The sequence below is a fragment of the Oncorhynchus nerka genome, linkage group LG2, assembly GCF_034236695.1.
Source record: "Oncorhynchus nerka isolate Pitt River linkage group LG2, Oner_Uvic_2.0, whole genome shotgun sequence".
Taxonomy (NCBI): domain Eukaryota; kingdom Metazoa; phylum Chordata; class Actinopteri; order Salmoniformes; family Salmonidae; genus Oncorhynchus; species Oncorhynchus nerka.
In genome coordinates, this window is record NC_088397.1 from 90,783,798 (window position 1) to 90,855,886 (window position 72,089).

Below are 72,089 nucleotides of genomic sequence, written 5' to 3' on the forward strand. Positions count from 1 at the left end.
CTTCCGAATTCAACTGTATGACGTTAGCTAATAAGGTGATAATGACTTAGGCTGTGTGTAACGGTTAGCGGTTATGGTATTAAGGTTTGGCTTGGAAAGTTTTTTTTGCCTGGTCACAGACAGCTGATGTGTTGTGCACTGAAGGGAAAAGGTCAGAGGAGGAGAATGCATAGATGCGAGAAGGAATTATCAGAGCAAAGTGATCATGCTGTTTGTATGTAGCTGCTATGAAAGTGAACTGTATTTACGTGTGAACATTCCACCGATTCTGTTGAAAAAAAAAAAAAACATTTAACAGAAGGAAACGGAACGGAGAAAAACATACCTGAATTTGTCCAATAGAAACCATCGTTTGCACCGGTTGGACCAATGATTACACCCTAGACGAGCTAGATGCAGGCAAGAGTGTGCAAGGAGGTATTGAATGTGTCACTGTCTTTTAACTTGATTACTCACATGTCTCTCTCGACCTGTGCACCTACGTTGTAAACTTTCATTCACAGGTTGTATCATGATGGTCCTAGAGAAAATGTTAGTATTATGTAGTAACCTAAGCCAATCACATTACATTAAACTGGGTGAATGACTATGAATGACAGTCATTCAATATGCTGTAATAGAAATAAGGCCATTCTCATGAAAAAAAAATAAACATTGTCCTTCCTCGTCTTAAATGGCACCAACTGCCACTGCCACCTAATATACGGACAATACTGTCATAAAACCTAAAACTGTGTTGACGAGACAGCGCAATTATGGTAATGTTCCCTGTAGGCCTGAATGTACCCCAATAATTACAACAGCATACACCCATGAGTTTATGAACACGATTAGCCTAATCATTATTCGTCCATTCACACATGTTCATTCAGAGATTATATTTCTAATGGCATTAAGTGGCATATATAGAGAGCTTGATAAACAAAAGGGAAATGGGTAACAGCTTTATTTTCACATTAAAACACTCAACTGACTCTTGGGTTCAGTCCCAAATGGCACACTTATCCCCTAATATAGTGCGCTACTTTTGACTTGAGATGTCCCAAATGGCACCCTTATCCCCTAATATAGTGTGCTACTTTTGACTTGAGATGTCCCAAATGGCACCCTTATCCCCTAATATAGTGCACTACTTTTGACCAGAGCCCAGAGTGGGATAGGGTGCTATTTGGGACGCAGGCTTGGATTTACAACCCACCTGGGACACTTCCCAGGTAGGCACTTCTATTGTAATTTGGACAGAGGAACAATTTGATGAGCTGGTGAGACAGCCAGTGAGAGAGCCAATGAGACAGACAATGAGACAGCCAATGAGACAGCCAATGAGACAGCCAATGAGAGAGCCAATGAGAGAGCCAATGGGAGAGCCAATGAGACAGCCAATGAGAGAGCCAATGAGACAGCCAGTGAGAGAGCCAATGAGAGAGCCAATGAGACAGCCAATGAGACAGCCAATGAGAGAGCCAATGAGAGAGCCAATGAGAGAGCCAATGAGACAGCCAATGAGAGAGCCAATGAGACAGCCAATGAGAGAGCCAATGAGAGAGCCAATGAGACAGCCAATGAGACATTCAATGAGAGAGCCAATGAGAGAGCCAATGAGACAGCCAATGAGACAGCCAATGAGACAGCCAATGAGAGAGCCAATGAGAGAGCCAATGAGAGAGCCAATGAGAGAGCCAATGAGACAGCCAATGAGACAGCCAATGAGAGAGCCAATGAGACAGCCAATGTCTAACATCAAGCTGTATCTCCAAAATGTCTGCCACTAAAGGTGAAACCTTGGATTTTTCTGGTGTCATCGTATCTAATGTCTAGCTGGGCTAGTTGTCTAGCTTCAGTCATTGTGGTATATCCCACTACCACATTACCAATGCTACTACACTAATACTACAGAACAGGAATAGTGATGTGGCTCTTATTCAGGTTTATAGATCCTGTGAGTTATGACTACAAGATAACAGGAATAGTGATGCTGCTCTTATTCAGGTTTAAAGATCCCATGAGTCATGACTACAAGATAACAGGAATAGTGAATTCAGGTTTAGTGATGACTACAAGATAACAGGAATAGTGATGTTGCTCTTATTCAGGTTTATAGATCCTGTGAGTTATGACTACAAGATAACAGGAATAGTGATGCTGCTCTTATTCAGGTTTAAAGATCCCATGAGTCATGACTACAAGATAACAGGAATAGTGATGCTGCTCTTATTCAGGTTTAAAGATCCCATGAGTCATGACTACAAGATAACAGGAATAGTGATGCTGCTCTTATTCAGGTTTAAAGATCCCATGAGTCATGACTACAAGATAACAGGAATAGTGATGCTGCTCTTATTCAGGTTTAAAGATTATTGACTACAAGATAACAGGAATAGTGAGGTCAGGTTTAAAATCCCATGAGTCATGTCAGATTTAGAAAGTGAATTCAGGTTTTAACCATGAGTCAAACAAAGACAGGAATAGTGATTGCTCTTATTATTTATCCCATGAGTCATGACTACAAGATGAATAGTGATGCTGCTCTTAAGGTTTAAGATATGTTTCATGCCAAGATAAAGCCTTTGAAGGTTTTACTTGAGTCATGAGCAGGAATAGTGAGAAGGTTTAAAGATCCCATGAGTCATGACTACAAGATAACAGGAATAGTGATGCTGCTCTTATTCAGGTTTATTTCAGCAGTAGGTCAGGAAATGCATAGGTCATATTTAGAAAGTAATCATTAACCTCAAACAAAGACAGAGATTGTTTATTATCTACTTCACTTGCTTTGGCAATGTTAACATATGTTTCCCATGCCAATAAAGCCTTTGAATTTACTTGAGAGAGCAATAGAGAAATAAAGCGAGAGAGAGAGAGAGAGCGAGGGAGAGAGAGAGAGAGAGACAGAGAGCGAGGGAGAGAGAGAGAGAGAGACAGAGAGCGAGGGAGAGAGAGAGAGAGAGACAGAGAGCGAGGGAGAGAGAGAGAGAGAGAGAGAGCGAGGGAGAGAGAGACAGAGAGAGACAGAGACAGAGAGACACAGAGAGAGAGAGAGAGAGACACAGAGAGAGAGAGAGAGAGAGAGAGAGAGAGAAAGACAGAGAGACAGAGAGCGAGGGAGAGAGAGCAAGAGAGAGAGAGAAATAGAGCGAGGGAGAGAGAGCAAGAGAGAGAGAGAGAGAGAGAAATAGAGTGAGAGAGCGAGAGAACGAGCGAGAGAGAGAGAAAGAGAAATAGAGAGATAGAGCGAGGGAGAGAGAGAGAGATAGATAGATAGAAAAAGAGAGAGAGAAATAGAGAGAGAGACAGACAGACAGGACAGATTGTTCTGGTCTCTATTGGACCTGAAGATGTATCACTGCTGCAATCATGTTTATAACATCTTTATTTGGCTAATTATCACCTAGATGAACAGATGATCAGCAGAATAAACACTGTTGCTGTAGAGATGAGATATATCTTCCTACGGTGATCTCTTAACATCAAATAACATTTCCCATGAGCTTCTAGAAGAGTATTACGTGTTCTGCATGCATCGACATCACTGGAAGGAGAAGTGCTTGGAGGAATAATCTGCCATGAAGATCTGCGCTGACCTTAACATCAGTTTGTAGCGGTATTGTTAGAGAGGTGAAGGCGACAGGCAGGGAAAGGAAAAGAGTTTAAGATATAGAGTACCAACTTTTGGCGCCTGTTTGCTCAGTTTTATAGCCAGGCGCACCACCCAGGTTTACCAAGATGGTTCTGGCTCAGTTTTATAGCCAGGCACACCACCCAGGTTTACCAAGATGGTTCTGGCTCAGTTTTATAGCCAGGCGCACCACCCAGGTTTACCAAGATGGTTCTGGCTCAGTTTTATAGCCAGGCGCACCACCCAGGTTTACCAAGATGGTTCTGGCTCAGTTTTATAGCCAGGCGCACCACCCAGGTTTACCAAGATGGTTCTGGCTCAGTGGAAGAAAACAGAAAATCATCCATCCGTCCAAAACTGAAAAGAAACCACCAGAATCATGAGACATGAAGAAACGTATCAGCTCTTTCAAAATGGCACACACTTCCCTTTTATAGCGCCCGACTTTTGACCAGGGCCTATCGGGCTCTGTTCAAAAGTAGTGCACTTTGTAGGGAATAGTATGCCAGTTAGGAGCCAAACAAGATAACTCCGGGTTAATAGAGTTTGCTTCACACTCCAATGAAGTACACCTCTCCCTTAAGACCCTTCATCTCTGATAACAGACAGGAAGAAATGCCTTGAAAAGCTGCTCTCTGGTCAAGCTCTACGCTGAAAATCCTCCAGGACAGACAGAGACAGAGAGACACAGAGACACAGAGAGAGAGAGAGAGAGAGAGAGACACACAGAGAGAGAGAGAGAGAGAGAGAGAGAGACACAGAGAGAGAGAGACACAGAGAGAGACACAGAGAGAGAGAGAGACAGACAGACAGACAGACAGACAGAGACAGAGAGAGAGAGAGAGAGACAGACAGACAGACAGACAGACAGACAGACAGACAGACAGACAGACAGACAGACAGACAGAGACAGAGAGAGAGAGAGAGAGAGACAGACAGACAGACAGACAGACAGACAGACAGACAGACAGACAGACAGACAGAGACAGAGAGACACAGAGAGAGAGAGAGAGAGACAGAGAGAGAGAGAGAGAGAGAGAGACAGAGAGAGAGAGAGAGAGAGACAGAGAGAGAGAGAGAGACAGACAGACAGACAGACAGACAGACAGACAGACAGACAGACAGACAGACAGACAGACAGACAGACAGACAGACAGACAGACAGACAGACACAGAGAGACAGAGAGAGAGAGAGACAGAGAGAGAGAGAGACAGACAGACAGACAGACAGACAGACAGACAGACAGACAGACAGACAGACAGACAGACAGACAGACAGAGAGAGAGAGAGAGAGACACAGAGAGAGAGAGAGAGAGAGAGAGACAGACAGACAGACAAAGACAGAGAGACACAGAGAGAGAGAGAGAGACACACAGAGAGAGACAGACAGACAGACAGACAGACAGACAGACAGACAGACAGACAGACAGACAGACAGACAGACAGACAGACAGACAGACAGACAGACAGACAGAGACAGAGAGACACAGAGAGAGACAGAGAGACAGAGAGAGAGACACAGAGAGAGAGAGACACAGAGAGAGACACAGAGAGAGAGAGAGAGAGACACACAGAGAGAGAGACACAGAGAGAGAGAGAGAGAAAGAAAGAAAGAGAGAAAGAAAGAGAGAGAGATAATGTGTGCTCCTCTGGCCTAAAGATAAGATCGGGACACCTTCAGACAGTCCCCCTCTCTGCTCTGATTAGAAAGTACACTTAAAACACATACACATACACACACTCATATTCTCTCTCTCACACACACACATTCTCTCTCTCTCTCTCTCCCACACACACACAGACACCCATACTCACCCTCTTAAAAATGAAAGAGCTATTTGATCCAGTTCTGCTGATTTATGGGACATGTCCACTTATCTGATAACGAATAAAACACTCTACTTTTCTCACAATATCATTCTCCACACAGAGACAGAACCCAACCACTCAATCTCAACAGCACCTCATTGACCAATGACTGATATAAAAAAAGAAAATGCATTTAAACCTTTATTTAACTATGTTTAGGATCTGTTCCTCACCAACCATTCTGATTTACTTTGACTAGTTGGGTTCCATTTATTCTTCCCATGATGATATTCATACAGAGACAAAAGAGGTTGGAGAAAGCTCTCATGCTCAAAATCCCACCTCTGACACCAATGTAGCAAAGTCCAAAGGCATCAAATATGTGGCACATACACGCAACAGTGTTGCTAAAGGATTTCACCAACAATCCATACGATTAGGCACTTGAATCTCTACTAACTTGCATTTTTTTTAAATATATGTTATGAATTTTCAAAACGTACAATATGAATTTGTTGTGGCTAACGTTAGCTATGTGGCTAGGTGAACCAGATGTTCCTCACACTTATCTCAAATGAAGTGGTGGAACAAAATCAGGACCATGCATAACAATCTGATCTCAGAGCATTTCGTATTATTCTGTATGTAAATCCATATGACTTGTTACTAACTTGCATTTTTTTTAAATATATGTTATGAATTTTCAAAACGTACAATATGAATTTGTTGTGGCTAACGTTAGCTATGTGGCTAGGTGGCGAACACTTAGGTTAGGAGTTACGTTAAAGGGTTTTAAGGTCAGCTAGTTAACATGTTAAGTAGTAGCAAGGTATTGGAAATGTGTAAGTAGTTGAAATGTTGCTAATTAGTTAAAATGCTGAAGTTGTCAATGATGAGATTCGAACATACAAACATTGGGTCGGTAGAGCTTCACCACCAATCACCCTCCTTTCGTTTTTATCTTTAAGTAACAGTCTGTCTCATGTAACCACACCAAACGTAACATATACTAATTTGAGTGTCCCGGATTTACTTTTAGTATGTTACATCTAGTCTATGAGACCAGGTTCTGGATAATGACAAGTTACACATCCTAAAAAGAGTCATTTCTTCTGCAAAGTCAATTGGACACACACACCACACAAACCTGACCCAAACCTGATAACGGAACTAGACAATCTGTGAACCCAAGGCTAGGCTACAGAAGCTGTCATAATCAATACAAATCCTAATCAATAAAATAGGGTCCAGGCATCGGCCTGCCTGTGACAAACACAACTGTAGCGCGGAGGAAAATCACAATGACACGTGCTTAAAGCAGCGCTTAGCTCTGTGTCAAGAAACTGAGAAGTGGCTCTTTACGTACAGCTTTATGTCAACCAGGTTCGACATCAAACAACACAACCCCCGATTCCATTTAGATATTGTGTATAATATCTAGGATGAGAGGATCAAGGAAATGTCACACTCACACACTGAACATCACCTCAAGTGAAACGGAATATTTTCTTTAGATAATAAAAAACCTTTGTCATACCTTCTTCATGCATTCTCTGCAGACATAAAGTCAGGCTTCTTCTCCAACCCGGCATGTCGGTACAGATGACTTCGGTCTGTGAAAAGGCTGATGATGTTGTAGTAAGGCAAACAAACGATGTTGACGGAGGAGAATGGTCATAAACTGGTACTTCTCTTCTGTTTAGCCTATAGACTGCAGCGTGCGATGCAATAAGCGTCCTATTCATTCCCTCTGCGGCACTTCAATGAAAAAAAACAAGTGCGAGTGAGTCCCGGGAAGTGTTAGAAAACGATTTTTTCATTTATTTATTTTTCGACCGTTGGACGTTGGTAGATTTTGGAGAGGTAGTCCGTTACTCGTTGCACAAACACACACCGATTGGGAAGCAGAGAGACTGAGAGCATGACTCAAAGGTTACGCTCTCTCGGTCACTAATGTGTTTGGCAAAGTGTATGATTCGCGCTGCTGCCTGCACGCCTCGGAACGGGAACACTCCGGAACAGAGTCGCTGCCGGTAGGCTATTCGGTTTGACATCTCACTGGCATCAGCAGTGCGTGGAGGCAGAATCCACACACACAAACACAGTGAGACACGCACTCGTACACACACACACACACACACTTATAGGCCTCTATAGCTATGATAACCTGTTTAGCAGTGTCCTATCTTCAAATATGACTTCAGTAGCATTTCCATCACTTTTCTCTCAAGAGAACAGGACGATACTGGTGATGATGTTGAAGTTGATTTAGTGTACCAGAGACATGACTCACTCTAAAGGTCCAGGGGAAAGTAAAGCAAAATGATCATGTTCTTGTAGAGTAGTCTACCCCCTGTGGATATGCCATCTGCAGGTGGCCTCAGGGGTACTAGTGCCCCACATTAAAGAAACAATATTCTAAACCAACACATAGTACAGGTGTGGGAAGCCCAAAGACAAATAGGAATGAAAGTGAGTTATGCTTATGAATGTGTTATGAATTGGTTATAAAGTCTTTATGTAGGTAGTACATCATAATTCCATTCTCCCGGCTGCCAACCGCCACGCACCTCTCACTCACACGACCACATGCACTATTGGTCATCAACCAATCATTGCGTGCCTACTAGGTACCCTTCAATAAAGTCTTTCCTTAAATGCGGTCATATCTACTTCCCAGAGAACATAAGACAAGTTCCCTCCCTGGCACTCTGTACTGTCTTTTCATTCTCATCACACCCCATGCTAGTGTCTGCTTCTGCTGCTTGGAGCGCAGCGCCAGGTGTTTCCTTCTCCCTCTCTTCAGGTTTACCTTGAGGTTTTCCCACAGGTCGATGTTGCTGGCCTTGACTGACCATATGATGCAGGGCTGGCTGGGCAACTCCTGTCCTCGGGATCAGTCAGGGATGGGCAACTCCTGTCCTCGGGCTGATTGGCATCACGGTTTCCCCAGCCCAAGCTAACACACCTGATTAAACCAATCATATTCTAAACTGGAGACCATGATTTGTTGATTATTAGCATCAGGTCTGTCAGCAGCATCACCAAACAGGCACATGAGGACTGGAGTTGCCCCTCCCTGACCGATCCCCAGGACTGGAGTTGCCCCTCCCTGACCGATCCCCAGGACTGGAGTTGCCCCTCCCTGACCGATCCCCAGGACTGGAGTTGCCCCTCGCTGACCGATCCCGAGGACTGGAGTTGCCCCTCGCTGACCGATCCCGAGGACTGGAGTTGCCCCTCCCTGACCGATCCCGAGGACTGGAGTTGCCCCTCGCTGACCGATCCCGAGGACTGGAGCTGCCCCTCCCTGACCGATCCCGAGGACTGAAGTTGCCCCTCCCTGACCGATCCCGAGGACTGGAGTTGCCCCTCCCTGACCGATCCCGTGGACTGGAGTTGCCCCTCCCTGACCGATCCAGAGGACTGGAGTTGCCCCTCCCTGACTGATCGATCATAGAAGAAATAGCTGAGCTTTTGGGGAAACAGCTTTTCCTTGAAGTTCTTTTTAATTATTTGAAATATGAAAACATAACATTCTTGTTTCTAACAATCAATTGGAAGAAAATCTTTCACAAAAACAGTTTCAAATTTGACAGAACATTGTTTTACAAGCAAGTATGTAATCTATGGATGTTTTGAGCAGGTTTTAATTAAGGTTTCAATTAAGGTTTTAATTCAGGTAGTTTCCCTCAATGGTAACCATTTAAATCTGGATCATCGTAAACTGAACAATGAAACCTCAATCGGTCTTTAGAGAAATTCCATCATGAAATATGGTCTTAAAGTCTGTTAGAGAAAGAGAGAGAGAGGGGCCACTATGGAGTTTAACAGGTGGTAGTTAGCCCAGATCTGGGACTAGGATAGATGGTAGAAGTGTCTCTGGAGGAGTAGCCCATTCATTCTCTGTAGGGGTAGGAGGAGGAGTGGAATGTCCTTCTGTGCCTGGATCACTGCTCGTTAGTCGCTCCGTCTGCGATGGACGATACGGCTCCCTGGCCTTTGTTGACGTCGAAAACAACACTGGCCACTGGAGGCCGACCACAATATCTCAGAAAACAACACTGGCAGTCTTTCCAACCTTCCACAACGTCACCTGGAGACAGCCGACCACAATATACATCAGAAAACAACACTGGCAGTCTTTCCGACTCCTTCCACAACGTCACCTGGAGACAGCCGACCACAATATACATCAGAAAACAACACTGGCAGTCTTTCCAACTCCTTCCACAACGTCACCTGGAGACAGCCGACAACAATATACATCAGAAAACAACACTGGCAGTCTTTCCAACTCCTTCCACAACGTCACCTGGAGACAGCCGACCACAATATACATCAGAAAACAACACTGGCAGTCTTTCCGACTCCTTCCACAACGTCACCTGGACAAGAAGGACAGGGAACCAAGGGGATCATTTGTGACGGAACTGATGTATAAACTTGCTGTACTTTCAGACACTTTGCATAAAGTATCTGCTAAGTGGTATAAATGATATGTTGCTGAGGATCAAGTTTATTCAGCTGCCTAGTAAAAGAGTCACCACTGGCCGTGTGTGTGTGTGTGTGTGTACTGACCTTGTTATCCCCCCCGGACACTGCCAGGATGTTTCCAGTGACGGACCAGCTGACATGCCACACCACGTCGTTGAACTTGTGGAGGAGTTTAGCCGTCCACGTGTTGCCTGAAGGGTCGTCACACGTCCAGATGAAGACCCTGCCGTCCTGCACGCAGACAGCAAGAGAGATTTTGTGTTAGATGTTTTTGTTCTGAGGTAAAGGTCAAATACTCACTGGCAGACCAGAAAATGACAAACTGTGCCAACACACTTTAAAAAGATGATAACAGTTCCATCTCAATTCAGGAGTGCCTTTTACTTTCAATGAGAATGAAAACATCCCAATTGTTAAATAAACTGACACTTTTAGAATTATTTGAATTCCAACAATCAAAATGGAATTGACCGTGAGCAGTTTGTTGGTTATATGAAATGAGCTAAAATCAAACATTGTAGGTTCCTGTGGACCCCAGGAACAACAGCTGGTTCATTCCACAAATAGGTGCCTTTTGGACAGGCAAACTTTGAAGAAATGAACGTTCAACTCGCTCTTCTTTCAACATTCAATTGCATGGAGGATATGTTTAGCCTACGGAAAAACACCTTTTCCTATCTCAGGCATTAAAATCCTATGAACTAAGAGCATTTTATCTGCATTGTACCACACTGTCTATCGGCCCCATTAGACACTTATGTACAATGCATTCGGAAAGTATTCAGACCCCTTTCCACATTGTTACATTACAGCCTTATTCTAAAACATCCCCCCCCGCAATCTACACACAATAATACCCCATCATGAAAAAGCAAAAACAGGTTTACATTTTTAATAAAATAAACAAATATCACATATACATAAGTATTCAGACCCGTTACTCAGTACTTTGTTGAAGCCCCTTTGGCAACAATTAGAGCCTCAAGTGTTCTTGGTTATGACACTACAAGCTTGGCACACCTGTATTTGGGGAGTTTCTCACAATCTTCTCAAGCTCTGTCAGGTTGGATGGGGAGCATCGCTGCACAGCTATTTTCAGGTCTCTCCAGAGATGTTCGATCAGGTTCAAGTCCGGGCTCTGGCTGGGCCATTCAAGGACATTCAGAGACTTGTCCCCGAAACCACTCCTGCGTTGTCTTAGCTGTGTGCTTAGGGTCGTTGTCGTATTGGAAGGTCTGAGGTCCTGAGTGCTCTGGAGCAGGTTTTCATCAAGGATCTCTCTGTACTTTGCTCCATTCATCTTTCCCTCAACCCAGACTAGTCTCACAATCCCTGCAGCTGAAAAACATCCACATAGCTGCCACCACCATTCTTCACCGTAGGGATGGTGCCGGGTTTCTGCCAGACGTGATGCTTTGCATTCAGGCCAAAGAGTTCAATCTTGGTTTCATCAGACCAGAGAATCTTGTTTCACATGGTTGAGCAACAATGGTTGTCCTTCTGGAAGGTCCTCCCATCTCCACAGAGGAATTCTAGAGCTCTGTCAGTGACCATCGGGTTCTTCACCTCCCTGACCAAGGCCCTTCTGCCCCGATTGCTCAGTTTGGCTGGGCGGCCAGCTCTAGGAAGATTCTTGTTGGTTCCAAACTTCTTCCATTTAAGAATGATGGAGGCCACTGTGTTCTTGGGGACCATCAATGATGCAGAAATGTTTTGGTATCCTTCCCAAAATCTGTGCCGACATACAATCCTGTCTCGGAGCTCTATGGACAATTCCTTCGACCTCACCTTAGTTTTTTCTCTGACATGCACAGTCTACTGTGGGATCTTATAAAGACAGGTGTGCCTTTCCAAATCAAGTCCAATCAGTAGAATGTACCACAGGTGGACTCCAATCAAGTTGTAGAAACATCTAGGATCAATGAAACAGGATGCACCCGAGCTCAATTTCAAGTCTCATAGCAATGGGTCTGAATAATTATGTAAATAAGGTATTTCTGCTTTTATCTTGAATACTTTTGCAAAAAAAAATCTAAAAACCTGTTTTCGCTTTGTCATTATGGGGTATTGTGTGGATTGATGAGAATCAATTTTAGAATAAGCCTGTAACTTAACAAAACGGGCGAAAAGTCAAGGGGTCTGAATACTTTCTGAATGCAGTGCAACTGTCTACCAACTTAAATAAAAGCATGTTTGAGATTAATCTAATATTTTCTCATTGATAAAGTATCCTTGTACAAATAAACGTAATATCAAACCTAAAACCACAAGCCTGTTAGAGGCCCAACTAACTAACTTAATCTGTGAAGATCAGCCATTATTCCTCATGTGGTCCCATGCTCTTCACCACACGGTGTTCATGAAATAATGCATTACACATATGTTCCACACAAAATGAAAGTTAAAATCAAATTCAAGGTTTCCTAACATTAACTAAGCGAACAGGGTTGACAAGTTGAGCTTTACCACAGTCAAAAATGATGAAACAATTATAAAATAGACCACCATGCTGTTCAGAGGACCCAAACAACGCTGTGAATCACTTAATCTGGTGGAATGGCCCATTATTTGAAAGGGGTTAATTGTTTGTTTAACCACTCTTGGGTAGGGGACAGTATTTTGACATTGTGATGAAAAGCGTGCCCATAGTAAACTGCCTGAAGCTAGGATATGAATAAAAATGGTAGATTTGGATAGAAAACAGTTTATAAAACTGTTAACATTATGTCTGTGAGTATAACAGAACTGATATGGCAGGCAAAACCCAGAGGACAACCCCCCCCCAAAAAACCAAAATCAGTCTACCACTACTTTCATTGGCTAGCACTTTTATTATAAGGCCAAGTCATCCCAGATTGCAGTTCCTAGGGCTTCCACTAGATGTCAACCATCTTTAGAAAGAGTTTCAGGCTGGTTTTTGGAAAAATGAGCCAGAAATTTGTTTTTCTAGGTGGCTCCCATTTTGGCTGTAGTGTTTCCGGGCGCGTGGTAGAGAGCGCGTTCTTTGGTATTTTTCTCAGGTAAAGACAATAAAGATTCTCCGCCTTAAATTTTATCGTTTATTAACGTATTAGGGTACCTACGTTTTTTAAATTTATTTTTTTATCCCCTTTTCCCCAATTTCGTGGTATCCAATTGTTTAGTAGCTACTATTTTGTCTCATCGCTACAACTCCCGTACGGGCTCGGGAGAGACGAAGGTTGAAAGTCATGCGTCCTCCGATACACAACCCAACCAAGCCGCACTGCTTCTTAACACAGCGCGCATCCAACCCGGAAGCCAGCCGCACCAATGTGTCGGAGGAAACACCATGCACCTGGCAACCTTGGTTAGCGTGCACTGCGTCCGGCCCGCCACAAGAGTCGCTGGTGCGCGATGAGACAAGGATATCCCTACCGGCCAAGCCCTCCCTAACCCGGACGACGCTAGGCCAATTGTGCGTCGCCCCACAGACCTCCCGGTCGCGACAGAGCCTGGGCGCGAACCCAGAGTCTCTGGTGGCACAGCTGGCGCTGCAGTACAAGGTTTGATTATAAACGTTGTTTGACTTGTTTATTAGTAACGTTTGGGATTAATTTTGTATGCATTTTGATGGAGGGAAACTGGGTGGATTATTGACTGAAGCGCGCCAGCTAAACTGAGTTTTAATGGGGATATTATCGAACAAAAGGACCATTTGTGATGTAACTGGGACCTTTTGGAGTGCCAACAGAAGATCAAAGGTAAGGCATTTTTTATAGTTCTGACTTTCGTGTCGCACCTGCCTGGTTGAAATATGTTTTTCATGCGTTTGTATGCGGGGTGCTGTTCTCTGATAAATCGCATGGTATGCTTTCGCCGTAAAGCCTTTTTGAAATCTAACACAGCGGCTGGATTAACAAGAAGTTAAGCTTTATTTTCATGTATTATACTTGTGACTTTATGAAAGTTTATTATTTATAATACTGTAGTTTTGAATTTCGCGCTTTGCAATTTCACCGTCCCACCACACCAGAAGAAGATAAGTTTGGCATTAAAAACGAGGGACAAACATAAAGGCATTTGCTAATCACATTCATATAAATAGTGATCTTCAGAAACGATTCAAAGCAGAAAAATAACTAGGCCTTTACAATGATGGTGAAACTTGGGAGACATTTTAGATAAAAGTGTGTTCAAATCTTCCTCGAAGTGACACAGGGTTGAAGGAGGGAAATGTCAAAATGCTGAATTTTAGCATTTTAAAAAGCCTTCATTCATACATGAATAAAAGGAATTTATTGAATTCTGTGTGGTCTATATTAAAGTGCACTTCGTTTAATTTATCAGGCTTTTTAAAATTCAATATGGTTGCATAATTTATACTTAACATTTTTGTGGAACGACCGCACTTCTGCTTGTTCAACAACTAATTGGGATCCAAATAAAATATCTTAATTTGAGACAGTTTGCTAAAGTAGGAAAAAAAAAATCCTGCAGCAACAGGAAATGTGAATTACTATGTTGATTAAAATTCACAAGACCTATTTGTAGGGAAAGATACATTTTTAAGAAAGGGGAAATTAAGTCTGAAATGTAAAAGTGGAAATTACAAATGTCAAATACACTACACATTTATTCCAGGAAAGTTAACCAGCAACAGGGTAAGCAAATAAAGATCCTACATCTGTAAAAGCCATACAATGTTTTTTTTACTCTGACGGTAGGTTACCTGAGAGCAGCTGGCGATGGTGCTGGTGGGTAGTCCTATGGAGGGAGCCCAGCCTACATCTCTGACCCAATCACTGTGAGCCTCCAGCTTCTGGTCCTCCTTCCATTGGCCATCCTCCTCTCTAAGGAAGAAGACATACAAACCTGTCTGGAAGCCATTTTATTCAAACTCCTCACTTACCAAATAGGTTCCTATGGCAACACCTTATATAAAAGTTGTTCACACAGTTATAACTATATCAAGTTGTTATTACAAAGAGAAAAGATGTTACTGCAAGTAAGTAAATGGTAAATATTTGGAGTGATTTCACGGAACTATACAGTGCCGTCACTGTACCCCTTGACTTGTTGATTTTTTTCTCACCCATCTACACACATAATAACAAAGTGAAAACATGTTCTTAGAAATGTTTGCACATTTATTTAAAATTAAATATAGAAATCTTATTTACATAGAGTACCAGTCAAAAGCTTGGACACCTACTCATTCAAGGATTTCTCTTTATTTTTAAAAACTATTTTCTACATTATAGTTTAGTGAACACATCAAAACTATGAAATAACACAAAAAAAGTTAAACAAATCAAAATATATTTTATATTTGAGATTCTTCAAAGTAGCCACCCTTTGCCTTGATGATAGCTTTGCACACTTGGCATTCTCTCAACCAGCTTCATGAGATAATCACTTGGAATGCATTTCAATTAACAGGTGTGGAATTTTTTTCAAATCAAATTGTCACATGCACCGAATATGCTTACTTTCTTTCCTTCTTACTGCGTTTGGGTCAATCTGTTGTGATTTGACAAGGTAGGGAGGTATGGAAGGTAGGGCTCCCGAGTGGCGCAGCAGTCTAAGGCACTGCATCTCAGTGCAAGAGGTGTCACTACAGTCCCTGGTCCGAATCCATGCTATAACACATCTGGCCGTGATTGGGTGTCCCATAGGGTCGCCCACAACTGGCTCAGCGTCGTCCAGGTTTGGCCGTCATTGTAAATAAGAATTTGTTCTTAACTGACTTGACTAGTTAAATAAAAAAAAATGTTAAAAAAAAAAATACAGAATATAGCCGTATTTGATAAATACCATGTCATTATTCTGGCAAGAACAGCTCAAATAAGCAAAGAGAAATGACAGTCCATCATTACTCTAAGACATGCAGGTCAGTCAATACAGAAAATTAAGAACTTTTGAAAGTTTCTTCAAGCCAGTCGCAAAAACCACCAAGCACTATGATGAAACTGGCTCTCATGAGGACCGCCACAGGAAAGGAAGACCCAGAGTTACCTCTGCTGCAGAGGATAAGTTCATTCAAATCAAAATCAAATCAAATGTTATTTGTCACATACACATGGTTAGCAGATGTTAATGCGAGTGTAGCGAAATGCTTGTGCTTCTAGTTCCGACAATGCAGTAATAACCAACAAGTAATCTAACTAACAATTCCAAAACTACTGTCTTATACACAGTGTAAGGGGATAAAGAATATGTACATAAGGATATATGAATGAGTGATGGTACAGAGCAGCATAGGCAAGATACAGTAGATGGTATCGAGTACAGTATATACATATGAGATGAGTATGTAAACAAAGTGGCATAGTTAAAATGGCTAGTGATACATGTATTACATAAGGATGCAGTCGATGATATAGAGTACAGTATATACGTATGCATATGAGATGAATAATGTAGGGTAAGTAACATTATATAAGGTAGCATTGTTTAAAGTGGCTAGTGATATATTTACATCATTTCCCATTATTAAAGTGGCTGGAGTTGAGTCAGTGTCAGTGTGTTGGCAGCAGCCACTCAATGTTAGTGGTGGCTGTTTAACAGTCTGATGGCCTTGAGATAGAAGCTGTTTTTCAGTCTCTCGGTCCCAGCTTTGATGCACCTGTACTGACCTCGCCTTCTGGATGATAGCGGGGTGAACAGGCAGTGGCTCGGGTGGTTGATGTCCTTGATGATCTTTATGGCCTTCCTGTAACATCGGGTGGTGTAGGTGTCCTGGAGGGCAGGTAGTTTGCCCCCGGTGATGCGTTGTGCAGACCTCACTACCCTCTGGAGAGCCTTACGGTTGAGGGCGGAGCAGTTGCCGTACCAGGCGGTGATACAGCCCGCCAGGATGCTCTCGATTGTGCATCTGTAGCAGTTTGTGAGTGCTTTTGGTGACAAGCCGAATTTCTTCAGCCTCCTGAGGTTGAAGAGGCGCTACTGCTCCTTCTTCACGATGCTGCATGTGTGAGTGGACCAATTCAGTTTGTCTGTGAGGTGTATGCCGAGGAACTTAAAACTTGCTACCCTCTCCAGTACTGTTCCATCGATGTGGATAGGGGGGTGTTCCCTCTGCTGTTTCCTGAAGTCCACAATCATCTCCTTAGTTTTGATGACGTTGAGTGTGAGGTTATTTTCCTGACACCACACTCCGAGGGCCCTCACCTCCTCCCTGTAGGCAGTCTCGTCGTTGTTGGTAATCAAGCCTACCACTGTTGTGTCGTCCGCAAACTTGATGATTGAGTTGGAGGCGTGCGTGGCCACGCAGTCGTGGGTGAACAGGGAGTACAGGAGAGGGCTCAGAACGCACCCTTGTGGGGCCCCAGTGTTGAGGATCAGTGGGGAGATGTTGTTGCCTACCCTCAGGGGCGGCCCGTCAGGAAGTCCAGTACCCAGTTGCACAGGGCGGGGTCGAGACCCAGGGTCTCGAGCTTGATTGCGAGCATGGAAGGTACTATGGTGTTGAATGCCGAGCTGTAGTCGATGAACAGCATTATCACATAGGTATTCCGCTTGTCCAGATGGGTTAGGGCAGTGTGCAGTGTGGTTGAGATTGCATCGTCTGTGAACCTATTTGGGCGGTAAGCAAATTGGAGTGGGTCTAGGGTGTCAGGTAGGGTGGAGATGATATGGTCCTTGACTAGTCTCTCAAAGCACTTCATGATGACGGAAGCGAGTGCTACTGGGCAGTAGTCGTTTAGCTCAGTTACCTTAGCTTTCTTGGGAACAGGAACAATGGTGGCCCTCTTGAAGCATGTGGGAACAGCGGACTGGTATAGGGATTGATTGAATATGTCCGTAAACACACCGGCCAGCTGGTCTGCGCATGCTCTGAGGGCGCGGCTGGGGATGCCGTCTGGGCCTGCAGCCTTGCGAGGGTTAACACGTTTAAATGTCTTACTCACCTCGGCTGCAGTGAAGGAGAGACCGCGTGTTTTCGTTGCAGGCCGTGTCAGTGGCACTGTATTGTCCTCAAAGCGGGCAAAAAAGTTATTTAGTCTGCCTGGGAGCAAGACATCCTGGTCCGTGACTGGGCTGGATTTCTTCTTGTAGTCCGTGATTGACTGTAGACCCTGCCACATGCCTCTTGTGTCTGAGCCATTGAATTGAGATTCTACTTTGTCTCTGTACTGACACTTAGCTTGTTTGATAGCCTTGCGGAGGGAATAGCTGCACTGTTTGTATTCGGTCATGTTACCAGTCACCTTGCCCTGATTAAAAGCAGTGGTTCGCGCTTTCAGTTTCACGCGAATGCTGCCATCAATCCACGGTTTCTGGTTAGGGAATGTTTTAATTGTTGCTATGGGAACGACATCTTCAACGCACGTTCTAATGAACTCGCACACCGAATCAGCGTATTCGTCAATATTGTTATCTGACGCAATACGAAACATATCCCAGTCCACATGATGGAAGCAGTCTTGGAGTGTGGAGTCAGCTTGGTTGGACCAGCGTTGGACAGACCTCAGCGTGGGAGCCTCTTGTTTTAGTTTCTGTCTGTAGGCAGGGATCAACAAAATGGAGTCGTGGTCAGCTTTTCCGAAAGGGGGGCGGGGCAGGGCCTTATATGCGTCGCGGAAGTTAGAGTAACAGTGATCCAAGGTTTTTCCACCCCTGGTTGCGCAATCGATATGCTGATAAAAATTTAGGGAGTCTTGTTTTCAGATTAGCCTTGTTAAAATCCCCAGCTACAATGAATGCAGCCTCCGGATAAATGGTTTCCAGTTTGCAAAGAGTCAAATAAAGTTCGTTCAGAGCCATCGATGTGTCTGCTTGGGGGGGGATATATACAGCTGTGATTATAATCGAAGAGAATTCTCTTGGTAGATAATGCGGTCTACATTTGATTGTGAGGAATTCTAAATCAGGTGAACAGAAGGATTTGAGTTCCTGTATGTTTCTTTCATCACACCATGTCTCGTTAGCCATAGGGCATACGCCCCCGCGCCTCTTCTTACCAGAAAGATGTTTGTTTCTGTCGGCGCGATGCGTGGAGAAACCCGCTGGCTGCTCCGCCTCGGATAGCGTCTCTCCAGTGAGCCATGTTTCCGTGAAGCAAAGAACGTTAGTCTCTGATGTCCCTCTGGAATGCTACCCTTGCTCGGATTTCATCAACCTTGTTGTCAAGAGACTGGACATTGGCGAGAAGAATGCTAGGGAGTGGTGCACGGTGTGCCCGTCTCCGGAGTCTGACCAGAAGACCGCCTCGTTTCCCTCTTTTTCGGAGTCGTTTTTTTGGGTCGCTGCATGGGATCCATTCCGTTGTCCTGTTTGAAAGGCAGAACACAGGACCGCGTCGCGAAAAACATATTCTTGATTGTACTGATGGTGAGTTGACGCTGATCTTATATTCAGTAGTTCTTCTCGACTGTATGTAATGAAACCTAAGATGACCTGGGGTACTAATGTAAGAAATAACACGTAAAAAAACAAAAAACTGCATAGTTTCCTAGGAACGCGAAGCGAGGCGGCCATCTCTGTCGGCGCCGGAAGTGAGAGTTACCAGCCTCAGAGATTGCAGCCCAAATAAATGCTTCAGAGTTCAAGTAACAGACACATCTCAACATCAACTGTTCAGAGACGACTGTGTGAGTCAGGCCTTCATGGTCGAATTGCTGAAAAGAAACTACTACTAAAGGACACCGATAATAAGAAGAGACTTGCTTGGACCAAGAAACACGAGTAATGGACATTAGACCGTTGGACATCTGTCCTTTGGTCTGATGAGTCCAAATTTTAGATTTTTGGTTCTAACCGCTGTCTTTGTGAGACGCAGAGAAGGTGAACAGATGATGGTTCCAACCATGAAGCATGTAGGAGGTGGTGTGATCGTGCTTTGCTGGTGACACTGTGATTTATTTAGAATTCAAGGCACACTTAACCAGCATGGCTACCACAGCATTCTGTAGTGATACGCCATCCCATCTGGTTTGTGCTTAGTGGGACGATCATTTGTTTTTCAACAGGACAATGACCCAACACACCTCCAGGCTGTGTACGGGCTATTTTACCAAGGAGAGTGATGGAGTGCTGCATCAGATGACCTGGCCTCCACAATCACCCGACCTCAACCCAATTGAGATGGTTTGGGATGAGTTTGACTGCAGAGTGAAGGAAAAGCAGCCAACAAGTGCTCACCAACAACTCCTACAAGACTGCTGGAAAAGCATTCCAGATGAAGCTGGTTAAGAGAATGCCAAGAGTGTGCAAAGCTTGCATCAAGGCAAATGATGGCTACTTTGAAGAATCTAAAATACATTCCGATGTATAACTTTTTTGATTACTACATGATTCCATGTGTGTTATTTCATAGTTGTGATGTCTTCACTATTGTTCTACATTGTAGAAAAGAGTTAAAAAAATATAGAAAAACCCTTGAATGAGTAGGTGTCCAAACTTTTGTCTGTATAACCAAGTATTCATACCCCTTTGCTATGACATTTCAAATTGAGCTCAGGTACATCCTGATTCCTTTGATCATCCTTGAGCTGTCATTACAACATTATTGGAGTCCACCTGTGGCCAATTCAATTGTATGGACATAATTTAGAAAGAAACCCACACATCTATATAAAAGGACCCACAGTTGACAGTGGATGTCAGAGCAGAAACTAAACCATGAAGTCCAAGGAACTGTCAATAGATCTCAGAGACAGAATTGTGATGAGGCATATATCTGCGGAAGGGTAAAACATATCTGGGGAAGGGTATGAAACTGTGTGTGTAGAAAGTTTCCAAGAGCAGTGGTCTCCATCATTGGGAAAAATACAGAACTACCCAGACTGTGCCTAGAGCTGGCTGTCCAACCAAACTGCGCAATCAGGCAATAAGGACATGACCAAGAACCCAATGACCTGCCAGAAGAGAGAAGTCTCTATAGCACTTCACCAATCTGAGCTTTATGGCAGAGTGGCCATGCAGAAGATAAGACACCCTCCAAACGTCTGCTACTTACTTCCAGAGTTTGACCAGGTTGTCGCAGCCTCCTGAGACAAACCTCTTGATGAAGTTGGGTTTCTGACCCGAGGGCTGGTCTATCAGACTACCTGGCACCACAGATGGAGCCCAGCTCACTGCGTTACAGCCAATCTAACAGGACAGAGGGGAGGTTACAAAACACAGTCACATGTACAGACCAAGGACATGAATTCATATGAACTCAATTAGGACTATGACAACTTACCACAGAAGGACTGTCACAACAGACAGTGACAATTTAATGTCACTCTTTAGGTTTATTCATATTAACCCAGCCCTAGAGAAAATACTTAATGTCGGTTTACAAATGAAAGTGAAAACAGTAGTTCATTACTCACTGTGTGTGCATTGCTGATCTTCTTAATGTCCCACTGTTGATCCCCAGAGCAGGTGACCAATGAGATGGCTCCATCGGAGCTGCCACAGGCCAGGATCAGACCAAAGTCGTAGGGACCCCAGCACACTGAATTCACTGAAGCCACAAGAAAGCCAGGAAGTACTCATTAATATATACTCTGCATAAGAACATCTGCGAAATGACGTAAAATATTAATTGAATTTGTGAGCGATTTACCCGGGAATGTTCTTACCTGAAGAGTCGTGTCCAGTGTACTCGTACATCTTATCCCAGGTTCCGTTCTCTTCCTTCCATATGATCACCTTCCTGTCATAGGAACAGGAGGCCAGGATGTTGCCGTACATGGGGTGAGCCCAGGCCACCTGCCACACAGGACCCTCATGGCTGCAGAGAGAGGAGATCGAGGCAGACAGTAAAAAGAGTGTCTGGATACAGCACTTCACAGGTAATGGAGAGGGGAGATGAAACAGGGACATGGTAGTTCAATCTGTGTGGGCTGGAAAATAAGTGTTGCATGTCGATCATTGCAATATCTGTGGTGCTGCTCATAGCAACTTCCTTTTTGATGAGTCAATCTTTAAAGCTCTAATCAAGCAGAGTCAGGTCTTACCCTCTCAGATCTGCCACTAGGATTTGTCCTCCGTTTTTAACATCGAAGATCTTGACAGACCTGTCAGAAGAGCAGGTGGCCAGTCTGGTGCCATAATAATCCATCTGGGCATCATGCTTAAAACACAAGAGCATGTCATCAGAGGTCAAAGGTTGCAATTATTACCTTGGATTAGTCCAAATTGAGTGAGTTAGCTAGCTACTAAAATTAGATTAAAATCAGGGATAAATAAAGTACATTCAGTTGATATATTTGCTACAGCTGGTTGAATTTACGGGACATTGAATTAACAATCCATTCAAACTCAAGTCAGCTAGCTAAATGACAGTAGCTAGCTAACGTTAGCTAGTAGCTGTCACATAAGAAAACTACTTACGATCATGTCCTCGTGGGAGGTGTCCACCGTGTTGATGACGGAAACCTATAATTCATGAAACACAAGAAGTGAGAGACTATTTGATAGAACGCCAGTCTAAAAAGCGAACGTTGCGTTAGTTACCTAAATCTAACTTTGCTAGTTACACAAACTAGCTAACAACGTTAGCTAGCTACTTAACTGGCTAGATAGAAGCTTGAACTAATCGCAGAGATACCGTTAATGCATAAAACAGCATTACACGATCTTGTAACATACATTACTCTGTTTAAGTCTATTTAGTAGTAAACAATAAGTAACTACAACCTAATAAAAATACACTTATTCAGCTTAGCAACTTGACACGTTAGCTATCTAACGTTAACAGTTACCTTGCTAACAACTGCAGTCAGAAATACCAGAAATTGTTACTCACCATGATTGAAGATTATCGTAATGACTTTGTACCTAAACAGAGAAATTGCACTGCCAGACGTGTAACGCTGTTATCAATATATCTCGGTTTTACGATGTATCAAGAACGACGTGGCAACAACTTCACAACCACTGAAAAAAACAACTTCCGTGTGCGTGCACCAAGGTTCCGGTTGAAACAAGCATTTCGCTTACAAATAGTTCCGTGAAAGATAAGTTCCTATGTGGTGAGCATTAGTTCCACCTGGTGGCAGTAGAAACGATAAATTAATTTTACTCATAACACAATGGTGCCTATTTATAAAGCACCGTGCACGTGTCATGTTTCCAAGTTTGTTCTTGGTCTAAGTTATATTCCAAATAGGGGCTCCCGGGTGGCACAGTGACACTGCATTTCAGTGCAAGAGTCGCCATTGTAGTACCTGGTTCAAATCCAGGCTGCATCACATCTGGCTGTGATTGGGAGTCCCATAGGATGGCACACAGTTGGTCCAGGTTTGACCGGGATAGGCTGTCATTGTAAATAAGGATTTCTTCTGAACTGAATTGCCTAGTTTAAAAGATATTGCCATGTTCTCCGGCTGAAACTTCTGAGTTTTTATCCATAACTTTTATCATATTTAAATTGACTGAAACTGGTAGTCAAGATGTCGAAATCTCATAAAACATCTCCAATCTATTGGAGAAAATGACATCACTGACAAAGATTTCCGGTAAGAAAGCAGACTGCTTTGCAATGCAAGTTTGAGTGTGGAATGACACAGTAATAATGTATCAACAATGACTGTCATTTTTTCCTTTGTCGGCCACTAAGTATGTTTGCCTACTTTTATGATAATTTATCAGTGGCTTTAAAAATAGTCCAGAACCTTTCTCACCTATTATGGTAATAGAATAATATAATGTAATAGAATCATAGAATGTAATGTCATAATATAATAATATAATGTAATAGAATCATAAAATGTAATGTCATAATATAATTATAGAATGTAATAGAATCATAGAATGTAATGTCATAATCCAAGCACTGCAGGTCCTAATCCAGGCACTTGTCATCTCCCGTCTGGATTACTGCAACTCGCTGTTGGCTGGGCTCCCTGCCTGTGCCATTAAACCCCTACAACTCATCCAGAATGCCGCAGCCCGTCTGGTGTTCAACCTTCCCAAGTTCTCTCACGTCACCCCGCTCCTCCGCTCTCTCCACTGGCTTCCAGTTGAAGCTCGCATCCGCTACAAGACCATGGTGCTTGCCTACGGAGCTGTGAGGGGAACGGCACCTCAGTACCTCCAGGCTCTGATCAGGCCCTACACCCAAACAAGGGCACTGCGTTCATCCACCTCTGGCCTGCTCGCCTCCCTACCACTGAGGAAGTACAGTTCCCGCTCAGCCCAGTCAAAACTGTTCGCTGCTCTGGCCCCCCAATGGTGGAACAAACTCCCTCACGACGCCAGGACAGCGGAGTCAATCACCACCTTCCGGAGACACCTGAAACCCCACCTCTTTAAGGAATACCTAGGATAGGATAAAGTAATCCTTCTCACCCCCCCTCCTTAAAAGACCTAGATGCACTATTGTAAAGTGGCTGTTCCACTGGATGTCATAAGGTGAAAGCACCAATTTGTAAGTCGCTCTGGATAAGAGCGTCTGCTAAATGACTTAAATGTAAAAAATGTAAAATAATTATAGAATGCCATGTAATGAAAGACTATTAGAATGTAATAGACTATTAGAATGTAATAGAATAATAGAATGTAATAGCATAATGTAATAAAATAATGTAATAGAATCATAGAATGTAATGTAACAATATAATTATACAATGTAATGTAATAATATACTGTTAGAATGTAATAGAATAATATGTCATAGAATAATACAATGTAATAGCATAATATTATAATATATGTTAGTGTCAATGTTTTAGATTCACAATCTCTCTGTTGTTGCCCAGGGAACAGAGGGAAATGATGTACAGTAATTAACTACCTCTGGTGCAATACAGATGTTGTGCATGGACCCTGACATATACATTAACAAGGTCTGACATGCCATATGTTTGATGTCACAGACATGAGTATGATCACTGTTAATAGGACAGTGGGCGTTGGGTTGATTATTCAGTTTGACACAGCGAGTTGTTGCAGTTAGGCAATGATTCTCCCAATACTGATACTAGGCTATACAAACTGCTTTGAAGTTTAATCATATTTCATTTCAGCTGAAGAGCTATGTGGTAAGACCATTACCACATCACACACGCACGCACGCATGCACGCACACACACACACGAAATGTGTATTTTCTTACTGGCACCGACTTAGGCAATGATTCTCCCAATACTAATACTAGGCCACCCTGACTGACTGCTGATAGTTCATAGTTGCTTCAAAGCCTGATGCGGACATATAGTAGCTGTCAAAAGCAGTCAGTTTGGACACACCTACTCATTAGGTTTTTCTTTATTTTTACTATTTTCTACATTGTACAATAACAGTGACGATATCAAAACTATGAAATAACACATATGGAATCATGTAGTAACCAAAAAAGTGTTAAACAAATCTAAATATATTTTATATTTGAGATTCTTCAAAGTAGCCACCCTTTGCCTTGATGACAGCTTTGCACACTCTAGACATTCAGACCTGTACACTACAGAATGGGTGGAAACAATCACCCGACCTCAACCCAACTGAGATGTTTTGGGATCAGTTGGACTGCAGAGTGAAGGAAAAGTAGCCAACAAGTGCTCAGCGTTGTCTATAGTAGCCTTAGCTAGGTGGAGAGGTGTTTATCTATAGTAGCTTTAGCTAGCTGGAGAGGTGTTTATCTATAGTAGCTTTACCTAGGTGGAGAGGTGTTTATCGATAGTAGCCTTAGCTATGTGGAGAGGTGTTTATCTATCTTAGCTTTAGCTGGGTGGGGAGGTGTTTATCTATAGTAGACTTAGCTAGGTGGAGAGGTGTTTATCTATAGTAGCTTTAGCTAGGTGGAGAGGTGTTTATCGGAAGTAGCCATAGCTAGGTAGGGAGGTGTTTACGGTGGGGAGGTGTTTATCTATCTTAGCTTTAGCTAGGTGGGGAGGTGTTTATCTATCTTAGCTTTAGCTAGGTGGAGAGGTGTTTATCGGAAATAGCCATAGCTAGGTGGGGAGGTGTTTAACTATCTTAGCTTTAGCTAGGTGGGGAGAGGTGTAAATCGATAGTAGCCTTAGCTATGTGGGGAGGTGTTTATCTATCTTAGCTTTAGCTAGGTGGGGAGGTGGTTATCTATCTTAGCTTTAGCTAGGTGGGGAGGTGTTTATCTATCTTAGCTTTAGCTAGGTGGGGAGGTGTTTGTCTATCTTAGCTTTAGCTAGGTGGGGAGGTGTTTTTCCAGCTTAGCTTTAGCTAGGTGGGGAGGTGTTTATTTATCTTAGCTTTAGCTAGGTGGGGAGGTGTTTATCTATCTTAGCTTTAGCTAGGTGGGGAGGTGTTTATCTATCTTAGCTTTAGCTAGGTGGGGAGGTGTTTGTCGATTCAATGTAACATGCATACATACAGTACCAGTGAAGGGTTTGGACACAGCTACTCATTCGGGGGTTTTTCTTTATTTTTGCTATTTTCTACATTGTAGAATAATAGTGAATACATCACAACTATGAAATAACACATGGAATCATGTAGTAACCAAAAAAGTGTTCAACAAATCAAAATGTATTTTCGATTCCTTACAGTGGCCACCCTTTGCCTTGATGACGGCTTTGCACATTCTTGGCATTCTCTCAACCAGCTTCACCTGGAATGCTTTTCCAACAGTCTTGAAGGAGTTCCCACATATGCTGAGTACTTGTTGGCTGCTTTTCCTTCACTCTGCGGTCCAACTCATCCTAAGCCATCTCAATTGGGTTGAGGTCAGGTGATTGAGGAAGCAAGGTCATCTAAAGCAGCACTCCATTACTCTGTGGTCAAGTAGCCCTTACATAGCCTGGAGGTGTGTTGGGTCATTGTCCTGTTGAGAAACAAATGATAGTCCCACTAAGCGCAAACCAGATGGGATGGTTTATCGCTGCAGAATGCTGTGGTAGCCATGCTGGTTAAGTGTAGCTTGAATTCTAAATAAATCACTGACAATGTCACCAGCAAAGCACCCCAACACCATCACATCTCCTCTATGCTTCACGGTGGGAACGACGCATGCAGAGATCATCCATTCACCTTCTCTGCGTCTCACAAAGACAGTGGTTGGAACCAAAAATCTCAAATTTGAATTCATCAGACCAAAGGACAGATTTCCACCGGTCTAATGTCCATTGATCATGTTTCTTGGCCCAAGCAAGTCTCGTCTTCTTATTGGTGTCCTTTTAGTAGTGGTTTCTTTGCAGCAATTCGACCAACAAGGGCTGATTCACATAGTCTCCTCTGAGCAGTTGATGTCTGTTACTTGAACTCTGAAGAATTTATTTGGGCTGTAATCTGAGGTGCAGTTAACTCTAACAGAGGTAATTCTGGGTCTTTCTTGTGATAGTCCTCATAAGAGACCGTTTCATCAGCTTGATGGTTATTGCGACTGCATTTTAAGAAACTTTCAAATTGATTGAAATGTTCTGTTATTGACTGACCTTAATGTCTTAAAATAATGACTGTTGTGCCATAATATGGACTTGGTCTTTTCCCAAATAGGGCTGTCTTCAGTATACCTTGTCACAACACAACTGATTGGCTCGAACTTTTAACAAGGCATACCTGTCAATTGAAACTAATTCCAGGTGACTACCTCGTGAGGCTGGTTGAGAGAGTGCCAAGAGTGTGCAAAGCTGTCATCGGGGCGAAGGCTGGCTACTTAACACGTTTTTTTCTTCTTTTGGTTACTACGTGATTTAAATGTGTATTTTCCTATTTTTGATGTCTTCACTATTGTTCTCCAATGTCGAGGGTAGTGGAAATGAAGAGAAACCCTTGAATGAGTAGGTGTCCAAACATTTGTGTGTGTGTGCGCATGCATGTATACATATCTCTTTTTAAACGCGCAGAGGCTCTGACTGTAGCCTATTGTCGCTTTGAGGACTTATGATTGGGCAACAAAAACAAGCTAAATGCACCACTCTCCACTTTCGTGAAAATCAAGAGCAGCGGCATAAATGATCCAATTTCTCCCTCGCGCACGCACAGCAGCCGCGTTCTGATATGTACAGGCCCTTCCGGATAAGTCAGTTAAAATGACACATACCCGTATCAATCAGATCCAACCCAAACCTGTGACATTATTTAGAATTCTGGATTCGGTCTCAGGTATTCGGGTACAGGTGGATCCGTGAACACCTCTAGCACACAGATACTGTGGCCGCTCCTTATTACATTGATCTAGGCTATTGTCTCACAATCGACTGATATGGGACGTGCGAAAAGCCCTTTATTTCCACGTCGCTCTGGTTACGACATGAAAATATAGAAGGGCTGAAGAGGTTTATGATGGCGACTAGACGTTAGGCTACAATGGCTGTCTAAGTGCTATATCGTCCATTACACTAACAACCTGACAGGGTTGGTACTTCAACAGATATGGCTGTTGAGGTTAGAGGTTCAACTCCTTTACTGACATTTTGAGGTCATGTTAGCTACGTTCACTTTTGGTGTAAGCCACATTGTAATTTCCTCCAACCAGCGTCAGCGCTCATGAAAGTCACTTTTACTTTCAATGAGGGACTTTCAATTAGTTATAGGCTATAGACTTCAGCTTCACCTACTGAAAAGTCTGAGTCAGGGCATTCTATATTGATGTTGTCACAACCACCACAATGTGGAAGAGTACTTCCGGGTTGGAGCGAGCGGTCGCATCCGCACTTCGGTCCGCAGGTAGTATAACTTTTCATTACATTTCATTACATTTCATTATAGTACAACGGTGTGATTTGTCTAATCTTAGCAATTTCTTCTTAGCTAGCTACATAGCCGTCGTTGTATCAAAGATAATAGCATAATTATCGTATTTCGTCGTCCTAACGTAGTCCACACTGCTATCTGCCCAGCAGCTAGCTAGCAAACATCCACCGTCTACCGAATAGCAGCACTGTAGAAACTATTACACTCAACTGAACGACTTGATTAGTGTAGTGTTAGCTAGCTACATAGTTGTCTTTGCTGTCTTCGTATCCAAGATAATTGTGTAGTTTAGAGTGTGTAGTTTTAGAGTGATTATCTTAATTTACCGAGGTTAGCTAGCCAGCTATTTGTCGTCCTTAACGTAGGAGACACTGCTAGCTAGCCAACAGCTAGCCAACGTCTACCGAATAGAACTTCCGCACTCAACAACCCGGTCGCATTCCGCTTCGCTCCACAGGTAGTATCACATTTTCATTTTCATTTCATTACAGTACAACGGTTTGATTTGTTTGATCGTAGCTAGCTACATAGCTAGCTACATAGCCGTCTTTGTATCAAAGATAATTGTGTATTCTAGAGCGATTTTCTAGGTTAGCTAGCCAGCTATTGTCGTTCTTTTAACGTAACGTAATCAACACTGCTAGCTAGCCAGCTAGCCCCCGAATAGCAGTACTGTAGAAACTATTACACTCAACGGAACGACTTGATTAGTGTAGTGTCAACAACGCAGCCACTGCCAGCTAGCCTACAAAGTCAACAACGCAGCCACTGCCAGCTAGCCTACTTCAGCAGTACTGTATCATTTTAATCATTTTAGTCAATAAGATTCTTGCTACGTAAGCTTAACTTTCTGAACATTCGAGACGTGTAGTCCACTTGTCATTCCAATCTCCTTTGCATTAGCGTAGCCTCTTCTGTAGCCTGTCAACTATGTGTCTGTCTATCCCTGTTCTCTCCTCTCTGCACAGACCATACAAACGCTCCACACCGCGTGGCCGCGGCCACCCTAATCTGGTGGTCCCAGCGCGCACGACCCACGTGGAGTTCCAGGTGTCCGGTAGCCTCTGGAACTGCCGATCTGCGGCCAACAAGGCAGAGTTCATCTCAGCCTATGCCGCCCTCCAGTCCCTCGACTTCTTGGCACTGACGGAAACATGGATCACCACAGATAACACTGCTACTCCTACTGCTCTCTCTTCGTCCGCCCACGTGTTCTCGCACACCCCGAGAGCTTCTGGTCAGCGGGGTGGTGGCACCGGGATCCTCATCTCTCCCAAGTGGTCATTCTCTCTTTCTCCCTTACCCATCTGTCTATCGCCTCCTTTGAATTCCATGCTGTCACAGTTACCAGCCCTTTCAAGCTTAACATCCTTATCATTTATCGCCCTCCAGGTTCCCTCGGAGAGTTCATCAATGAGCTTGATGCCTTGATAAGCTCCTTTCCTGAGGACGGCTCACCTCTCACAGTTCTGGGCGACTTTAACCTCCCCACGTCTACCTTTGACTCATTCCTCTCTGCCTCATTCTTTCCACTCCTCTCCTCTTTTGACCTCACCCTCTCACCTTCCCCCTACTCACAAGGCAGGCAATACGCTCGACCTCATCTTTACTAGATGCTGTTCTTCCACTAACCTCATTGCAACTCCCCTCCAAGTCTCCGACCACTACCTTGTATCCTTTTCCCTCTCGCTCTCATCCAACACTTCCCACACTGCCCCTACTCGGATGGTATCGCGCCGTCCCAACCTTCGCTCTCTCTCCCCCGCTACTCTCTCCTCTTCCATCCTATCATCTCTTCCCTCTGCTCAAACCTTCTCCAACCTATCTCCTGATTCTGCCTCCTCAACCCTCCTCTCCTCCCTTTCTGCATCCTTTGACTCTCTATGTCCCCTATCCTCCAGGCCGGCTCGGTCCTCCCCTCCCGCTCCGTGGCTCGACGACTCATTGCGAGCTCACAGAACAGGGCTCCGGGCAGCCGAGCGGAAATGGAGGAAAACTCGCCTCCCTGCGGACCTGGCATCCTTTCACTCCCTCCTCTCTACATTTTCCTCTTCTGTCTCTGCTGCTAAAGCCACTTTCTACCACTCTAAATTCCAAGCATCTGCCTCTAACCCTAGGAAGCTCTTTGCCACCTTCTCCTCCCTCCTGAATCCTCCCCCCTCCTCCCCTCTCTGCAGATGACTTCGTCAACCATTTTGAAAAGAAGGTCGACGACATCCGATCCTCGTTTGCTAAGTCAAACGACACCGCTGGTTCTGCTCACACGGCCCTACCCTGTGCTCTGACCTCTTTCTCCCTCTCTCTCCAGATGAAATCTCGCGTCTTGTGACGGCCGGCCGCCCAACAACCTGCCCGCTTGACCCTATCCCCTCCTCTCTTCTCCAGACCATTTCCGGAGACCTTCTCCCTTACCTCACCTCGCTCATCAACTCTTCCCTGACCGCTGGCTACGTCCCTTCCGTCTTCAAGAGAGCGAGAGTTGCACCCTTCTGAAAAAACCTACACTTGATCCCTCCGATGTCAACAACTACAGACCAGTATCCCTTCTTTCTTTTCTCTCCAAAACTCTTGAACGCGTACCGTCCTTGGCCAGCTCTCCCGCTATCTCTCTCAGAATGACCTTCTTGATCCAAATCAGTCAGGTTTCAAGACTAGTCATTCAACTGAGACTGCTCTTCTCTGTATCACGGAGGCGCTCCGCACTGCTAAAGCTAACTCTCTCTCCTCTGCTCTCATCCTTCTAGACCTATCGGCTGCCTTCGATACTGTGAACCATCAGATCCTCCTCTCCACCCTCTCCGAGTTGGGCATCTCCGGCGCGGCCCATGCTTGGATTGCGTCCTACCTGACAGGTCGCTCCTACCAGGTGGCGTGGCGAGAATCTGTCTCCTCACCACGCGCTCTCACCACTGGCGTCCCCCAGGGCTCTGTTCTAGGCCCTCTCCTATTCTCGCTATACACCAAGTCACTTGGCTCTGTCATAACCTCACATGGTCTCTCCTATCATTGCTATGCAGACGACACACAATTAATCTTCTCCTTTCCCCCTTCTGATGACCAGGTGGCAAATCGCATCTCTGCATTTCTGGCAGACATATCAGTGTGGATGACGGATCACCACCTCAAGCTGAACCTCGGCAAGACGGAGCTGCTCTTCCTCCCGGGGAAGGACTGCCCGTTCCATGATCTCGCCATCACGGTTGACAACTCCATTGTGTCCTCCTCCCAGAGCGCTAAGAACCTTGGCGTGATCCTGGACAACACCCTGTCGTTCTCAAATAACATCAAGGCGGTGGCCCGTTCCTGTAGGTTCATGCTCTACAACATCCGCAGAGTACGACCCTGCCTCACACAGGAAGCGGCGCAGGTCCTAATCCAGGCACTTGTCATCTCCCGTCTGGATTACTGCAACTCGCTGTTGGCTGGGCTCCCTGCCTGTGCCATTAAACCCCTACAACTCATCCAGAACGCCGCAGCCCGTCTGGTGTTCAACCTTCCCAAGTTCTCTCACGTCACCCCGCTCCTCCGCTCTCTCCACTGGCTTCCAGTTGAAGCTCGCATCCGCTACAAGACCATGGTGCTTGCCTACGGAGCTGTGAGGGGAACGGCACCTCAGTACCTCAAGGCTCTGATCAGGCCCTACACCCAAACAAGGGCACTGCGTTCATCCACCTCTGGCCTGCTCGCCTCCCTACCACTGAGGAAGTACAGTTCCCGCTCAGCCCAGTCAAAACTGTTCGCTGCTCTGGCCCCCCAATGGTGGAACAAACTCCCTCACGACGCCAGGACAGCGGAGTCAATCACCACCTTCCGGAGACACCTGAAACCCCACCTCTTTAAGGAATACCTAGGATAGGATAAAGTAATCCTTCTCACCCCCCTTAAAAGATTTAGATGCACTATTGTAAAGTGGCTGTTCCACTGGATGTCATAAGGTGAATGCACCAATTTGTAAGTCGCTCTGGATAAGAGCGTCTGCTAAATGACTTAAATGTAAATGTAATGTTTTTCCTTTTTGTATTTTTTGTATTAGGCTACGTCCAAGTTCTTGAAATTCATGACCCACTTTCAACTCCTCTCATCCTCCCTTTACTCGGGGGGGCTCCCGAGTGGCGCAGCGTTCTAAGGCACTGCATCTCAGTGCTAAAGGCGTCATTGCAGACCCTGGTTTAGTTCCAGGCTGTATCTCAACTGCGTCGATAGGATTTGGTTGGTGTAGGCCATCATTGTAAATAAGAATTTGTTCTTAACTGACTTGCCTAGTTAAATAAAGGTTAAGTACAATTTTGAAAGTATTTGTTAAAAAAAAAATGAATCTCCCAAACTGTTGTATGGAATTGCAAAAAACAACAAAAAAGTGTTGGTCCCATGTTTCATGAGCTGAAATAAAATTTCCCCAAAATGTTCCATATGCACAAAAAGCTTATTTATCTCAAATGTTGTGCATAAACGTGTTTACAACCCTATTAGTGAGCATTTCTCCTTTGTCAAGATAATCCATCCACCTGACAGGTGCGACATATCAAAAAGCTGATTATCAGTGTGATCATTACAAAGGTGCACCTTGTGCTGGGGACAATAAAATGCCACTAAAATAGTTTTGCCACACAACATAATGCCACAGATGTCTCAAGTTGAGGGAGTGTTCAATTGGCATGCTGACTGCAGGAATGTCCATCAGAGATGCTGCCAAATAATTTAATGTTAATTTCTCAACCAACGTCGTTTCAGAGAATTTGGCAGTACCTCCAACCAGCCTCATAACCGCAGGTAAAACTCTAGTGAAAGTCTCTCTGTCTCTCGCTCTCTTGTGTGTCTCTCTCTCTCTATATCTCTTTCGATCACTATCACTCTCTGTCTTAAGATTTCAACCATTACTTGTTGCCCAGAGGCCCGCACTCACTTGGTTCTGGGTTGCTGAGATTAGACACAATTGAACTACAGAGCCGTAACTACAGACCTATAACTACAGTCATAACTACAGACCTATAACTAGAGTCACAACTACAGACCTATAACTACAGTCACAACTACAGACCTATAACTACAGTCATAACTACAGACCTATAACTACAGTCATAACTAAAGACCTATAACTACAGTCATAACTACAGTCATAACTACAGTCACAACTACAGTCATAACTACAGTCATAACTACAGAGCCGTAACTACAGTCATAACTACAGTCACAACTACAGTCATAACTACAGACCTATAACTACAGTCACAACTACAGACCTATAACTACAGTCACAACTACAGACCTATAACTACAGTCATAACTACAGACCTATAACTACAGTCATAACTAAAGACCTATAACTACAGTCATAACTACAGTCACAACTACAGTCACAACTACAGACCTATAACTACAGACCTATAACTACAGTCATAACTACAGACCTATAACTACAGTCATAACTACAGTCATAACTACAGAGCCGTAACTACAGTCATAACTACAGTCACAACTACAGTCATAACTACAGACCTATAACTACAGTCACAACTACAGACCTATAACTACAGTCACAACTACAGACCTATAACTACAGTCATAACTACAGACCTATAACTACAGTCATAACTAAAGACCTATAACTACAGTCACAACTACAGTCACAACTACAGACCTATAACTACAGACCTATAACTACAGACCTATAACTACAGTCATAACTACAGTCATAACTACAGACCTATAACTACAGTCATAACTACAGTCATAACTACAGAGCCGTAACTACAGTCATAACTACAGTCACAACTACAGTCATAACTACAGACCTATAACTACAGTCACAACTACAGACCTATAACTACAGTCACAACTACAGACCTATAACTACAGTCATAACTACAGACCTATAACTACAGTCATAACTAAAGACCTATAACTACAGTCATAACTACAGTCACAACTACAGTCACAACTACAGACCTATAACTACAGACCTATAACTACAGTCATAACTACAGTCATAACTACAGACCTATAACTAGTCATAACTACAGTCACAACTACAGACCTATAACTACAGTCATAACTACAGACCTATAACTACAGTCACAACTACAGACCTATAACTACAGAGCCATAACTACAGTCACAACTACAGTCATAACTACAGACCTATAACTACAGTCATAACTACAGTCACAACTACAGAGCCACAAATACAGACCTATAACTACAGTCATAACTACAGCCCTATAACTACAGAGCTATAACTACAGTCGTAACTACAGACCTATAACTACAGTCGTAACTACAGACCTATAACTACAGAGCCATAACTAGACCTATAACTACAGATCTATAACTACAGTCATAACTACAGTCACAACTACAGCCCTATAACTACATAGCCATAACTACATAGCCATAAATACAGACCTATAACTAGTCACAACTACAGACCTATAACTACAGTCATAACTACAGACCTCCACTAGAATTACGATGTGAATGGGGATGAGTCCATGGATTCACAGGCCGGAGAGTTTAAGGAACCAAGGTGTTGTTGTGAATGTCTTTATTTCCATAGATATACAGTAGCAAAGCCACATTTTTTCTCAGTGATTGCAGCAACAACTTCATAAAACAGTGATATACACTGTTTATTTGTTTATTTATTTGTTCATGTACACTGTTAAAATGTGCAATGTTTAAAAATATGAAACTAAGTTGCCATCATTTTGTAGGAGTTCGAATGTGCTTTCCAAAGATTTTTGCTTTTCACACGCTGCCCTGCCCCCTGTAGTCAGGTGACGAGTACAGTGACGATATGAGCTGGAAGGAGCGAAGAGACCTGCTCGTGGAGCTGTATGGTTCAGTGGCTCCAGCTTGCTGCCTCGGTTTAAAGGGAGGGAGGAGAACGTCAAGACGGATATATTCGTCGCCTTTGTCGCTTTCCTTAAACTGACCAGGCCCTCTGAGGGACTCATCGCAGCAGAACCCGGAGGCAAAGAAGAACCAGCTATCACTCTGCTTAAGAAGAACCAGCTATCACTCTGCTTAAGAAGAACCAGCTATCACTCTGCTTAAGAAGAACCAGCTATCACTCTGCTTAAGAAGAACCAGCTATCACTCTGCTTAAGAAGAACCAGCTATCACTCTGCTTAAGAAGAACCAGCTATCACTCTGCTTAAGAAGAACCAGCTATCACTCTGCTTAAGAAACAGGTAGCTTGTTATTTTTGCTGCTGTTAAACCATTTTTCATCCAGGCTAGTCTCATTGAGATAAAAATGTATTTTAAAGTGAGTCCTAATCAAAGACAACAGCCGGGCTTGTCCTTGTAAGTTTTATCTGAACTTTCCCTCAGTGGTGGGATTTTCAAAAGATTTGTTTGTTTTTTTGCCCAGGTCCCCACAGTAGCGAAGGCTCTCCACAAGCAGCTGAAAGAGAAGAGCATGGAGTCTAGACAGGGCTGGCCAACGTACTGCATACAACATACCAGTCTCACATCGGGTAACTTCACTTAGATATTAATTTACTGCATTCTGGCAGGTAGCCTAGTGGTTAGAGTGTTGGGCCAGGAACCAAAAGGTTGCTAGATTGAATGACAAGGTAAAAATCTGTCTTTATGCCCCTGAACAAGGCAGTTAACCCACTGTTCCTAGGCCGTCATTGTAAATAAGAATTTGTTCTTAACTGACTTGCCAACTTAAAAGGTAAAATTGTTTATTTCTTGGGCCAGCGGTTTTTCCTCGACAAACTCTGGGCCTACTGTAGTGATAGGCTACAACAATTGTTCATTTCTTCTCTGTACTTAAATCAGGACTACTTCCTGTCCCTAGATAGTTACCCACAGTAACTTAAAAAGGAAATAGTGTTGCGATGTCTATTGGTACACTGCCAAGAAGTCAACTTGACATTCATATTAACCTCTCGCTTTATCATTTACTCAGAGAAGTCTACCTCGTCCAACATGAAGATCAATGCCCTCTGTCCTAATGTGCATCCACCCTCCTTACGTCTTCCAGCCTCACATGAAGGTTATTCTGCCCACGGCGGTGCAGCGTATGGAGGACCCCTTCTATAAGATCACCTCCGAGACCCTCCTGGTCACTCAGCAGATGATCAGACACCCATTAGGTGGTAAGAAGCCCAGAGGTTAGAGAGGTGGACCAGGAAAAGATCACCTCTCAGGTGATGAGAAAGTGGAGACTGAATTGGCAACTGGATAGCTGCTGGTGTCAGATCATTACTGACCCTACCATGGTGCCCTTGAGCAAGGCACTTAACCCCAAAAATAGCTCTCCATCCATGGATGCTGCGCCGTGTCTGACCCTCTCAAAGTGTTTGTCCCGATTTCTGTTATAGCCAAATGGACAATAAAACATCAATTATCTTCTATTCTAGACAAACTACCTGCTTCTTCATTTGACGTCAAGCCCTACGTGAAGGACTTGTTCGCTGGCACCCTGAAGAGGCTGCAGTCAAAGACCATGAAGTGGAAGGCCATTTCTTGTATGGGTCACGTGTCACCTAGATTTTCCTGGAGAGGCTGAAGAACAAGATCACCAGGTAGGCAGGGTAGAGAGGAGGACCATCAGTATCCAAGGTAACATCTTCTGCTGATGTACCTTGACCCCTAAACTGCTCCATCCCTCCAACACTGTGTCGCTTCCCTGGATGGAGAACTATTTTGGGGGGTTAAGTGCCTTGCTCAAGGGCACCATAGTAGTATCTTCTCTACTCTTCCCAGGTTGACAACGGTGAAGACCCCGACTCTCATCGCTGCATTGCCCCTTAGGCTTGAAGGTCGGAAGTCAATCCTGAAGGCATCCCCATCCTGGCCTCCTTCCTCGAAGAACCAACGAGCCTTCAAGCTAACCGATCTCAACATGACCATGACGAGCAACAGCCTGAAGCCACCCATGATCGAGGCCGTGCTCAACGAGCTACCTTGCTTTGATCGAGGAGAGCAATAAGCACATATCCCAGACGGCAGTGATACTCACCTGTATGGCTAAGGTGTGTCCCTCCTCCCTGTCCCAAGATCGGGAACACTGTCCTACCTGGTGTGTTTCATCTGGTTCATTCCCCAGTTGCTCCAATGAGGGTCTCGCTCTGTCATCCTAGTTCTTCCAAGCACCGGTGGTCACCAAGGCTGGGAACAACGACCTCCTGAAAGCTCTCAGATCGGGGAAGGCTACAGACCCTTACACCCATGGACTTTTCCTGGTTAAATAAAACAGACAGTCCTACTACTCTGTGACCAGGTAGTTGTAGTTTTGGATAGATGCCTTGCATGGCTGTCATAGGCCATACTCACTGCCTCAAATTATTCCTATTCTGCCTTGAAAGTTGATCGTTTGAAACATGCCTTTGACATATATATATGTACGATATTAAAAGGACTTTGAAAAATATATTTTAATGCTACTTGTTACCTTGAAATCACCGTTGAGTTGAAAACGTGCCTTCTTGACATTCAGGTAATACTTTGTTAAAAATGACTTTTCAAAGCCGGTGGTATTCACCGCCATTTTGTAGAGCTGTGATGTCGATACAGTATTCCCAACAAATACATTGAAAATAAACAAATGTTTAGTTAATTTGTTAACTGTGCACCATCTAGTGTGTGAAACTTAAGACTCATCAATACTCTAAAGCATTGATGACCGGGCAAACAAGATGGTAAATACTCTTTACACGTATAGATCATTTATTGAACAAACAATAAACAGATAACAGGTGGGTCTGAGTCACTCGTGTTCCTCGCTGCGTAGCCTGGCGTTGGGGTTGGTGATCTTAATAGCAAGCTGAGCAGCCCTCTCCACGATCAACTTCCTGTTCTTTGACGACACATTGTGGGCTATCTCTGCAGCATGGGTCCTGTGGGGAACAAGGGAAAGGTTATAGTAACAGACACAAGAGGGGAAACAAGGAAACGACTGTCATCAGGGTTAGGGTCAATTACGTTTTAATTCAGGAAGTATACATAAATTATAATGTTTCAATGCTTTTTAACAAAGATACTGTATATAAATGATAAGACGGTCTCGTCTCCTCCCTAACCATGGGAGTCGTTGTCCCGAAGGCGGGAAGGCAAGGCGGTCTGCTTATCATGGACAGATTTTGACGTCAGTGAACCCTCTCGCTTACTCTTCCTCCATTTTCAATTCATTAAATGGAATTGACCCCAACCCGTTCAAACAAATCAATTTGAAGAGCCATGCATCAATGAAAAATCTATTGTGGAACATGCCATTATTCCACACCAAGTAAAGCCTTTGATCTTTATGTATTCTGAGTTCAGTCAAGCTAGTTCCAGTCTGCTTTTCAGACTGTCTGGAACATGGCAGGTTAACTTCCACCTCCTGGCTACAGGGAGAGCTAGGGATAGAATGAGTACTTCCTCTGCCTTGCTCTCCCTCCTTGTTCAAACCCTTGGCATGAGTATGGACGACCCAGCAGGCCATGATGACAGAGGCAGAGTCAGATGACCCAGAGGCAGACCACCCAGAGGAGGAGTCAGACGCTACTATATCTCCAGGGGATTATATACCCACGCAGAACACCGCTTTACGCAGGACACCGCTTTACCCACATAGCCTGGTCAAGCAGGACCCACATAGCCTGGTCAAGCAGGACCCACATAGCCTGGTCAAGCAGGACCCACATAGCCTGGTCAAGCAGGACCCACATAGCCTGGTCAAGCAGGACCCACATAGCCTGGTCAAGCAGGACCCACATAGCCTGGTCAAGCAGGACCCACATAGCCTGGTCAAGCAGGACCCATATAGCCTGGTCAAGCAGGACCCATATAGCCTGGTCAAGCAGGACCCATATAGCCTGGTCAAGCAGGACCCATATAGCCTGGTCAAGCAGACAGATCGCTACGTTCACATTTTGATTCAGGATATGAGCTATTGAGAGATCAGGCTGGTTCCACCAGGATAGGACACACAAACAAGGATCTATTGAGACATCAGGCTGGTTCCACCAGGATAGGACACACAAACAAGGATCTATTGAGAGATCAGGCTGGTTCCACCATGATAGGACACAAACAAGGATCTATTGAGAGATCAGGCTGGTTCCACCAGGATAGGACACACAAACAAGGATCTATTGAGACATCAGGCTGGTTCCACCAGGATAGGACACACAAACAAGGATCTATTGAGAGATCAGGCTGGTTCCACCAGGCTAGGACACACAAACAAGGATTTATTGAGAGATCAGGCTGGTTCCACCAGGATAGACAAACAAGGATCTATTGAGACATCAGGCTGGTTCCACCAGGATAGGACACACAAACAAGGATATATTGAGACATCAGGCTGGTTCCACCAGGCTAGGACACACAAACAAGGATCTATTGAGAGATCAGGCTGGTTCCACCAGGATAGACAAACAAGGATCCAGATTAAAGTCAGGAGCGTCGCATGACATTTTTTTTTATTGAGATAGAGCCTATGAACTCTTGTTGTGTCCTAGAAACTAAAATTTTGTTTATTATAAAAGCTCAAATGTTAATACGAATACCAGTCATTGAAATTACAAAGTCTTGTGGAACAAAAGGTATCGACATTGTGTAAAAGCACTTGTTTTCTTCTGAGATGCGTTACATTGGAATAAAATGGTACCCTCTCTCTTTAAAAATATCAGGTCTGTGATGATGACATGCAAAAGAGATGTCATTGGTCTCCTGAAGAAGCTATCCCTTTTCTGTGGCCCCAAATGTTTGGCTATACTGGTACAGTTACCAGGTTGTTAGCTAGCTAGCCAATGAGGTATGATGACTGAACAAAGTGTAAACAAATGGTTAACACTGCGAGTCATTTTACAACCATGTTGCATATGGTTTATGAATGCAAAATGCTCTCCCAGCGATTCGTTGCACCGGTAATATAGGTCAGTAATATGGGTCTGATCTTTTGGGCTAGAAGCAAGCTCTTTTTGCTGCAGTAATGGTGCTACCATGATGCTAACGAATCTGCACTCGCTTTTTTTTCTCTGAAACACTGCTACAGCGAAGCTTGACCATTACAATTATTATCTGGGAGAATTTTCTCCTTGGCACACAATGCACAAACAAAGATAACATTTTAGCAAAATCTGTGGGCGCACTTTTAGAGCCCTGCCATATGAAATATTGCACATGAATGAACACATACAATCCAAATGAAATAGTGTAAATGGGTGGGAAAAAACAGGGAAAGTCCAAAAAAAGATGGCATTCACATGAAATATTGACTCAAGTCAACCAAAACAAACATAACATTGCACCATATGCTGTATCATGAGCCTGACATCTGGGCTGTGTTCAATAGGAAAACGTTGTGAAACATTACCAATAAGTCACGACTAAAGCCAACATGACTCCTTATTCTACATGTAGGAAACACGTTTGTTCCGTACATAGCAGGCATCTAGTTGAACATTCCTCTAGTTTACGCCATTATGAACACAGCACCAGGCCAAATACAGCCATCGGTGGCCTGTTCTACGTTACAGAGCGTTCAGATAGTATGTTCTACTCTTGGTATTTCTGTCTCATGAAGAATAGGGAGTCATGTCAGGTCTATTCATTACATTTCTATCTGCAACACAACATTTCACCTGTTGGATTCTATCTTGAAATATACTTATTCATGTTACCATACTGATTACTTTATATTCATAAGGAATGTATATATTAGGGGTCAAGGAAGGGTCAAGAGGAAATTGGTGTGTGGGAAGTGATATGGAAAATTAATGATTGAGAAAAAAAAAATACAGAAAGTTCATATTCTTTAAAAAAAAACTTTACCCCTTTTTTCTCCCCAATTTCGTGGTATCCAATTATTGTAGTAGCTACTATCTTGTCTCATCGCTACAACTCCCGTACGGGCTCGGGAGAGGTTGAAAGTCATGCGTCCTCCGATACACAACCCAACCAGCCGTACTGCTTCTTAACACAGCGTGCATCCAACCCGGAAGCCAGCCGCACCAATGTGTCGGAGGGTACACCTGGCAACCTTGGTTAGCGCTCACTGCTCCCGGCCCGCCACAGGAGTCGCTGGTGCGCGATGAGACAAGGACATCCCTACCGACCAAGCCCTCCCTAACCCGGACGACACTAGGCCAATTGTGCGTCGCCCCACGGACCTCCCGGTCGCGGCCGGTTACGAACCCAGGGACTCTGATAGTACAGCGCCCTTAACCACCCGGGAGGCAGAAAGTTCATATTCTGTTCAAATATATTATTGTAGAATGTGAATGCCTCTCTCCTTAGGAACAAAGGGCAAGGTCAGTTCTTGATGAGGCAGGCCAGTGGCTGCAGAACCAGGACCATGAGGGATGTGGAACTCAACTCCAGACAAGGTCAAAAGATGGAGAAGATACTGCTGGAAAGTGGGGGGAGGCACATCGAAGAACATCTCACACATACATCCTCGCTTCCAGGCCCATGAGGTTCCTAGAGACAGGCAGGGCCGTGACAATACCAGTAAGAAGAACCTACTGTGTTTCTGTCTAACACCAGAGAAGGATTGGTTATCTTAGACATGCAAGGAGGTGACTCCTCCTGGTCAGAAGGTATAAAGACGTGCTTGTGTGATGTCATGTATGTCGTCTTTGCAACCGTATGACCCAGTGGGGTGGGGGGGGAACTTGGTTTGAGCTTTTATTTTTATCCCTAGTCATCTGAGTTTTTACTCTGTTTGTTCAGAACCTAAGATATTCACTAAAATAGACACCTGTGGTTGGGATCTTACTTGTTGCTCATCATGAGGACCTCCAGCTCCTTGATGTTGTGCACCAGGAACTTCCTGAAGCCGGAGGGCAGCATGTGTTTGGTCTTCTTGTTGCTGCCGTAGCCGATGTTGGGCATCAGCATCTGGCCCTTGAAGCGCCGCCGCACCCTGTTGTCGATTCCTCTGGGTTTACGCCAGTTTTGCTACAAAAGGAGAAGATGGATAAGGATTAAGGCCGTATCCTGTAAATACAGGAACCAGCTATTAACGTTTATCTAAAGGCTGCATTCACACCATTCTTGGCAAAAAAGAGATGCTCCGATTGGTCAAAAGATCAGCTAGTGGAAACTGAAGGGAGTCGTCATCAGATGATGTTTTTTTTTTTTTTTTACCTTTATTTAACTAGGCAAGTCAGTTAAGAACAAATTCTTATTTTCAATGACGGCCTAGGAACAGTGGGTTAACTGCCTGTTCAAGGGCAGAACGACAGATTTGTACCTTGTCAGCTCGGGGGTTTGAACTGGCAACCTTCCGGTTACTAGTCCAACGCTCTAACCACTAGGCTACCCTGCCGCCCCGTGATGAAGGGAGTACCTGAACTTGTCCAAGAAGGAACACTACTTTTCCGTGCATCCTAATAAAATGTGAATCTGGTTCAGCACATCTAATGTAACAAAAGGGTTGAAATACCGTTGCTCAAACCCAGGTAATTGTGGTCTGAACCGTACCTTGACTTTCACATAGCGGTCTGACTGATGCCTGATGAACTTCTTCACCCTCTTCTTGACAATCTTAGGCCTTTTCAGAGGCCTGAGAGCTGCCATGTTGCCTGGAGGTACAGAAAACAGGAGTCAGCAGTAGTCTGGAGAAACAAGCAGTCTCATCTTCCTTCCCAGTGGATTTACAACCCTTTTTTAGCTAGCTTTAGCCACCTTGTTCAGGGCTCTATACTGACATTTTAGATTTCATTTCAGAGTGCAATTAAAAATATTCTAAGTATTAATGATAAGAATGTCCAGCAATTACAAAGGAGCTCATCTCCTGAAGAACCTATTTTCTTTCTGAGCTACTAAATGGTGTATGGGTGATTTTTCTTCCTAGGGGCACTGGTGCTCACAAATAAAATTCTAGGTAGCACAGCAAAATATTTAGGAGCATATGCAACCAAAATGATAGCACTGTAGAGCCCGGGAGTTGTTAGCTACCTAACTGGTTTGAGACCAGTTACCACTCACACATTATATTTTAATTAAAACTTTTTTTATCCAGGTAGGCCAGTTGAGAACAAGTTCTCATTTACAACTGCAACCTGGCCAAGATAAAGCAAAGCAGTGTGACAGAATCAACACAGAGTTACACATAAACAAACATACAGACAATAACACGATAGAAAACCTGTATACAGTGTGTGCAAATGAAGTAAGGAGGTAAGGCAATAAATAGGCCATAGTGGCGAAGTAATTACAATTTACACTGGAGTGATATAAATTCAGATGAGGATGTGCAAGTAGAGATACTGGTGTGCAAAAGAACAGAAAAACAAATATGGGGATGAGGTAGGTAATAAGAATTTGTTCTTAACTGACTTAACAGTTAAAAACAAATTCTTATTTACAATGATGGCCTACCCCGGCAAAACCCAGATGATGCTGGGCCAATTGTGCCCTGCCCTATGGGACTCCCAATCACGGCCGGTTGTGATACAGCCTTGAAATTGAACCTGGGTCTGTAGTGACACCTCTACACTGAGATGCAGTGCCTTAGACCGCTGCGCCACTCAGGAGCCCCAACCACTTGTCATGCGTGTTGGTTTAGCTACTGGTTATATGAAACGACTGAATGATTGGCATCTTGATAACCAACTTAACTTTTTCACCTCAATGGAGTTTACTGTGGGCATCTAATGTGGGTGGACTAGAGCTCCGACATATAAAAATGAAGTTTATTAAAAATTGTCCTGTTGCTATTCTCTGGGTGCTGAAATCTGTAGTTAAAAAAATAATAATTGAGAGACATCGGATCTATTGTCCACTCACTCTAGTCAGTGCACAACTCCGTTGATGTGAAGGACACAGCGGATTTGAGTTTAGTGGGCTATTCTCTTGGACGCAAAGTCATCCAGCTAAATAATATGTACTGAACAAAAATATAAATGCATCATGCATATTCCCAGCACAAGGCAGACCTGTGTATTGATCATGCTGTTTAATCAGCTTCTTGTAATGCCACACCTGTCAATTGGATGAATTATCTTGGCAAAGGAGAAATGCTCACTAACACGGATAAACAACTGTGTACACAAATTGAGCAATATAAAACGTTTTGTAGGTATCTTTTATCGCAGCTCATTAAACATGGGACCAACATTTTACATATTGCGTTTATATTCGTTTCGTGTCGCTAGCTTGCTAGCCTAGCCGACACACTGCATTGAGATGATTTTACATATTGTGTTTATATTCGTTTCGTGTCGCTAGCTTGCTAGCCTAGCCGACATTGAGATGATTTTACACTGCATTGAGAGATGATTTTACATATTGTGTTTATATTCGTTTGCTAGCCTAGCCGACACACTGCATTGAGATGATTTTACATATTGTGTTTATATTCGTTTCGTGTCGCTAGCTTGCTAGCCTAACACACTGCATTGAGATGATTTTACATTGAGATGATTTTACATGCATTGAGATGTTTATATTGTGTTTATATTTCGTGTCGCTAGCTTGCTAGCCTAGCCGACACACTGCATTGAGATGATTTTACATATTGTGTTTATATTCGTTTCGTGTCGCTAGCTTGCTAGCCTAGCCAACACACTACATTGAGATGATTTTACATATTGTGTTTATATTCGTTTCGTGTCGCTAGCTTGCTAGCCTAGACACACTACATTGAGATGATTTTACATATTGTGTTTATATTCGTTTCGTGTCGCTAGCTTGCTAGCCTAGCCAACACACTACATTGAGATGATTTTACAAGTGTGAAGAACACGACAGTAGCTTCCTTTGCTACGCGAACTAACTTAGCAGCTCTATTTCGCACAGCTTGCTTGCTTGATGTGCCTGCATCTTTTTTTTGAAGATGTGTTCATTTGATGTTTAACGTTCGGTACTGTACGACTTGTCACAATGTGTCAGAAGTAATGTATTGGACGCTGCTACTGTGATACATCACGTTGATACATCACGTCACTCCACTACAGTTCACTACTAGATATCTTGTCCCGAAAACTGTGAACCGACCCGTTCTCCAGCTTTTCCCTATCGTTAGATCAGTGGGCATACATGAGCATTATATTCCGTGTCCATAACTGGACGGATCTCCTCAGCTGTTAGCGAGCAGTTTTTAATAACACTAGGTTAGGCAACCATCTTTCGACTCGACATTTCAGTGCCCGTTTTTCTTGAAACAAAAGTGACACATATCTACAAAATACAATAACGAAATGTGTATAACGTTTGATTGAATATTTAATGAATGCCGTTGTTTTTTTAAGGACTAGAGTCATACATTTATAAAGATGATGACAGATGGACATTCTTACTTACCGTTTGGGCTGAATGCTGCCTACAGGTAGTTGAGGCCAGGGAGAAGGGGAGGAGATTGGAACGGAATTCTGGGTAATAAAGGGGAAGAATGAAATAGAATCAGAGCGATGGAGTAGAAAAGAACAACTCCAGGAGAACATATAAAACGTAGAAAAGAATCAGACAAAAATCAGGCTTACAAAAATGTATTTTAATCACTCAAAATTTGACTGGTTTACAATAGCATGGCTGACTTTGGAAGTACAAGGTGTCAGGGATTTGTGTTGCCATTGTCATGCTACGTTGATGTATTTAGGTCTCTCTATATGTTGTGGTGTCTCTCTTGTCGTAATGTGTTTTGTACTATTTAAAATCAAATTAAAGTTTATCCCAGCCTTCGTCCCCACAGGAGTCCTTTTGCCTTTTGGTATGCCGTCGTTGTAAATAAGAATTTGTTCTTAACTGACTTGCCTAGTAAAATAAAGGTTCATAAAAAAAAAAAAAATGTTTATCGCTTTTCAAAAGTAAAAGTTGAGAAATCGCTGGAGGATGTCTTGCATTTGGAGGACATTGCATTTTCCATTTTAATGCATATAAAGACAATACAAAATAAAAGAGAATATTGCTTTACGTTGAGGTTAATTTGAATGAAATCAAGTCCTATTTCTGTGTTGCAGCACAATCAGAGAGTTTGTCAACCTGACCGAGTCCTTTTAGTAGGAAATTCAGTGATTAGCTTTGGAGATGAACTACTATCAAATGTATTCAGTAGAAGAATATCAAACATTCCGATCTGTGTTGACATAGGCTTAATCATATGGAGTTACACAACCTATAGGGCAGGGCTCTCCATCCCTGTTACTGGAGAGCTACCCTCCTGTAGGTTTTCCCTCCATCCCTGTTACTGGAGAGCTACCCTCCTGTAGGTATTCACTCCATCCCTCTTACTGGAGAGCTACCCTCCTGTAGGTTTTCACTCCATCCCTGTTACTGGAGAGCTACCCTCCTGTAGGTTTTCCCTCCAACCCTGTTACTGGAGAGCTACCCTCCTGTAGGTTTTCCCTCCAACCCTGTTACTGGAGAGCTACCCTCCTGTAGGTTTTCCCTCCAACCCTGTTACTGGAGAGCTACCCTCCTGTAAAGTTTTCCCTCCAACCCTGTTACTGGAGAGCTACCCTCCTGTAGGTTTTCACTCCATCCCTGTTACTGGAGAGCTACCCTCCTGTAAGTTTTCACTCCATCCCTGTTACTGGAGAGCTACCCTCCTGTAGGTTTTCCCTCCAACCCTGTTACTGGAGAGCTACCCTCCTGTAGGTTTTCCCTCCATCCCTGTTACTGGAGAGCTACCCTCCTGTAAGTTTTCCCTCCAACCCTGTTACTGGAGAGCTACCCTCCTGTAGGTTTTCCCTCCAACCCTGTTACTGGAGAGCTACCCTCCTGTAAGTTTTCACTCCAACCCTGTTACTGGAGAGCTACCCTCCTGTAGGTTTTCCCTCCAACATTGTTACTGGAGAGCTACCCTCCTGTAGGTTTTCCCTCCAACCCTGTTACTGGAGAGCTACCCTCCTGTAAGTTTTCACTCCAACCCTGTTACTGGAGAGCTACCCTCCTGTAGGTTTTCCCTCCAACATTGTTACTGGAGAGCTACCCTCCTGTAGGTTTTCCCTCCAACCCTGTTACTGGAGAGCTACCCTCCTGTAGGTTTTCCCTCCAACATTGTTACTGGAGAGCTACCCTCCTGTAGGTTTTCCCTCCAACCCTGTTACTGGAGAGCTACCCTCCTGTAGGTTTTCCCTCCAACATTGTTACTGGAGAGCTACCCTCCTGTAGGTTTTCCCTCCAACATTGTTACTGGAGAGCTACCCTCCTGTAAGTTTTCACTCCAACCCTGTTACTGGAGAGCTACCCTCCTGTAGGTTTTCGCTCAAACCCTGTTACTGGAGAGCTACTCTCCTGTAGGTTTTCACTCCAACCCTGTTACTGGAGAGCTACCCTCCTGTAGGTATTCACTCCAACCCTGTTACTGGAGAGCTACCCTCCTGTAGGTGGTTTTCACTCCAACCCTGTTACTGGAGAGCTACCCTCCTGTAGGTTTTCACTCCAACCCTATTACGGTAGCTGTCCAGGAACAGGGTTGGAGTGAAAACATGCTGGACGGTAGCTGTCCAGGAACAGGGTTGGAGTGAAAACTTGCTGGACGGTAGCTGTCCAGGAACAGGGTTGGAGTGAAAACTTGCTGGACGGTAGCTGTCCAGGAACAGGGTTGGAGTGAAAACATGCTGGACGGTAGCTGTCCGGGAACAGGGTTGGAGTGAAAACATGTTGGACGGTAGCTCTCCAGGAACAGGGTTGGAGTGAAAACTTGTTGGACGGTAGCTCTCCAGGAACAGGGTTGGAGTGAAAACTTGCTGGACGGTAGCTGTCCAGGAACAGGGTTGGAGTGAAAACATGCTGGACGGTAGCTGTCCAGGAACAGGATTGGAGTATAAACTTGCTGGACGGTAGCTGTCCAGGAACAGGGTTGGAGTGAAAACATGCTGGACGGTAGCTGTCCGGGAACAGGGTTGGAGTGAAAACATGCTGGACGGTAGCTGTCCGGGAACAGGGTTGGAGTGAAAACATGCTGGACGTTAGCTGTCCAGGAACAGGGTTGGAGTGAAAACTTGCTGGACGGTAGCTGTCCAGGAACAGGGTTGGAGTGAAAACTTGCTGGACGGTAGCTGTCCAGGAACAGGGTTGGAGTGAAAACATGCTGGACGGTAGCTGTCCAGGAACAGGGTTGGAGTGAAAACTTGCTGGACGGTAGCTGGACCAACCCATTTTTTTTCAGTTCGTGTCACGTTCTGACCTTTTGTTATGTCTTTATTTTAGTATGGTCAGGGCGTGAGTTGGGTGGGTTGTCTATGTTTGTTTTTCTATGAGTTGGTATTTCTGTGTTTGGCCTGGTACGGTTCTCAATCAGAGGCAGCTGTCAATCGTTGTCCCTGATTGAGAACCATACTTAGGCAGCTGGTTTTCACCCTTGATTTGTGGGTGATTATTTTCTGTGTCTGTGTGTTCCACACGGAACTGGTTAGGTTTTTGTTATGTCACAGTGTTATTTAGTATTTTTCTGTGTTCTATTAAAATTATCATGAACACTTATCACGCTGCGCATTGGTTCTCCGATCCTTCCTACTACTCCTCGTCAGAGGAGGAAGAAGACCGTTACAGTTCGGCTTCAATGCATATTTTATGTGGTTGAAATACAATACAATCAGTTTCTTTGAAAATATGGGCCTGGCTGACATGAAAAATACATTAAGGAGAAATGATCCAGAGACCGAGAGACTGACTATCTTTAATTATAATTGACACAAGTTGTTAAGACAACGTATCCAGAGTTGTATAGGTTAGTTGTAGACTTTAAATTAACAGGCAGTTCGCAGGTAGAGGGTGGCCAGGTGGGATTGGTCCAGGCACACCCAGGTGTCAGGCCAGTGTATCCTAAAATTGCAGTCCAAGAGCCCCAGGCCCATCGGAAGGTCAGAGGAAAGGTGAAGGTTAGTAAGAGCATGGCAAAGACCATAGTACACCACGTGGTTAAGACCATAGTACACCACGTGGTTAAGACCATAGTACACCACGTGGTTAAGACCATAGTACACCACGTGTTTAAGACCATAGTACACCACGTGGTTAAGACCATAGTACACCACGTGGTTAAGACCATAGTACACCACGTGGTTAAGACCATAGTACACCACGTGGTTAAGACCATAGTACACCACGTGGTTAAGACCATAGTATACCACGTACACTGGGGGTAGAGAACAATTAATAGTGTTTGCTGTGGACACTGGATAATCTGACTAATAAACACACACACACCTGTTTGACCTCACTGTGATACTGTAGGATTACTTATCTTACTTTCCTGTGTTGATCCAGGTAGCATTCAATATCCTGCTTTTGTGTTAACCATGGCAACCGTTTGTGTTAACCATGGCAACCGTTGTGTTAACCATGGCAGCCGTTTGTGTTAACCATGGCAGCAGTTTGTGTTAACCATGGCAGCCGTTTGTGTTAACCATGGCAGCAGTTTGTGGTAACCATGGCAGCAGTTTGTGTTAACCATGGCAGCAGTTTGAGGTAACCATGGTAGCAGTTTGCGGTAACCATGGTAGCAATTTGTGGTAACCATGGCAGCAGTTTGTGGTAACCATGGTAGCAGTTTGTGTTAACCATGGCAGCCAGCTTTGTAAATTAATAGATGTGCTGTGTCCTTTCCTTTTTTTCATGTCACCCAGACCCATCTTTTCATAGAAACACTATTTATTTCAATCACTAGTTGAGCTAAATAAGGAGTCTATTGCTTCAGTCCTTGTTTCGTTTTAAAATCTTATTACCTGGTAAATAACCAACGACCATCGATGACCCCTTCTGACCCCATCTAAGATGATGTTGTTTCCCTGTTTACTACTCAAATATATTTTATGTATTAAGCCAAAGATTAAATTAACTGCAATGCAATGGATGTTTACTCCAATGCTTCCCACAGTTGTGTTAAGTTGGCTGGATGTCCTTTGGGTGGTGAACCATTCTTGATACACACGAGAAACTGTTGCGTGTGAAACCCAGCAACATTGCAATTCTTGCACAAACTGGTGCGCCTGGCACCTACAACCATACCCTGTTCAAAGGCACTTGAATATTTTCTTGCACATTCAGTCTCTGAATGGCGCACACACATACACAATCCATGTCTCAAGGCTTAAAGATCCATATTTAACCTGTCGCCTCCCCTTTAATTTACACTGATTGTTTGAAGTGGATTTAATGTCAAGGTATCATGGCTTTTACCTGGATTTACCTGTCAGTTTGTCCTGGAAAGAGCAGTTTGAAGCTCCAACTTTTTAATTTGGCTCTGTACTCGGCAAGACGGAGCTGCTCTTCCTCCCGGGGAAGGACTGCCCGTTCCATGATCTCGCCATCACGGTTGACAACTCCATTGTGTCCTCCTCCCAGAGCGCTAAGAACCTTGGCGTGATCCTGGACAACACCCTGTCGTTCTCAACTAACATCAAGGCGGTGGCCCGTTCTTGTAGGTTCATGCTCTACAACATCCGCAGAGTACGACCCTGCCTCACACAGGAAGCAGCGCAGGTCCTAATCCAGGCACTTGTCATCTCCCGTCTGGATTACTGCAACTCGCTGTTGGCTGGGCTCCCTGCCTGTGCCATTAAACCCCTACAACTCATCCAGAACGCCGCAGCCCGTCTGGTGTTCAACCTTCCCAAGTTCTCTCACGTCACCCCGCTCCTCCGCTCTCTCCACTGGCTTCCAGTTGAAGCTCGCATCCGCTACAAGACCATGGTGCTTGCCTACGGAGCTGTGAGGGGAACGGCACCTCAGTACCTCCAGGCTCTGATCAGGCCCTACACCCAAACAAGGGCACTGCGTTCATCCACCTCTGGCCTGCTCGCCTCCCTACCACTGAGGAAGTACAGTTCCCGCTCAGCCCAGTCAAAACTGTTCGCTGCTCTGGCCCCCAATGGTGGAACAAACTCCTCACGACGCCAGGACAGCGGAGTCAATCACCACCTTCCGGAGACACCTGAAACCCCACCTCTTTAAGGAATACCTAGGATAGGATTAAGTAATCCCTCTCACCCCCTTAAAAGATTTAGATGCACTACTGTTCCACTGGATGTCATAAGGTGAATGCACCAATTTTTAAGTCGCTCTGGATAAGAGCGTCTGCTAAATGACTTAAATGTAAATGTAAATGTCTCAAATATATTAGCATAAATAGACCACACACAACAACAGCGGATCTGTAACGCCTGCTTCCAACTCACACCCTCAAACACTTAGATCCCCGGAACGCAGCTCACTACCCAGATCCCAATCACCTGAATTCTGATCACCTGTTCACACACCTGTAGGTCATTATCACACACTATTTAGTTAAGTTCTTTGTACCCTGTCACTGTGAGGTATTGTTTGTTTTGTGACACTTTCTTTTGGAGTCCTGGTGGTCCTGCTCCTGTGTATGATAGTTTTTGCCTGCCTCACTAACTATGCCTTTTTGTCTATTCCCTGCCTGTACTTTCGGATTTCCTGTTAACAACCTATTTCCTGGACTACGTTACTATTTTATTTTAAATTTCTATTTCACCTTTATTTAACCAGGTAGGCTAGTTGAGAATAAGTTCTCATTTGCAACTGTGACCTGGCCAAGATAAAGCAAAGCAGTTCGACACATACAACAACACAGAGTTACACATGGAATAAACAAACATACAATCAATAATACAGTTGAAAAATCGATATACAGTGAGTGCAAATGAGGTAGGATAAGAGAGGTAAGGCAATAAATAGGCTATGGTGCCTAATTAATTACAATATAGCAATTAAACACTGGAATGTTAGGATGTGCAGAAGATGAATGTGCAAGTTGAGATACCGGGGTGCAAAGGAGCAAGATGAAAAACTAAATATGGTATGGGGATGAGGAAGTTTGGATGGCCTATTTACAGATGAGCTATGTACAGGTGCAGTGATCTGTGAGCTGCTCTAACAGCTGGTGCTTAAAGCTAGTGAGGGAGGTAAAAGTGTCCAGCTTCAGAGATTTTTGCACTTCGTTCCAGTCATTGGCAGCAGAAAACTGGAAGGAGAGGCAGCCAAAGGGAGAATTGGCTTTGGGGGTGACCAGTGAGATATACCTGCTGGAGCGTGTGCTACAGGTGGGTGCTGCTATGGTGACCAGTGAGCTGAGATCAGGCGGGGCTTTACATAGCAGAGACTTGTAGATGACCTGGAGCCAGTGGGTTTGGTGACGAGTATGAAGCGAGGGCCAACCAACGAGAGTGTACAGGTCGCAGTGGTGGGTAGTGAATGGGGCTTTGGTGACAAAACGGATGGCACTGTGATAGACTGCATCCAATTTGTTGAGTAGAGTGTTGGAGGCTATTTTGTAAATGACATCGCCGAAGTCAAGGATCGGTAGGATGGTCAGTTTTACGAGGGTATGTTGGCAGCATGAGTGAAGGATGCTTTGTTGCGAAATAGGAAGCCGATTCTAGATTTAATTTTGGATTGGAGATGTTTTATGTGGGTCAGGAAGGAGAGTTTACAGTCTAACCAAACACCTAGGTATTTGTAGTTGTCCACATATTCTAAGTCTGAACCGTCCAGAGTAGTGATGCTGGATGGGCGGCCAGGTGCGGGCAGCGATCGGTTGAAGATGCATGCATTTAGTTTTACTAGTGTTTAAGAGCAGTTGGAGGCTACGGAAGGAGAGCTGTATGGCATTGAAGCTCATCTGGAGGTTCGTTAACACACTGTCCAACGAAGGGCCAGAAGTATACAGAATGGTGTCGTCTGCGTAGAGGTGGATCAAAGAATCACCAGCAGCGAGAGCGACATCATTGAGGTATACAGAGAAGAGAGTCGGCCCGAGAATTGAACCCTGTGGCACCCCCATAGAGACTGCCAGAGGTCCGGACAACAGGCTCTCGGATTTGACATACTGAACTCTATCGGAGAAGTAGTTGGTGAACCAAGCGAGGCAATCATCTGAGAAACCAAGGCTGTTGAGTCTGCCAATAAGAATGTTGTGATTGACAGAGTAACAAGCCTTAGCCAGGTCGATGAATACGGCTGCACAGTAATATCTCTTATCGATGGCGGTTATGATATCGTTTAAGACCTTGAGCGTGGCTGAGGTGCACCCACGACCAGTTCTGAAAACAGATTGCATAGCGGAGAAGTTACAGTGAAATTCTCAATTATTGTAGATTCATCATAGTAGTGACAGTGTTTTCTAGCCTCAGTGCAGTGGGCAGCTGGGAGGAGGTGCTCTTATTCTCCATAGACTTTACAGTATCCCAGAACCTTTTTGAGTTTGTTCTACAGGATGCACATTTATGTTTGAAAAAGCTAGCCTTAGCTCTCCTAACTGCCTGTGTATATTTTTTGTTAACTTCCCTAAAAAGTTGCATATCACGGGGGCTATTCTGCTAACCAAGATGGCATAGCAGTTCAGACGTCTTTTGTCCTCGTCTTGTCGTGTCCTGTATATATATATATTTACAACTTTTTTCACATACATTTTATTTTTATTTTCCATCAACTCATCTTCAAAACACTCTCCTGCAACCCGCCTCACCAATTTATATTTATAAAAAAGTATTATTTACCTCAAATCTGTAATCCTCCAAGAAGCTAGCCAGAAACTCCAAGAAGCTAGCCAGAAACTAGCCAGAAGCTAGCCAGAAGCTAGCCAGGAGCTAACGGAACATACCGGACCAATTTTTCTCTCCATGTCCCTGGATTTCAACTGCTCTCTGGACATTCATACCCGGATCTCACAGCTAGCTAGCTGCTATCCATGTGACTATCGGCTTTCGTCGATTCCGGAGCAAACATCAATTATTCCGGAGCTAGCCAAGTCTGTCAATCAATCCTGAGTTCCATCAATCACTCCTGGGCTGCAGTCACCAATCCGGACCCGTTTTACTGCCTATGCGAAGCCCCACCGGGCCTTCACAACTGGACTGCCGACGTTATCTACCCGAAGGAGATCCGGCTGGCTCCTCCGTCGCGACGTTATCTGAACGCCCATCTGCGGGCTGCTAACCGTTAGCTGTCTTACCGGCTGCTCTCAGAATAGACAATCGGACAATTTATTTATTTTTATTATTATTATGTTTTCTTCTTGGGCCTCTATAACTATATCTATTGTTTTTATTTTTGTTGTTGTTGTGTGATTTGGATTAATCCCCTCTACCACACGAAACCCCACTAATCTACTGACGGAACGCAAGAGGTGGCTAACAACAGACCTCCATCCTATGCTAGCTTGCTACCGATGGCCTGGCTAGCTGTCTAAATCGCCGTGACCCCCAACCAACCTCTCCACTCACTGGACCCTTTTGATCACTCGACTAAGCATGCCTCTCCTTAATGTCAAAATGTCTTGTCCATTGCTGTTCTGGTTAGTGTTTATTGTCTTATTTCACTGTAGAGCCTCTAGTCCTGCTCACTATACCTTATCCAACCTATTAGTTTCACCACCAACACATGCAATGACATCTCCTGGTTTCAATTATGTTTCTAGAGACAATATCTCTCTCTTCATCACTCAATACCTAGGTTTACCTCCACTGTATTCACATCCTACCATACCTTTGTCTGTACATTATACCTTGATGCTATTTTATCGCCCCCAGAAACCTCCTTTTACTCTCTGTTCCAGACGTTCTAGACGACCAATTCTTATTGCTTTTAGCCGCACCCTTATTCTACTCCTCCTATGTTCCTCTGGCGATGTAGAGGTGAATTCAGGCCCTGCAGTGCCTGGCTCCACTCCTATTCCCCAGGCGCTCTCTTTTGATGACTTCTGTAACCGTAATAGCCTTGGTTTCATGCATGTTAACATTAGAAGCCTCCTCCCTAAGTTTGTTCTATTCACTGCTTTAGCACACTCTGCCAACCCGGATGTTCTAGCTGTGTCTGAATCCTGGCTTAGGAAGAAATTTTAATTCCAAACTACAACATTTTCAGACAAGATAGAACTGCCAAAGGGGGCGGTGTTGCAATCTACTGCAAAGATAGCCTGCAGAGTTCTGTCCTACTATCCAGGTCTGTACCCAAACAATTTGAACTTCTACTTTTAAAAATCCTAACCAACTTCCCCTCTAAATACACCTCTGCTGTCTTCAACCAAGATCTCAGCGATCACTGCCTCATTGCCTGCATCCATAATGGGTCAGCGGTCAAATGACCTCCACTCATCACTGTAAAACGCTCCCTGAAACACTTCAGCGAGCAAGCCTTTCTAATCGACCTGGCCGGGGTATCCTGGAAGGATATTGATCTCATCCCGTCAGTAGAGGATGCCTGGATATTTTTTTAAATGCCTTCCTAACCATCTTAAATAAACATGCCCCATTCAAGAAATTTAGAACCAGGAACAGATATAGCCTTTGGTTCTCCCCAGACCTGACTGCCCTTAACCAACACAAAAACATCCTATGGCGTTCTGCATTAGCATCGAACAGCCCCCGTGATATGCAGCTGTTCAGGGAAGCTAGAAACCATTATACACAGGCAGTTAGAAAAGCAAAGGCTAGCTTTTTCAAGCAGAAATTTGCTTCCTGCAACACTAACTCAAAAAAGTTATGGGACACTGTAAAGTCCATGGAGAATAAGAACACCTCCTCCCAGCTGCCCACTGCACTGAAGATAGGAAACACTGTCACCACTGATAAATCCACCATAATTGAGAATTTCAATAAGCATTTTTCTACGGCTGGCCATGCTTTCCACCTGGCTACTCCTACCCCAGCCAACAGCTCTGCAACCCCTGCAGCAACCTGCCCAAGCCTTCCCCATTTCTCCTTCTCCCAAATCCATTCAGCTGATGTTCTGAAAGAGCTGCAAAATCATGACCCCTACAAATCAGCCGGGCTAGACAATCTGGACCCTTTCTTTCTAAAATGATCTGCTGAAATTGTTGCCACCCCTATTACTAGCCTGTTCAACCTCTCTTTCGTGTCGTCTGAGATTCCCAAAGATTGGAAAGCAGCTGCGGTCATCCCCCTCTTCAAAGGGGGGGACACTCTTGACCCAAACTGCTACAGACCTATATCTATCCTACCATGCCTTTCTAAGGTCTTCGAAAGCCAAGTCAACAAACAGATTACCGACCATTTAGAATCTCACCATACCTTCTCTGCTATGCAATCTGGTTTCAGAGCTGGTCATGGGTGCACCTCAGCCACGCTCAAGGTCCTAAAAGATATCTTAACCGCCATCGATAAGAAACATTACTGTGCAGCCGTATTCATTGATCTGGCCAAGGCTTTCGACTCTGTCAATCACCACATCCTCATCGGCAGACTCGACAGCCTTGGTTTCTCAAATGATTGCCTCGCCTGGTTCACCAACTACTTCTCTGATAGAGTTCAGTGTGTCAAATCGGAGGGTCTGCTGTCCGGACCTCTGGCAGTCTCTATGGGGGTGCCACAGGGTTCAATTCTTGGACCGACTCTCTTCTCTGTATACATCAATGAGGTCGCTCTTGCTGCTGGTGAGTCTCTGATCCACCTCTACGCAGACGACACCATTCTGTATACTTCCGGCCCTTCTTTGGACACTGTGTTAACAACCCTCCAGGCAAGCTTCAATGCCATACAACTCTCCTTCCGTGGCCTCCAATTGCTCTTAAATACAAGTAAAACTAAATGCATGCTCTTCAACCGATCGCTACCTGCACCTACCCGCCTGTCCAACATCACTACTCTGGATGGCTCTGACTTAGAATACGTGGACAACTACAAATACTTAGGTGTCTGGTTAGACTGTAAACTCTCCTTCCAGACCCATATCAAACATCTCCAATCCAAAGTTAAATCTAGAATTGGCTTCCTATTTCGCAACAAAGCATCCTTCACTCATGCTGCCAAACATACCCTTGTAAAACTGACCATCCTACCAATCCTCGACTTTGGCGATGTCATTTACAAAATAGCCTCCAATACCCTACTCAACAAATTGGATGCAGTCTATCACAGTGCAATCCGTTTTGTCACCAAAGCCCCATATACTACCCACCATTGCGACCTGTACGCTCTCGTTGGCTGGCCCTCGCTTCATACTGTCGCCAAACCCACTGGCTCCATGTCATCTACAAGACCCTGCTAGGTAAAGTCCCCCCTTATCTCAGCTCGCTGGTCACCATAGCATCTCCCACCTGTAGCACACGCTCCAGCAGGTATATCTCTCTAGTCACCCCCAAAACCAATTCTTTCTTTGGCCGCCTCTCCTTCCAGTTCTCTGCTGCCAATGACTGGAACGAACTACAAAAATCTCTTAAACTGGAAACACTTATCTCCCTCACTAGCTTTAAGCACCAACTGTCAGAGCAGCTCACAGATTACTGCACCTGTACATAGCCCACCTATAATTTAGCCCAAACAACTACCTCTTTCCCAACTGTATTTAATTAATTTATTTATTTTGCTCCTTTGCACCCCATTATTTTTATTTCTACTTTGCACATTCTTCCATTGCAAAACTACCATTCCAGTGTTTTACTTGCTATATTGTATTTACTTTGCCACCATGGCCTTTACCTCCCTTCTCACCTCATTTGCTCACATTGTATATAGACTTGTTTATACTGTATTATTGACTGTATGTTTGTTTTACTCCATGTGTAACTCTGTGTCGTTGTATCTGTCGCACTGCTTTGCTTTATCTTGGCCAGCTCGCAATTGTAAATGAGAACTTGTTCTCAACTTGCCTACCTGGTTAAATGAAGGTAAAATAAATAAAAAATATATTAAAAAAATTGATGCTAATGCAGAACGCCACAGGATGTTTTTGTGCTAGTCAAGGGCAGACAGGTGTGGAGTTAACCAAGGGCTATATCTATTCCTAGTTCTACATTTTTTGAATGGAGCATGCTAGCCTTTTCCCTGCCTGTACTGTTGCCATTTTAGACCCCCTGTGTATGACCTGTGTAAGGAATTGCTATTTCGTATGCAGGTGACTAAACTTACTGCTAATTACATGGCTACAACTCACAGTAAAGCCTGTGGGGTCCCCTACAGGATAGCTCCCACATTACACACATAATCTCCCTTTTTTAACCGAACACTGTGCCCGAAGAAGATCCTACGATGACGGACAGACAACTGAGCCAATGGCGGAAGACTACAGACTACAACCAGCTGAACCAATCCGGAGATCCGATCTTCCTAGGGTCAACCTACTTTCTGTGACGTATATAAGGGCTGTGCTGACTGTTTACGCGCTCTCTGCCTGCTGTTCCAACACGAACTAACGGAAGAGCCGTATTTACGTGTACCAGATATTCTCCCTCTGAAATAAACTGTCGCTTGTCGTACAATTTTAACACCTGGTCTGAATCGATCCTTAACCGGCTCACCCTTCTAATATCTTTTTATCAACAAAACATGGTAGCAGAGGATGGTTGAATAACGGTCCGGTCGAAGTGAGTTGATTGGGTGTGAGAAGGAGAGTGACGGAAGGACGGTTCCAAAAAAGAGACGGGTGAAAGAAATTCGGGGGAGGACAATAATTCTGCTCAACTCGGGAAACTGATCTAAAAGGTGCACCATAAACAAGGTAAGCAAAACCTGTTAAATCAAACTTTGCATATTGTCGTATAGTCTGTCTAAATTCTGATCAGTATTTCCGAGTAAGTATGAATTCTTGTGTAAATTTATAATTTGCTGACGAGTCAAAGAACAGTAGAGTGAACATATGTGGTACGAACCGGCGACGGCCGGGTGATTAAATCATTGATGAGATATCAGCGAGGGGATAGATTGTGTAATTTTGTCCCGTGACCCGGTCAGCGCAGTCTGATAGCTTTCAATGATGAGGGATCACTTTTGAGGCCTGTAGTTCCGATAGGGGTCGGACATGTGTACAATTTTGATAAGGGATCAGCACGATAGAGATTAGGGATAGATGTCAGTAAGGGAATAGCAAATTGCTATTCATTAAACCTGGCGCCGAGGTTGTCCAGCGGCTCGGTCGAAGTCCAGTCTGATAAGGGGTCCATAGGGATAGATATCGGTAAGGGAATAGCAAATTGCTATTCATTAAACCTGGCGCCGAGGTTGTCCCGCTGCTCGGTCGAAGTCCAGTCTGATAAGGGGGTCCATAGGGATAGATATCAGTAAGGGAATAGCAAATTGCTATTCATTAAACCTGGCGCCGAGGTTGTCCAGCGGCTCGGTCGAAGTCCAGTCTGATAAGGGGGTCCATAGGGATAGATATCAGTAAGGGAATAGCAAATTGCTATTCATTAAAAGGTTGTTGCTATCCAGTCTGATAAGGGGGTCCATAGGGATAGATATCAGTAAGGGAATAGCAAATTGCTATTCATTAAACCTGGCGCCGAGGTTGTCCAGCGGCTCGGTCGAAGTCCAGTCTGATAAGGGGTCCATAGGGATAGATATCAGTAAGGGAATAGCAAATTGCTATTCATTAAACCTGGCGCCGAGGTTGTCCCGCTGCTCGGTCGAAGTCCAGTCTGATAGAGGTCCAATGATAAAGATAAGCTGATAGGGGTCAGAGAGATGACGTGTATTTGTAACGGTTTATATTAAAATGTAATGTGGTTGTAATCGTCTCCATTAAGATTGTTGATGGTTTGAGAGACAGAGAGAGAGAGAGAGAACTCAAGAAGGGTTATTGAATAAATCTGAAAATTCTGTGTTGTATGTAAACTTCCATGTTGTGTGTATCTATAACTTCTGTGTAAAATGTATAATATGTAAACTTCCATGTTGTGTGTATCTATAACTTCTGTGTAAAATGTATAATCAGGAACAAAATGACTGATGTATAATTGAAATAAGATCTGAATATAATATTTAATATTGCGACTATATAGTCGAATAGATCCCTTGGTTGCGCGCTCCACGAAAGCTATACCAACCCAATCGTTTTTCTCGAACTGAATATACAAGGAAAAGCTCTGAGATAAGGCAGAGTGTGAGCAATAGTGTCTCCTCGAATACATCGTTGTTATTAACTAACGACGGACTAAGTATATTCTAATTATATTCAAGTAGTCTGGTAAAATTCCGATTGAATTAAATTGAATCACGATTAAAAATTCACAATGGCGACCCCCAATACTCCAAAGCTGAAGTTTAATGAGTTCCTAGAAAAAAAAATGGAATATAGATCAGGGGGAAAGGGACAGTGGAAGGATATAAAGAAAGTCTGGGAGGGAGTAAAGATAAGATGGACGCAAGCAGGTTACCTAGGAGGGGGACTGCCAACCGGGGTCCAGTTGAAAACAATTGAATGTGGGTTAAGAGAGAAAGAGGCAGAAAAGAACAAAATTCACGTATTTAAGAAAGAAGGGTCAGATACGAAGGGAGCGAGATTAATGAGAATCCTAATTAAGGGAAAACTTTGGGCGTTTAAATTAGTGCTATTTTCTGTTGTTCAGATGCCGGAGTAACAAATACAGATAACTGTAAATTGGGTCTATTTGCGGAGAATCTCCATAAGCATTGGTGGTTCAGTGGTAGAATTCTCGCCTGTCACGTGGGAGGCCGGGGTTCGGTTCCCAGCTGAGGTGTAAGGAATGGTTATGTATGTCTATATATATATATATATATGTATGTATATATATATATATATATATACCTCTTTGGTTGTAATTGAACTGGCTGTTTTGCAGAGAAAGTTATAGTCATTGGTATAAGATATAAACTGAACGTTTTAAATAGTTTGTTTGGTTCAAATTGAAAGACTAATTCATTCAACTTAATATAAGAACGGAGATTTTGATGCAAGGCGATGTCTGTTCACTAAATGATTTGTTGGGAATAATACATTGGGAAAAGAGTCGTAATTAAAATGCTAATTCAAAGACGAGACAGTAACTTAAATCAAATTAATTCTGAATAATAACGGGGAACAATTACGATAGATTTGTGTCCATCGAAATGTTTTTATAAGATTAGCGAATTGAGAGATGTTGATTGATGTTGTAAACTCTAAATCAGGATTCAACAGATGTGATAAATTAGGTTTGGTTTATCGAACCCGAAATACTGTTGTTGCAGAAGGCCAACCATTATTTACAATGAGTTGAAAATCGTTGCGAAATGAGTAAGATTGAGCGCTTGTTGATGACATCACTAGCGAGGTTTCCGTCGCCACGGAAATGATGTCTTGACTGGGGGTGACAGAGAAAATGGTTAGTGTCCTTTAAAAGGAGTATGTAAATCGTCAGGAAAGATGCTAAAAACTAGCAGCTGATTCGCTGGGTGGGTATCATTGATTTGTGGCGTTTATTTGGACTGTAATTGGGCCGTGAGAGAGAGGGATTGGATGTCTGAGTCATAAAACATCGTGATGGTGGATTCTGATGGTTGTTGATTCTTGGTTTGATCGTTTGAATAGCACCAGTGAATTTGAGCACTGTTTCCATTATGTGGAACGGTGTCAGGGTATTACTGGTGAAAAGCAACCTCTATGGTAAAACATTGTACATGTTTCGGTAAACTAGCGAGGTTGAATTTGGTTATTTGAACATTTCCCTTGATACGTAGACATACGTAACAGGGGCAAGTTGTTTTTCCTTGAGGAACACGCAGATGGTGTTTTGTTATATTGAGATGTAAATGTGAGTTGAAGGAGCCAAGGGAAAATACGTTATTTTTATTAAATATCAGGGATTATAATATTGGGGAGAATGAGGCCATAAACGACCAAATTGGAAAGGCCTGGAAGTTTTGATTAATCATTAAGGTTTGCAAATATATACACATAAAACATTTGTTAGGACTATTTGTTTTGGTGCAAAGGTATTTTAAAGAGACACGCTCAAATATGGAACTTTATGAGTTTTTATTTTATGAGTTTTAAATTACACAAGTGAATTTGGATTTTAAGGATAAAGGGTTCTTTAATATGTCTAGTGTAGTATAGAACTTGACTATAAATGGGTGGGTTGACTCATGGACCTTATCATGACTGTCTTCTAAGGTCTGATCAGCCTTGGGGGAGAGTCATTGGTATAATGAATGTGGTCATATTGAGTACTAGTTTTAAGGTAAATTCATTATAAAGGAGTTTAGGTTAGGAGGTTAGGATAGGATATATATTAAGCCAATAGGGCAGGGAATTACATAGAAAAATAAATTTCAGTTCTTAGGGGTGATAAATCACTGTAGACAAGGAATTCTGCACTCTGCAACATATATTAAATTCATGTTATTGTCAGATAGAATACTGAGAGTCCTTGAAGGAAGGATTTTGATATGATAAGCATTTGTTTTGATTTTTTTTTGACCATTGGGGGTTTAAAAAAAAAATATATAGTATTAAATTTAACAGGTATATAGGACATCTGTGATGATTTAGGATTATTGTTAGGTTGATTAAGGAAATGTAAGGACTTTAGAGATTGACACTCATAGACATGATTTTGGATAAAGTCAAACAGTTAGAAGCTTAGTGGTATTTGAGAAATATGAGAGAAAAGGTTTAAATTGGTAAATATATATTTAAGAAAATATATAAGTAGCGCAGATAGTTCTTAAGTAGATAACAAACTTGACAGGGAATTGGTACTGGATTGACGCCCAAGGGAGAATTGGACATGTGGAAAACTAAAAGGGCTCCTTCATGATGTCAGACATAAAGATAATATACTAATCTTACCTAAGTCATTATTTAGAGTAGGTAAGGTTGATACCTGGGCAGAGTCAGGTATCAAAAGGGGATGGGTAAATTGTGGTCTAGGATAGGATGGGGCTTATTGGATAGAAAAAAAAAAAAAAAAAAAATGTAAGCTAACAATTGGGCATAGAAGTTAAAGATATAATCAGATAAAACATATGAGAAATTGTTTGTTAACCAAGCCTGTATGTCCAGGATTTTATGCATTACAGGTGAAGTCACTCAATCCAGTCCCAGAGGCTTGGGGACCATAGAAGACCCCTGGTGACAGCTAGCTGAAAGAGCTACCCAGATTCATATCGCACGGCGGAAGGGTAAGACATTTTTTCACTGTCGGACAATAAACAGAGTTCGGGAGAAGAACTGGAATTAACAGAATTCCGGGGGCCAACTCTCGAATGAAGTAACCCTACCTGTCCTATCACCCCTGTTTTTGTTCATAGAAGTGAAGATGTGTCTGGCTCTGGCTAAGTGATGTGTATTTTGTTCCAAAATAAGCATACGAATCCCTAGATCTGGGTAGACAAGAAGTTAGAGTAGAGATTACATGGTAACTGACTTCGGACAGTTCTAGGATTGGAGAAGAGGATACCGGTATAGCATGGAGGATTCCACAAGGGTGGATAGGTTTTCCATGATATGGGGAAACCTGGGAGCAATGTTGAACTTTGTAAAGGTGATGAAATCCTACTAACCATCAAAACTATTAAGCTCTCTGATGCAGGCACTCACACCCTCGGACTACAAAGGACGAGGACAGACATGATGGGTGTGTTTTCTATCAGGGTACTGCCAAGACCAGAGGTAACCGGACACACTCCTCTACCACCACTGTGTTAATAAATACCATTCAGGTAATTAATGTTAGAGACTATTCGGCTATTGATCAATTAGAAACTGAGACTGGTTTTGATAGTAGGGACAATTTGTGGCTGTCTTATATGAGGTACACAGCTAAAACCCTGAGAGGAAAGGACTGTATTATTTGAAGTTATGCTAGACCTGTTCTGGCTACACCCATTTGCTGTAGGAGAAGGAGAGGGGTGGTTGTGTATTTTGAGAAGTTTTTACCAGGTTAAGCCCAATTCAACCCTCTGTTCCTCTTTGAGCCTTGTGTTTCCTGCAGTACCTCCTCATCGGGCCTCTTGGGGTGTTGAGGCATATGGGGGCAATTACGAGTGCATCACGGGTACAGGTAATGGCATTGATTATGGGAGATTGCCTGAAGCTGATTGCAGGAGTAACATAACCATTCATTCCACTTGGCCAGTTACAGGCCTAAACCAAACGAGTGGTCTGGCTGATGTATGTTGGACCAGTGGAGCCAAAGAGGGCTGAGACCCATTCTTAGAGGAGAATGGCAAGGTACGTGTGGTCTGACCAGTTTGATAATTCCACGGACCATTGTTGATGTTGTTGCTGAACAGCTGCTGAGTTCTGTAACCAGGGGACCTGAAAACATTCCATCCCATGGGAGACAGATGTAGTAGTGCTCCATGGACAGAGGATGTAGTTGACATACACTAACCTGATGGGAGTGCCAGTGGGGATTCCTCATGAGTTTCAGGCCTTGGGTAGGAATGATGGACTCTGGCACTTACTACCTACTATGGGTCCAGCCATGGTGGATGCTGGACAGACTGCATGGATTAATTATATCTACTATGGTCAACAGCGTTTTGTGAATTACTCCGTGATGCACTCACTAGTATGTCTGAACAGCTTGAGGCCACATTTGGGGTTTCCAGACAGAATAGACTTGCCTTGGATATGCTTCTTGCCAGTCAGGGGGACGTCTGCAAGATGTTCGGTAAACAATGTTGCACGTATATTCCTAATACCAGTCCAGATGATAGTTTTTAAACTTCACAATCTAAGGCGGGGTTGATGCACTATCTGCTAAGATGAGGTCCACGGGGGGGTGGAGGAGTCTGTTCTCTTGGCCTGGTTTGGTAAGTGCACTGGTAGGATGGTTACTGGATTTCTGACCCTAATTCTTGTATTATTTGTTATTGATGTGATGTGCTGTTTGCATCATACTGTGTTTTGACAAGTCTGTTACAGATGTGGTGAGGGCTTCAGGCATGATGCCTTTGCTTGATGCTCCAGTTGGCGATGCCGATACGGAAGCATGCTTTCAGGGGAGGATGGGACTGACTGATGATGACACATGGTTTGGAGTCCCTGGGTGGCAAGGAGCCCACTTGGTACAGGATAGAAGTAGCTGAGAGGACCAGATGGTTTCTAATAATTCTTTACTCTGTTTTCCATGACCAAAGTTTTATCCTACATCTTACATGTCAATAACAATAAAGTTTTATCCTGTTTTTGATAAGTGACACCCTTGGGGGGAACAAAGGCATACAACAAAGGCATATATAACTTGTTATTAGTAATAAACTTTTTATTATTTTCATGAAATGCTATGACTGCTGGAATAAAGGATAATTGAGTGACACCCTAGCAGGAGTAAAAAGGGGGATCCAGTTGCTTTTATTGATTAAGCTTCTCCATTGTATGTCGTGTCCCATCTGGGATGGGAAGAGGGGAAATTATTTTTCTTTGTGGGCCATTTCCGGATAGACATACCTAGTTTAGGATATTTTTCCTTTTTGGATTATGTCTTCGTTTTTGCTTGGAGTAATGTATCTGGACTATATCACATCTCTTAGGAGATGTGAAGAGAGGGTATCAGAAACTTTTTCCTGCTGGAAAAGCTGGTTAATGTGGACAATAATTTTTACTTTTATTTTGAGCTGTTCTCCGCTCTGTTAAATGAGGGTTGTAAGCCAACTTCGTACATAGTGGGATTGAATGGAGAACATGATGGGAATACATATATATCTATTTCTGTTTAGTACCGTGCCTTATTTCATAGTCCCTTAGGGAGAAGTTTTTGTTTTTGTGTTGTGTCTGGATCTAGTTAGGTGGTGTCACGTCTCTGAGGAGACGTGAAGAGAGGGATTTGTAAGGAATTGCTATTTCGTATGCAGGTGACTAAACTTACTGCTAATTACATGGCTACAACTCACAGTAAAGCCTGTGGGGTCCCCTACAGGATAGCTCCCACATTACACACATAATCTCCCTTTTTTAACCGAACACTGTGCCCGAAGAAGATCCTACGATGACGGACAGACAACTGAGCCAATGGCGGAAGACTACAGACTACAACCAGCTGAACCAATCCGGAGATCCGATCTTCCTAGGGTCAACCTACTTTCTGTGACGTATATAAGGGCTGTGCTGACTGTTTACGCGCTCTCTGCCTGCTGTTCCAACACGAACTAACGGAAGAGCCGTATTTACGTGTACCAGATATTCTCCCTCTGAAATAAACTGTCGCTTGTCGTACAATTTTAACACCTGGTCTGAATCGATCCTTAACCGGCTCACCCTTCTAATATCTTTTTATCAACACCTGCCTGACCCTGGACCCAGCTACCTGCCTCCTCATGTGGTCCTTTAAAATAAACACCTGCTGCGCCCTGTGCTTGAAACCAGCTCTCTGTCTCCACTCGTGTTCATTTCAGGACCCATTGTAAATTGGGTTTTCATATTAAAATGTGTCCCAGCGTCCACTGGGGCGTGGCTTACGTAGTGCTCTTGAAAAAAACCTGTTGTATTCCAAAGGATATAACCATGGGAACCGCAGAATGTATTTTTATTTTTTTCCTGCTTTTTCTCCCAAACTTTGTGATATTGTTGATAAAAGGATATTAGAAGGGTGAGCCGGTTAAGGATCGATTCAGACCAGGTGTTAAAATTGTACGACAAGCGACAGTTTATTTCAGAGGGAGAATATCTGGTACACGTAAATACGGCTCTTCCGTTAGTTCGTGTGGAACGGCAGGCAGAGAGAGCGTAAACAGTCAGCACAGCTCTTATATACGTCACAGAAAGTAGGTTGACCCTAGGAAGATCGGATCTCCGGATTGGTTCAGCTGGTTGTAGTCTGTAGTCTTCCGCCATTGGCTCAGTTGTCTGTCCGTCATCGTAGGATCTTCTTCGGGCACAGTGTTCGGTTAAAAATAAAAAGGAGATTATGTGTGTAATGTGGGAGCTATCCTGTGGGGGACCCCACAGGCTTTACTGTGAGTTGTAGCCATGTAATTAGCAGTAAGTTAGTCACTTGCATACGAAATAGCAATTCCTTACAAAACCCTCTCTTCACGTCTCACCAGAGACGTGACACAACCTAACTGGATCCAGACACAAAGAGAAACTTCTCCCAAAAGGACTATGAAATAAGGCACGGTATTAAACAGAAATAGATATTTATGTATTACCATCATGTTCTCCATTCAATCCCACTATGTACTAAGTTGGCTTTATAACCCTCATTTAACAGAGCGGAGAACAGCTCAAAATAAAAGTAAAAATTATTGTCCACATTAGGCAGCTTTTTCCAGCAGGAAAAAGTTTCTGATACCCTCTCTTCACATCTCCTAAGAGATGTGATATAGTCCAGATACATTACTCCAAGCAAAAACGAAGACATAATCCAAAAAGGAAAAATATCCTAAACTAGGTATGTCTATCCGGAAATGGCCCACAAAGAAAAATAATTTCCCCCTCTTCCCATCCCTGATGGGACACGACATACAATGGAGAAGCTTAATCATTAAAAGCAACTGGATCCCCCTCCTAAAATTGCTGCAAAAACTGAAAGATGGGTCTCATGCTCCATACCGTTATCTCGCACCTGGCTCCTGTTATCTAACCAAAAAGACCGCTTGTTCTCGCAACCCCACGCTCTGAATGTGCCCTCCCTTCTGTATTTTTTTTCAGCATGAGAAAGTTCCATGGCCCTGATACTTTTAAGAATGGTTCAAATCAGCTAGGTAGCATAACACATACATACATCCACACAAGGCAACAGCAGATAATATTCAATCATATATATGGTAATGGCTATAATGTAAAATAACCCCAAGGGTGTGAACAAAAACTCAGCAATGAATCATATAACAGTTACAAAGTGTAAACTACCTTCATGTCAAAAGAGAACAGCTCATTCAAAAACAGAACAAAAGAAAATAGTGTGAAATTTAGGTCCCCCCCCTTTTGACACCAGCTAGGGTGTCACTCAATTATCCTTTATTTCAGCAGTCATAGCATTTCATGAAAATAATAAAAAGTTTATTACTAATAACAAGTTATATATGCCTTTGTTGTATGCCTTTGTTCCCCCCAAGGGTGTCACTTATCAAAAACAGGATAAAACTTTATTGTTATTGACATGTAAGATGTAGGATAAAACTTTGGTCATGGAAAACAGAGTAAAGAATTATTAGAAACCATCTGGTCCTCTCAGCTACTTCTATCCTGTACCAAGTGGGCTCCTTGCCACCCAGGGACTCCAAACCATGTGTCATCATCAGTCAGTCCCATCCTCCCTGAAAGCATGCTTCCGTATCGGCATCGCCAACTGGAGCATCAAGCAAAGGCATCATGCCTGAAGCCCTCACCACATCTGTAACAGACTTGTCAAAACACAGTATGATGCAAGCAGCACATCACATCAATAACAAATAATACAAGAATTAGGGTCAGAAATCCAGTAACCATCCTACCAGTGCACTTACCAAACCAGGCCAAGAGAACAGACTCCTCCACCCCCCCCGTGGACCTCATCTTAGCAGATCGTGCATCAACCCCGCCTTAGATTGTGAAGTTTAAAAACTATCATCTGGACTGGTATTAGGAATATACGTGCAACATTGTTTACCGAACATCTTGCAGACGTCCCCCTGAATGGCAAGAAGCATATCCAAGGCAAGTCTATTCTGTCTGGAAACCCCAAATGTGGCCTCAAGCTGTTCAGACATACTAGTGAGTGCATCACGGGAGTAATTCACAAAACGCTGTTGATCATAGTAGATATAATTAATCCATGCAGTCTGTCCAGCATCCACCATGGCTGGACCCATAGTAGGTAGTAAGTGCCAGAGTCCATCATTCCTACCCAAGGCCTGAAACTCATGAGGAATCCCCACTGACACTCCCAACAGGTTAGTGTGTATGTCAACTACATCCTCTGTCCATGGAGCACTACTACATTTGTCTCCCATGGGATGGAATGTTTTCAGGTCCCCTGGTTACAGAACTCAGCAGCTGTTCAGCAACAACATCAACAATGGTCAGTGGAATTATCAAACTGGTCAGACCACACGTACCTTGCCATTCTCCTCTAAGAATGGGTCTCAGCCCTCTTTTGGCTTCACTCATCCACCATACATCAGCCAGACCACTAGTTTGGTTTAGGCCTGTAACTGGCCAAGTGGAATTAATGGTTATGTTACTCCTGCAATCAGCTTCAGGCAATCTCCCATAATCAATGCCATTACCTGTACCCGTGATGCACTCGTAATTGCCCCCATATGCCTCAACACCCCAAGAGGCCCGATGAGGAGGTACTGCAGGAAACACAAGGCTCAAAGAGGAACAGAGGGTTGAATTGGGCTTAACCTGGTAAAAACTTCTCAAAATACACAACCACCCCTCTCCTTCTCCTACAGCAAATGGGTGTAGCCAGAACAGGTCTAGCATAACTTCAAATAATACAGTCCTTTCCTCTCAGGGTTTTAGCTGTGTACCTCATATAAGACAGCCACAAATTGTCCCTACTATCAAAACCAGTCTCAGTTTCTAATTAATCAATAGCCGAATAGTCTCTAACATTAATTACCTGAATGGTATTTTTTAACACAGTGGTGGTAGAGGAGTGTGTCCGGTTACCTCTGGTCTTGGCAGTACCTTGATAGAAAACACACCCATCATGTCTGTCCTCGTCCTTTGTAGTCCGAGGGTGTGAGTTCCTGCATCAGAGAGCTTAATAGTTTTGATGGTTAGTAGGATTTCATCACCTTTACAAAGTTCAACATTGCTCCCAGATTTCCCCATATCATGGAAAACCTATCCTCCCTTGTGGGATCCTCCATGCTATAAGGATACACTCTTCTCCAATCCCAGAACTGTCCGAAGTCGGTTACCGTGTAATCTCTATTCTAACTTCTTATCTACCCAGATCTAGGGATCTCTTATGCTTATTTTGGAACAAAATACACATCACTTAGCCAGAGCCAGACACATCTTCACCTCTATGAACAAAAACAGGGGTGATAGGACAGGTAGGGTTACTTCATTCGAGAGTTGGCCCCCGGAATTCTGTTAATTCCAGTTCTTCTCCCGAACTCTGTTTATTGTCCGACAGTGAAAAAATGTCTTACCCTTCCGCCGTGCGATATGAATCTGGGTAGCTCTTTCAGCTAGCTGTCACCAGGGGTCTTCTATGGTCCCCAAGCCTCTGGGACTGGATTGAGTGACTTCACCTGTAGTTCACCTGTAATGCATACAATCCTGGACATACAGGCTTGGTTAACAAACAATTTCTCATATGTTTTATCTGATTATATCTTTAACTTCTATGCCCAATTGTTAGCTTACATTTTTTTTTTTTTTCCTATCCAATAAGCCCCATCCTATCCTAGACCACAATTTACCCATCCCCCTTTTGATACCTGACTCTGCCCAGGTATCAACCTTACCTACTCTAAATAATGACTTAGGTAAGATTAGTATATTATCTTTATGTCTGACATCATGAAGGAGCCCCTTTTAGTTTTCCACATGTCCAATTCTCCCTTGGGCGTCAATCCAGTACCAATTCCCTGTCAAGTTTCTTATCTACTTAAGAACTATCTGCACTACTTATATATTTTCTTAAATATATATTTACCAATTTAAACCTTTTCTCTCATATTTCTCAAATACCACTAAGCTTCTAACTGTTTGACTTTATCCAAAATCATGTCTATGAGTGTCAATCTCTAAAGTCCTTACATTTCCTTAATCCATCTAACAATAATCCTAAATCATCACAGATGTCCTATATACCTGTTAAATTTAATACTATTTTTTTTTTTTTTTTTTTTTTTAAACCCCTAATGGTCAAAAAAAAAAATCAAAACAAATGCTTATCATATCAAAATCCTTCCTTCAAGGACTCTTAGTATTCTATCTGACAATAACATGAATTTAATATATGTTGCAGAGTGCAGAATTCCTTGTCTACAGTGATTTATCACCCCTAAGAACTGAAACTTATTTTTCTATGTAATTCCCTGCCCTATTGGCTTAATATATATCCTATCCTAACCTCATAACCTAAACTCCTTTATAATGAATTTACCTTAAATCTAGTACTCAATATGACCACATTCATTATACCAATGACTCTCCCCTAAGGCTGATCAGACCTTAGAAGACAGTCATGATAAGGTCCATGAGTCAACCCACCCTTTTATAGTCAAGTTCTATACTACACTAGACATATTAAAGAACCCTTTATCCTTAAAATCCAAATTCACTTGTGTAATTTAAAACTCATAAAATAAAAACTCATAAAGTTCCATATTTGAGCGTGTCTCTTTAAAATACCTTTGCACCAAAACAAATAGTCCTAACAAATGTTTTATGTGTATATATTTGCAAACCTTAATGATTAATCAAAACTTCCAGGCCTTTCCAATTTGGTCGTTTATGGCCTCATTCTCCCCAATATTATAATCCCTGATATTTAATAAAAATAACGTATTTTCCCTTGGCTCCTTCAACTCACATTTACATCTCAATAAAACAAAACACCATCTGCGTGCTCCTCAAGGAAAAACAACTTGCCCCTGTTACGTATCAAGGGAAATGTTCAAATAACCAAATTCAACCTCGCTAGTTTACCGAAACATGTACAATTATGTTTTACCATAGAGGTTGCTTTTCACCATTAATACCCTGACACCGTTCCACATAATGGAAACAGTGCTCAAATTCACTGGTGCTATTCAAACGATCAAACCAAAAATCAACAACCATCAGAATCCACCATCACGATGTTTTATGACTCAGACATCCAATCCTCTCTCTCACGGCCCAATTACAGTCCAAATAAACGCCACAAATCAATGATACCCACCCAGCGAATCAGCTGCTAGTTTTTAGCATCTTTCCTGACGATTTACATACTCCTTTTTAAGGACACTAACCATTTTCTCTGTCACCCCCAGTCAAGACATCATTTCCGTGGCGACGGAAACCTCGCTAGTGATGTCATCAACAAGCGCTCAATCTTGACTTATTTCGC

General features: G+C 43.4%; 3 protein-coding genes across 5 annotated transcripts; 1 reads left to right on the forward strand and 2 right to left on the reverse strand.

Moving 5' to 3' along the window:
- Positions 1-9,643: 9,643 nt before the first annotated feature.
- Positions 9,644-22,762, reverse strand: sec13 (SEC13 homolog, nuclear pore and COPII coat complex component). The gene is made up of 9 exons (XM_029653515.2): positions 22,627-22,762; positions 22,212-22,256; positions 21,836-21,951; positions 21,458-21,609; positions 21,206-21,339; positions 20,845-20,978; positions 14,614-14,734; positions 10,008-10,154; positions 9,644-9,814 (listed from the first exon to the last, which is right to left on the reverse strand). Exons 1-9 carry the CDS (start codon positions 22,627-22,629, stop codon positions 9,695-9,697), a joined length of 972 nt encoding a protein of 323 aa, XP_029509375.1. The 5' UTR covers positions 22,630-22,762; the 3' UTR covers positions 9,644-9,694.
- A 12,450-nt stretch (positions 22,763-35,212) lies between these two features.
- On the forward strand, positions 35,213-38,202 carry LOC115117240 (cullin-associated NEDD8-dissociated protein 1-like). 3 transcript variants are annotated; one of them, XM_065004320.1, is made up of 5 exons: positions 35,213-35,680; positions 35,862-35,967; positions 36,483-36,597; positions 36,862-37,026; positions 37,208-38,202. In XM_065004320.1, the coding sequence occupies exons 3-4, from the start codon at positions 36,489-36,491 to the stop codon at positions 37,008-37,010; spliced, it is 258 nt and encodes an 85-aa protein (XP_064860392.1). In that variant the 5' UTR covers positions 35,213-35,680; positions 35,862-35,967; positions 36,483-36,488; the 3' UTR covers positions 37,011-37,026; positions 37,208-38,202. The 3 variants fall into 3 exon arrangements, with proteins under 3 accessions (XP_064860392.1, XP_064860388.1, XP_064860386.1); XM_065004316.1 differs by having other exon boundaries at positions 35,215-35,680; positions 36,408-36,597; XM_065004314.1 differs by having other exon boundaries at positions 35,215-35,680; positions 35,862-36,597.
- On the reverse strand, positions 38,153-45,827 carry LOC115116310 (large ribosomal subunit protein eL32). Its single transcript, XM_065004305.1, has 4 exons — positions 45,740-45,827; positions 42,917-43,017; positions 42,210-42,391; positions 38,153-38,340 (listed from the first exon to the last, which is right to left on the reverse strand). Exons 2-4 carry the CDS (start codon positions 43,010-43,012, stop codon positions 38,211-38,213), a joined length of 408 nt encoding a protein of 135 aa, XP_064860377.1. The 5' UTR covers positions 43,013-43,017; positions 45,740-45,827; the 3' UTR covers positions 38,153-38,210.
- Between the last annotated feature and the right edge of the window lie 26,262 nt (positions 45,828-72,089).

What these genes read in the sequence shown, in the direction of transcription:
- LOC115117240 (XM_065004314.1), top strand. Translation starts at nt 36,438, where the DNA reads ATGCCCTCTGTCCTAATGTGCATCCACCCTCCTTACGTCTTCCAGCCT. An exon ending in GATCAGACACCCATTAGGTG is followed by an intron (nt 36,598 to 36,861) that starts GTAAGAAGCCCA and finishes CTTCTATTCTAG; the next exon opens with ACAAACTACCTGCTTCTTCA.
- LOC115116310 (XM_065004305.1), bottom strand. Translation starts at nt 43,012, where the DNA reads ATGGCAGCTCTCAGGCCTCTGAAAAGGCCTAAGATTGTCAAGAAGAGG. An exon ending in ACCGCTATGTGAAAGTCAAG is followed by an intron (nt 42,392 to 42,916) that starts GTACGGTTCAGA and finishes CTCCTTTTGTAG; the next exon opens with CAAAACTGGCGTAAACCCAG. An exon ending in GTCCTCATGATGAGCAACAA is followed by an intron (nt 38,341 to 42,209) that starts GTAAGATCCCAA and finishes TGTTCCCCACAG; the next exon opens with GACCCATGCTGCAGAGATAG.
- sec13 (XM_029653515.2), bottom strand. An exon ending in CCTCCCACGAGGACATGATC is followed by an intron (nt 21,952 to 22,211) that starts GTAAGTAGTTTT and finishes TTGTGTTTTAAG; the next exon opens with CATGATGCCCAGATGGATTA. An exon ending in CCATCGCCAGCTGCTCTCAG is followed by an intron (nt 10,155 to 14,613) that starts GTAACCTACCGT and finishes GTCTGCGTGCAG; the next exon opens with GACGGCAGGGTCTTCATCTG.